The following is a 72,089-nucleotide window of genomic DNA, read 5'->3' on the forward strand; positions in this document are numbered from 1 at the left end:
CTCAACTACTCCTTCTGATAGCGAATTCCACATTCTACTCACTTTGAGGGAAAAATTACCTATTAGATTTATCAGTGACTTCTGTATATTTTACAGCTGCAAGAATGACCTATTAGATTTATTCTTAAATTTCTTCTAATGTAGAGCCCCAAGCTCTGGTCTCCCCATTTGGAGACATTTTCTCTACATCAAACCCTTTCTTAATTATAATTAACTCTGCCATGTCACCTTTTCAGCCTTCTGTTTCCTTTTGGAGGAAAGTTCTGTTACTATTCAATCTCTCCAGATAATGTTGCTACCTTCCATGATTTTGTATTTGTACTCTTGGATTCCTTTGCTCCTCTACCCCATTTAGACTCCGGGTTTTCAAGGAGTGTCCAGCTTTCTTCTGATTCCTACCTAAATGGTCCACATCTTTCATTTTCATTAATTAATTTTGTTGGTATTTATCCATTGTAGATGTTTGTGCATCTCTTCTTTTTGCTGCAGTCTTCTTCACTATTAACTGTTTTAACTGATTTAATGCCTGTCACTCATTTTGAGATTGCACCTCTGATTCCTCAGTCAAAATTGTTTATTTGAATGCTGAACAGCAGTGAATATTATACTGATCTCTCTGGAATACCACTTTAACCTTCTGCCAATCTGTTACATTTAACCCCTGCACTCTGGTTTCAGTTTTATAACCAGCTTACTGTCCATTCTTATGCAATTTTCTGGACTCCATTGGCTTTGATCTTAAACATGAGCCTATTATTTGGTATCTTGATGGTCTTGCCAGTGACATTCAAATCCCATTGACAAATTAATAAAAACAACACCCTTGTATTGAAGGCTTTATGAAAATCCATTGTTGTCTATTTTGTATGTTATGAATTCTGACTGCCATCTCCATTGGTCCATGTCTTGATTAAGAAAACATATTTAAGATAAAGGCAAGGGTTACATTCTGAAATTTAATTTAAATACTGAAATATATTGGAAAAGAATTGTAATCTTTAAGCTTTCATGTGCCCAGCCTAAACAGCTGTCATTGCAACCAGCAATTAACTTTAATTTCCAATTTCCAATAAGGATTTCAATTTCTTGTGACCACATAAATAACATTAAATTTGGCACAGACAATTTCATTGATGTGGCCCTCCAAAGCAGCATTGTACTTTTATGACCAGTAGCCAAGAATACTGGATTTTAGGACTAGTTATGCTGACATGTGAAAGCTGATCACAAGGAGAGTTGTCTGCTCATTAAAGAGGCCACAATGTATTTAGAGGGGAATTTTCAAGCTTGATACTTTCTTTAGTCACCCTGAACAGTAAACTTGCTTTATAATTTTCCAAAAAGGAGGTTAACCTGTATTTTATTATTATTATCAAGTGGGAATTGCTCAATATAGATTAGCTGTGTAGACAGCAGGGTTAACTACTGAGGTTCTTCACACCGTGGCTGAGAGGTTGACTTTGTGTAAAGTGCGTGGCTTCCATCTGTTCACACCATTTCTCTTCCTAGTTGATTCTCAGATTGAAATTGTAACTTTGAAGCCTCAAGAATGAAGTCTGTGGTCTCGCTGGAGCTCTGCACTAATTTTTCTTATAGATCTTCTCCAGTGAATGATGATCACTTGCCAGTATGAAATTTCTCCCATAAAGGTTTGGATTTCTTATATTCATGTAAGCTCTCTTTCTAAGTTGGCATATCTTATCTGAGCTAATATCAGAACTTTGGATGCTAACAGTATTCACTTTCTCCCATTATACCATTATGCTCCCAGTCCCTTTGTAGAAGTACTCACTTCTACTGTGATAAATTTCTTTCTGTTTAGTGTGATAGACTTTCTACCTTGCATACTACCTTTTTGCATTTGTTGAAATTCTTCGTGTGTGAGTCTGACTACAGGCACTCCACTTCTTACATGATAAGTCCTTGCAGGTTTGCAGTGTGTTGTGACATGTGAAGTATATGTACTAGGTCAAGCCAAGAAAACATGTCAACTCTTTCGTCTCAAGAAACGTCCATCTCAGAGAAAGTTGCAAATTTTTCAGAACTTGGCTTGGCTTCACTAAGTGTGCGTACCATTCTGAACTGGTATTGTCATCTTCACAATGATTTGTGAATGACGTACATTTAAAATGATTCTGGCTTTCTTCGCTCTCTCCATGGTTTCGTGTAGATGTGGCTAATGTTTTTCTTCATCTACACCATAGATCAGGTTATCATCAGCTATGTTGACTGCTTTTTTACATTCTAGGTATGTCTTGTCTACTTTCCATTGGAACAATTTCTGGCTTACTGTAAGGCAAAAGATAGATGCAACAATTTGTACTAACTAAAAAGCATGTTGAATGCTGCCAACGGCAAAGATTCCTTGTCAGACTTTACATTTTAGTGATCTTTTCAGGCATCAAGCTCAGTCAAATACTTGCCCCCTACTAGAGTTGCCGTTATTTCTTTTGGTGTTGCAATAGAGTAGTGACCGCAATATTCATTACAACACTTCCAACTCCTTGACTGCACCTCCTCACACCCTGTTTCCTGCAAGTATTCTATTCCATTCACCCAGTTTCTCAGTCTCCATCACACATGTTCAGATGATGCCACCTTCCATTGGACTACCTCCGACATGACAGTTAATTTCCTCAACCGGGGATTCCCCCCCACCCGACTGTGGTTTGTCTGACCCATCTCCCACACTTCTCTCTCTCACCCCTTTCCCCTCCTTCCCAGAACAGTGATTGGACTACAATTGACTTTACTTTCCACCCCACCGGTGACCGTGTTCAGAGGGCCCTACCCAACCATTTCTGCCATCTCCAGCAGGATGCCACCACCAAACACATCTTTCCCTTCCCTCTACTGTCAGCATTCTGCAGAGACCATCCTCCTAGTTGCTTGCCATTTCAAAAGATTGAGTCAGTTAAGATTGTGATCACTGGAGTTTAGTAGAATGAGGGAGGATGTCATTAGAAATCTATAACATTCTAACAGGACTAGATAGGTTTGATACAGGAAGGATGTGGGGCAATCCAGAACCAAGAGTCATAGTTTAAGGAGAAGAAGTAAACTTTTTAGGATGGAGATGAGGGAACATTTCTTCACCCAGAGAATGGTGAGCCAGTGGCATTCATTACCACAGAAAGTGGTTGAGGCCAAAACATTAAGAAGTAGATATAACTCTTGTGGCTAAAGGGATCAAGGGATATGGTAGAGGGTGGGATTAGATTATTAAGCTCGATGATCAGCCATGATCATAATGACTGATGGAGCAGGCTTGGTGGAGGGGAGGTGGTGGTGGTGGTGGGGGTGATCTAATGGCCTACTCTTACATCTTCTAAACACTGGGTGTCAATGTCATATTGAGCATTAAATGTTCTGAAGAAGGGTCACAGGACATAGGGTGGCATAGTGCTCAGTGCCAGGGACCTGGGTTCGATTCCAGCCTTGGGTGACTGTCTGTGTGGAGTTTACACATTCTACCTGTGTCTGTGTGGGTTCCTTCTGCAATCCAAGGGTGTGCAGGTTAAGTGAGTTGGCCATGCTAATTTGTCCCATAGTGTCCAGGGATGCGGAGGCTAGGTGGATTAGCCATGGAAATTGTGGTGTTATGGAGATAGGTTGGGCGTGGTGGTCTGGGTGGGATGTTCTTTGGAGGGTCTGTGCACACTCAGAGGGTCAAATGGCCTCTGGAGGGATTCTATGATTCCATGACTCTACATGTTAACTCTGTTTTCTCTCCGCAGATGCTGCCAGATCAGCTGAGTTTCTCCAGAAATTTCTGTTTTTGTGTGTTGAAGGTCATGTTGGGGTCTGATTGACATCTTTTGCGATGCTGACATTTCAGACATGCAGATTTTAATGAGGCCCGTGCTTGTCTAATACTGCCAGAAAATGTTGAGATAAAATGGCAGCAGACCGAACCATGCCAGCAACATCACAGAATTTATCTGACTGCCATTTTAAGTACCTCTTTGCTGACTACTGGCTGAGAATTATAAGTCCCTTTATTTTGCCTTTATTTTGGAGTGATGAGTTGTGTGGACAGTCTGATGAGCCTGAGTAAGAATTGAGCAATGAAATGAAGGGGAAAATATCAAATGCAGGCTGCCTTGTCTCAGCCCTGTCAATAATAGTTAGTACCTCTTGCAATAATAATGAGTAAAAATAACTCAATTGATCCACAAAGTCTCCGGGAGGCTCCATCAAACATCACTTACATTCCCTGTTATTTGCAGCAGAATTAGTTAAATGAAAGATGAATCAGCCATTCAGACAGAGGTTAACACAGAAAGCATGGTAATCTTTGTCACATTATACATGTCATTTTGTGAACATTGGACCATAATTGCCAGTGAAGCTCATTTTCTTTGACCGGGTTAGATTTTGAGTGCTACTTACAACAAGTTTAAATATTTCTTTCCAACTGATCCCTTTATGTGGCTGATACAGCAAATCTCCACCAGTGAAAGCACCTTGGAAGTTTCTGGAAACTCAACATTTTGACATCTACCTGGTTGCAAATGATCTGAGCTGCTCCTCTTATTTTCTAAAAGCACTGAATACATTTGTGCTTTAGTGCAACTATTAATTTATAGGTTGACAGGTCATATTGAATAAATAACTTTTGTATTTATTTATAAGATGCTCTTTACTGCAGAGCATCCCAAAAAACATTACGGCCAATGTGAAGTTTTTGGATGTGTAAATGCTGTTGTAATGTAACTATTGATGTAATATTGGAAACGCAGCAACCCATAATGAACAACGAGCTAGATTTTACATGCTCCATCTGGGCATATTTTCAGTGGGATTTGCGACAGGCGAAATAGATCAGGGGCCCATGCCATTGGCTCCCCATGCCAAAACTGACCCCCATAATATGGAGGGTGGGGTTGGATAAATAATTATGGCTCTATTGACCTCGATATTCTCCTGCCTGTGCCATAAGACATTTGCTATGGTGCAAGAATGGGTAGTCAGCATTTTTTAATACATTTTTAGAAGTGTGGGCCCAGGGCAGTATTCGCCCCAGACCTCTGACTGATTTCAATGAATAGCCCCGAGGCATGACTGACCAAATCTCTGACCACCACCCTGGCAAATCCTTAATTATTTTTCTAATCAGCCTGTTCAGAGATGTTATTACACACCTCTAGAGCAAATAGGACTTGAATCCCAGCCTCCCAGGCACAGGGTAGGGACACTACCACTGTGCCACAAGATGGCCCCTTGAAAATTGAATGCAGATTCCACCACTCGTTGTGGCAGGCTTTGAACCCAGTTCCCCAGAGCATTAGCTGTGCTTGTGAATTAATAGTCTAGAAATGTTACCACTCACTGGCTAATAAGAAACAAATCCCCTGTCTGCTTGTGCTGTCCCTACAGGATTGATGATAAAACACTTCCTGGACTGTATGGGGAAGGAATCCCCTGACTGTAAGTCTCACAAAAAGACAACTGATCTTGGTCAAGCCCCTGAACTGTGTGCAGACTGTGCCCGTTACTAATGGCACCGAGGCACCCATCCCTCTTAGCTGTAATGAGAACTGGCACCCATCAGGTTTCCAACATGGCCATTTAATTGGATGAATATTCAGTGGGTTTGTCATGCAGGTAGTTGGCACTTCTTGTAGGTGTTACATTACTGTCAGGATGTGCCATTCAGAAAGATATCCCTGTTGCTCAGCACTGCTCATTACTGACAAGCATGATGGGAGGTTCTCCCTGTCTGTGCTCAAGAGCCGCTTAAACTGACAGTAAGTTGAGTCCTTTGCTCTGGCAGAAGTGCCAACATGTAAACAGGCATGGCACAATGTGGCAAGGCCAGGCAAAGTATGGATGGTCATAGAGATGTACAGCATGGAAACAGACCCTTTGGTCCAACTCATCCATGCAGACCATATATCCTAAATTAATCTAGCCTCATTTGCCAGCATTTAGCCCGTATCCCTGTAAACCCTTCCTATTTGTATACCCATCCAGATGCCTTTTAAATGTTGTAATTGTTCTAGCCTCTGCCACCTCCTGTGGCAGCTCATTCCATACATGCACCACCCTCTGCATGAAAAAGTTGCCCCTTAGGTGATTTTTAAATCTTTCCCCTCTCACCTCAAATCTATGCTCTCGTGTTCTGGACTCCCCTACCCTAGGAAATGGACATGTCTATAATGCATGTCTGTACCTCATGCATGGCCTGCCAATATTTCGAAGGATGATTGTGATGGCTTTAGTCCTCTGATGAAGGGTGCATATGATTAATGCCCTGAGATGTTGTGGTCCAGTGTCCAATATGGAGGTCATTCGGAGCGAGCAGTGAGCTGAATGTGTAAAATACTCATTCTGGTTTCTCTGTGAAGTTTTTCCAACATTGAACTCATTTGACTAGTTTGGTAAGATGGGAGATTGAGTATTAAAGAAGCAAGTTGTGGCATTAACATGGTATTTAACAAGTGTTAACCCCTGTCTCACTGCTGTTGAGTGAGAATCTGACCAGGCTGCTTCTGAACAGCAGAAACGATGAAGCAAGATGATTCCGATGTTGAGATGGGCCTTGTTGCAGTTGTCACCCAGTTCTGCCACACATCCTGCCATAGCCATGTCACTCAGACCTCTATAAAATTTCACCCAAAGCGTTGGTTGAAAGAAAATAACACCATGGGATATTTTACACCCTCCTGAGAGGACAAATAAGGCTTTTATTGGACATCTCACTCAAAACACAGTGGGCAGAATGTTGCTGAACATTGTGGGCATTGGTGAGAAAGTTGGAGAACCACATGAGATTGCCACTGAGAGAAAAAAGTCCAATTTTTCAACAGCAGTGTTTGCTGACACCAGTAACTTTTGACAACTACACCTGTGGAACACGCATGTGGATAGTTCCAAACACAGTACGTCATGACATAGACTTTACATGTGATATTATGTGCAAATGCAGTGCAGAGCAGTGTACGCATTGGAAAGCACGCACAATTTAAGGCGGCACGTACCGTGCCAACGCAGCCTTTTCCATCAAGTGTAGAATGGTAAGATAAGATTCTTACTAGTGAGTGACAAGTGGCCTATTTGTATGTATCACATGTATTAACCTCCTTGTTACCAAGTCATCTCACCTTGTTGATACGCAGTTTCCCATTCTCCCACTCAGTGAATAGAAACCAGACAGTGACAGTGCCTGACATGAAAGTCAGAGCAGTTACCTGGTGGCTCCAGCTTGCTGCTTGCTTCTCTGGACCTCCTTCAGTCACCAACATCTCAGGGTGCATTGAATGGGCAGTGACTGCACACAGCCCTGTTCATACTTTGTTTTTCTTTTTTTCAAGAGTTACCAGCATGTGATTGGAGGCTGTGGCTCGGCCCAGCTGTCTGCATCGGCAGTTCCTAACATCTTTTATGGAGATAAGACATCGACTTTAAGATCTGGATGTCTTTCTTACCTTTTGGTATTCTTTTATTTCTGTGGTTGCTTCTTTTAAATTCTGGTTTTGTAACCAAGATGGTGTTGGAGCATGGTGACTTTGTACACTTTTCACTGTACTCGTGTATTCCTATACTTGAGTACATGTGACAATAAATTTTAATTCTAATTCAAAATCCTGTTACTGTGTTATTGAGCATGATGCAATTCAGTTCAGCACTTCTTTATTCAGGCTGAATCCCGAATTAATGTTTTGCAGCCCCAGGTTCCCAACCAGTCAGGCAACTCCATTGCATGTCAGTACACTACATTTCCTAAGTAATACGAAAGTATCCTCTCCTGACCGGCTCACTAGCAGAACACTCACTACAATGTGTCTCAGCGTTGATCAATAATAAGGCTTTGAAATGTAAACCCTTAGTCCGTTAAATATACACCATAATTCCTTGCATTTTAATACGAAAGATCTGGGAGTTTTTTTGGTCCTAGTTCACCCTGTTCCAGGTTAATATCGATACAGTGCTATAAGTAATTTCTTGGTTAGCTTAGTATTCAATCTCTCATATCCTGGACCTGCTAGGATATCAATTAATGGGCATCAGGAACCAATTCCTATTCATCCTCTACTCCTGGATCACTGATCTACGTTGGCTCCTAAAGCACCAAAGTTTTGATTTTTACATTGTAGAATTTACATTTGCATTCACATCCCTCTATAATCCCTCATGTTCTACCTGCCTCTAATCCTTCTAGAAGTTTGCATTCCTATCACTCTGTCCCCTTGAGAACTACTGATTTTCTTCCTTTGCTGCAGTATTAGTGGCTGCTATCAAGTACTTAGGCTCCAAACTCCGGAACTCCCCCCCAAGCCTCTCTGTCTCTTCTGTCTTCCATTAAGATTCAAATGATGCTTGAATGTTTGGCCACAGAGGGCACCACATGTAAAAATCATAAATATTTTGGTGCTTTTTCTACCAGGATGACTCTAGAGCTTCTCATATTTTATGGTACCAGCCACTGGTGGTTTTTGGTCAGGGTGGAGTGCTGCTACCATTCCTGCTTTCTATGTTGAGTCTAAGGGCATATCTGGCAGTGGTAAAGGATAAACTATTATTCTGTGTTAATGAGGGGAAGCAGTTGTCTTACGTATAAAAGATGTAGGGTTGAACCTTACCTATTTTCCCCCCAGGTATCAGATTCGTAGTTTTATGGTGCATTGGCATAACAAGATCTCTCAATGTATCTTTTCTTTATTCACTCATGGGACTTGAGCATTGCTGGCTAGGCCAGCATTTATTTCCCGTCCTTAGTTGCCCTTGAGAAGATGGTGGTGAGCTGCCTTCTTGAACTGTTGCAGTTAATGTGCCATATGTAGAGGGGAAACTGCAGGCAATGGTGTTCCCAAGTATCTGCTGCCCTTATCCTTCAAGATGGAATTGGTTGTGGGTTAGAAAGATGCTGCCAAAGTATCTTTGGTGAATTTCTGCAGCGTATCTTATAGACAGCTCAGACTGCTGCTAATGAGCATTGGTGGTGGAGACAGTGAATGTGGTGCTAATCAAATGGGCTGCTTTATCCTGTATAGTATCAAGCTTCTTGAGTGACCTTGGAGCTGCACCCATCCAGGCAAGTAGGGACTAATCCACCACAATCCTGACTTGTGACTTTCAGATGGTGAACAGCTTTGGGGAGTCAACAGATTAGTTACTCACTGCAAGATTTCTTGTCTCTGATCTGCTGTTGTAACCACAGTATTTATAGGACTAGTCCAGCTCAGTTTCTGGCCAATGGTAACTCCCGTGATGTTGGTAGTCAGGGATTCAGTGATGGTAATGCCATTTAATGTCAAGGGCTGAGTGTTAGATTGACCATCTCTATTAAGAGACATTGCTTGACATTTTTTGTGGCATGACTGATACTTGCTATTCTACTGTGTGCTAAGAGAGCAAGTGAATAGGTGCTGAGCTGCAGCACGGTCCATGTCATGAGCTGGATGCATGTCCCTGAGAGCAAAGTGTTTTTGCTGCAGCATTACAATGATAGTTGTAATGATGCCCGAGGTGTAGTATTGAAGTGCAGAAGCTTAGTGTCATTGAATCGGAGATCTGCCATTAGGAGTCTCAGAGGTTGGCATATGTCAAATCCAATGTCAGTGGATGTGGGTGCCTATGGAGTGTACCCTGAGATATTTTTGTCTGGCTTCCAAGATGGAGACCCCTGATGCTGAAGTTGCCAGGTACCCAAAAACTTCAATGTTGAGAATACTGAGAATAGGCAAGTCATAGGAGAGGGAGTTACATATTAATGAGGCAAGATGTGCAGTCAAGGTCATTAACAAAGAATAATCTCCAATCTGGGTTATCCTGGCAGTATGAATTGTTCTTGGCATGACAAGTGGTAGAATCAAAGTGAGAGTGAATTTGTAGGGGCAGGGTACATACTTAACGTAGCGAATTTGGTCAGATGGCTACAAGCTTTAAAAAGTACTTGGATGATCACTCGAAATGTCATAAAAATTCAAGGTTATGGGCCAAGTGCTGGAAAGCGAGGGTAGTGTACATTTAGTGTAGCTTTGGCAATACAGACTTAATGGGTTGAAAGGCCTCTTCTGTACTGTATGGTTCTGTGAGTCCATGGTGAAATAGGCAATGCAAGAATCTCACATTGACACCTGAAACTTAGTTAAATAATATAGCAAGCTGTTTCTGGCATCAATTCTGCCACATTTCTCACCATGGCCAACATTGTTCGGGCTTCTGTAAGATTCCACTCATGGTTTACTGAATGATAGCAATAGTTACAAGTTACATTGATGAAATGGGAATAATTATAACAAGCTGAATCTTTCATTTGCTTGGCAGAGTCCAAGTTGCATTGAGTCTTTTGGAGGGTTTTTCAGTGCAAGGCTCAGTGACCTTTCTTGGTCAATGTCACCAAACCACCTTGTTAATTATGTCCCCCCACTTCCTGTGATGTTTCTCATGTCAGATTTCTGCCCATCTTATAACATGCCATTCCCAGAACACTCAGCAGATAGCCGTCAAAAGATTGTCAGCCCCTGTGCCTGTGCCATCTGTACAACTGGACGAATATTGGCATTCTGAAGCTGCACTGCTCAGTCAAAGATGGAGTCTGAGCATGGGGAAGATGGCACTGCTATTCCCCAACATGGGTCTGGCGGCAGGGTGATCCTGAGGCAAGGCATCTTCTTCCTTGAGGACTGGCAGAGCAGGTCAACAGATCCTGCCAGCCTGGTCTGAGGTTGCCACCCAGGTCAATGCCGTCTCCAGGCTACAGACGAACAGCCAGCGATGTAGGAAGAAGATCAATGACCTCCTTGCCTTGTCTCTGCCACCTCACTCTATTTCTGCTAACTGCACCCATCTCCCACTCATTCTCTGCCACTCTCAGTATTGCATGTGACACCTTCCCTTGCTCACTCTCATTTCCCCTTTCCCACCCAACTCATCTCCCATACCACCAATGCTGCATGTCATTTCTGCTGCCCTCTCACTCCTTCAACACACCTCACCACCTTTCAATACATATACCAGCACTGATAGCCACACCACCCACTGTCATTCACTCATTGCCCCTCCTCCACCTCATTTCAGGAGAAGACAGCCCATAATGGATGGAGGGATGCCTGACATCAATGAGGAGCGAATCCTGCCTCTCACAGGAAAAAGTTGGACAGCCCCTGTGGGAATGCAGAAACATTCATGTCCCAGCACATAAGTAAGTACAAGTATTCATTCCACAACATCTGTCACGTCAACTGTTTTGTCACTCTCAATCATTGCACATTTCTAACCACTGATCATGACATTTTCTTTCTCTGTTGTTTTGCAGATTTCATTATCCTGTCCATGACCTCTTCAAAGATACACCCAGTTCCCACCAAAGAACCATCCGTGACCTCTGAGGAGAGTACAAAGGCCTTAGAGGAAGAATTGGCAAGGCTGCCTCCTGCACGCTCTACACCCCTCCCCCCTTGCCATCAGCCCAGATACTGACATCTCGGGTGGAGCCATAGACCTGGAGAGAGAGTGTGGGTGTACAATGTGGTGAGTACCCCACAGGGACAGCTCTGTAGCTGGCCAAGGAAGAAATGGTCCAGGCTGTTGGCACTTAGGCGCCTGCTCAGGCCCAGGAAGGAGATGACCCTGCATTGTCAGCAAACAGAGACTTCATCCAAGTACACAAGACAGAGCACTGGCAGCAGACAGGCATGTTGGATGCAATGACTCCCAATATCCAAGAAGCTCCATCAGTCCACAAATCATGGTGGATGCCATGGAGATCCCGGTTCAGCACCTTCAGGGGCTGCTAGAGAGGCAAACAAAGTTGCACTCCATTGCACTACCTGCTGGTCCCAGGGCCAAGGGCATCGCGACAGGGGTAGAGAATCTTGACCCCACTCCAGGTACCCCTTCCTCATAAGGAGACAGGGTGGTGCCAGGTGATACCCAGCCACTGGCACACTGGCCCCTCTGCACTTTCCACATAGGACACTGCAGAGGTGGTCAGTCCTCCACTTACACCTTGCCTGTACCTTCGACCCTTGGACATGCAAACTGAAGAGGTCAATTTGCCTCTGGCAAGAAGACCCTAGATATGAGTGCCCTCACTAGATGCAAGTACCCCCTGGATCACCCCAACAAACCTCCAGGCTGACCAGGTTCCCTGTAGCCCAGCTGTGGAATTAAGTATTGCACTAAGATGCAGTGAGAGGGACAGAAATATTAGGAACATTGAACACAGGACCATTCGGCCCTTCGAGCCTGCTCCACTATTCAATATGATTATGACTGATCATTCATCCAAATCTGTTCTCAGTTTCTCCCCATGTCCTTTGATCCCTTTAATCCTAAGAACTATATGTCAACATCAAACACTAGCTAATGAGTATGGTTGGAAATTCCGTACCACTGGTCATGGGTTCTGTAGGTCCTTGTGGGTGATGAGCCCAATCCTAGAGCCTCATCTCTGACCACACACTTGGTTGGTATTTCCAGGAGGTGGAGTTGGACCTTGGCCTTGGAATCACTGGCATTCCTTTCATCAGAGATAGTAGAAACTGCAGATGCTGGAGAATCTGAGATAACAAGGTGTAGAGCTGGATGAACACAGCAGGCCAAGCAACATCAGAGGAGCAGGAAAGCTGACGTTTCAGGCCTAGACCCTTCTTCAGAAAAGGTCTTCCTTTCATCAGTTCCTTTTCCATACTTCCTCTTGCTATTGGGTATTCTCAAAGAATTGTGTACCTTCATACAAGTGTTTCTTCCTAGTTAGTTTCTTCTGAACAAAGGTTTCCCAGGCATTGACATGTATGTTGCTTCTTGATGGAAGCCTTTGCAGAGTCTTTGAAATGCTGCCTTGGACATTCTCTTGTTCAAATGCCTTCCTTGAGCTGGGTGAAGAAGATTTGCTTTCACAGTTGAAACTCAGGTATCCTAAGCACGTGGCTGGCCTAGCGAAGTTGATTTTGGATAATCACTGTCCTCAATGCTGGTGCATTACCTCCTTCAAGGCCGCTGGTGTTAGTACATCTGTCCTTCCAGCAGATGCAGAGTATCTGTCTGAAACAGCAATGATGGTACTTCTCAAGGGTCTTGAGGTGGCATCTTATACATAGTCCAAGTTTCAGAGCCATTTAGAAGAGTCGGAAGGATGACTGCCTTATACTCAAGGATCTTAGTATCAGCACAGCTTTCATAGTCATCGAAGATTGTCAATCTTAGGCATGTGAGGGTGGCGCTTGCAGATTGAATGCGATGTTGAATGTCCACATCAATGTCAGCCTTAGATGAGAGGTAGCTTCCCAGGAAAGGGAAATGTCCCACATTTGGGAGGGTTTCTTCATTGATCCTAATGGAGGGATGGACCAGAACTGGACCTGGGAGAGGTTTGTAAAGGATTTGAGTTATGTTGAACTTGAAGCTGAGACCAATTCTTCAGTATCCTTCTGCAAAAGTATTAAACAAGGTTTGAAGATTCTCCTCCAAGTGAGTGGAGATGAAATCATCTGCATGTTGAAGTCCCATTAGTGAGGTCGGTGTTGTTTTCTTCTGGGATTTCAACCGGTTGAGGTTGAAAAGTTTTCCATCCATCCTGTAAACAATGTCCACACCACCTGGAAGTTTGTTCTTGGCAAGATATAGAATGGTGGCAATGAAGATGAGAAAGTGTGGAGACAATGACACATTCCTTCCTTACCCATCTTGACGCAAAGGATTCAGTCATATCACTGTCGGGGAGGAACCATCACCAACATTTTGTTGTGGAGGAGATGGAGGAGGTTGATGAATTTCACTGTGCAGCCGGCCTTTGACAGGATCTTCCATTGAACTTCCTGATTGACTGATTCAAAAGCCTTGGTCAGGTCAATGAAAGCCATGTAGAGTAGCTGATGTTGTTCCTGGCATTTCTCTTGAAGTTTCCAAACAGTGAAAGTCATGTATGTGGTTTGGTCGGAAGTCATTATGGCTTTCAGGAAGGATTTCCTCAGAGACTGGAACTCTAGTGAGGATTTGGGCGATGATCGTCCCAGCGATGGAAAATAGCGAGATTCCTCAGTAATTCCCATAGCCAACTTTGTCTCCATTCTTGAAGACGGTGGTGGTGGCAGCATCCTGGAGATCGGCAGGGATTTCTTCTCTGTCCCAGATTTTCAGGAACAGTTGATAGTCATATTGGTAAGCCCTGCTCCTCCAAGTTTGAAACTCTCTGCTGGAATCCAGTCTATTCCCATGCCTTTTCCATAGGACATGTGTCTAATGGCGGTTTTAGCTTCTGCCACACTAGGTAGGCGTCCAAGACTGTCCCTCATGGGGAGTTGAGGGATTTCCTCAAACACATCCTCATCTATGATTGCATCATGCTTTAGGAATTCTTTGAAGTGCTCATTGGAGACTGATGTTTTCTCTGTCTCTAAAAAGGGTTCCTTCTTTCTCTGCACTGGTTTGAGGCCAATGGTATATATTGGATCTGTATATTGCCTTGGTGGCCCTGAAGAAACCCAAGGTGTTATGATGGTGTCACCAGGGAGTTGCAGCTTTTTCAGTTCACAATTGGTTCTTGACTTCTTCTGGTTCTTCTTTTGTAACTCCCCCTTTTCTGTTTGATGAGATCTCCTCCTTGACTCACAGGTGATATCATTTTGCCAGGTGCGGAGAGATTTCCTCTTCTTGTTGACTATATCTGACTCTGTATCTACGTTGAACTATATCTAACTCTTTCTTGAAAACATTCAATGTTTTGGCCTCAACAACTTCCTGTTGCAGAGAATTCCACGGGCTCACCATTCTATGGATGAAGGAAGAAAACATATTGAGGGAACTTAGGAGACAAAAGGAAAAAAGACTTGTATGTTTCTGATGTTATCTTTCATGTGTCGTTGACAGTTGGTCTGTGTAGGTGCTAAACAGATCTTCACATCAACTGTTCATTTGATCTCGGAGCATGCACTCATTCTCAGTCTACCAGACACTCACAGCATCCATGCTTTGCATTACCTTACCCATTCTTCATGTGCTTTGCTCCCTCAACCAGGATACCATGCTCATAGCATTGTTACATTGCCCTGCCATTTAGTGCAGACACTGGGTGAGGGAGCTTGTCATTGTCAGCAGGCCTCGGTCAAGTCAAAGGAAATAGCCTTCTCTTAGTAGGTCCAGGCCTGGGAAGTCAAGGCCAGCCTCTAATATCAGTTCAGGGGTTTGGACAAGATCAGTGAGCCGCTCGGAAGGTCAGAGACAGGATGCTGTCAATATAAGGAATGACGAGCCAAAGGGCAGGCAGCTCACTACACGTCTCGGCTCATTGTGTCCTATTGTGGGTTATTTTTCTCTCTGAGTGAGAAAGGCAGGTTAATAAGAGAGATGAAAGCGGATGGCCCTGCTGTTATTTTTGGTACAGATGGAGTGATGTCCGGAGTGAGTGAGTTGACAGTGCAGATGACATGGCATGTTAGGGGGTGGCATGGTGGCTCAGTGGTTAGCACTGCTGCCTCATAGCACCAGGGATCCGGGTTCAATTCCACCCTCTGGCAACTGTCTGTGTGGAGTTTGCACATTCTCCCCGTGTCTGCGTGGGTTTTCTCCGGGTGCTCTGGTTTCGTCCCACAGTCTAAAGATGTGCAGTTTAGGTGGATTGTCCATGGTAAATTGCCAGGGGTGTGTAAGTTAGGTAGATTAGATGTGGGAAATGCCAGGTTACAGGGGAATGGGTCTGGGTGGGATGCTGTTCAGAGGGGTGGTGTGTACTTGGGCCAAATGGCCTGTTTCCACACTGCAGGGATTCTATGATTTTTTATGGTGCTGGAGGTTTGGGTTGGTGAGTGTGATGATGTTGCAGGCAATAGCGTAGGGTATAGCATGAGCCAAGAGGGGGTGTATAGAATAGCAGAGATAGTGTGAGTGTGAGCGTTAGTGTTAGTGTGAGGTATTGGAGAGAAGATGGTGGCACTTTTTCTGACAGAATGGAGCAAGTCATTGACCTTCTTCCTACATTCTTCCAGAAGGCTGTGACTGCACTGAACTGGGTGACAACCTCGAACCAGGCTGGCATGCTGTGGTGTCTTAGCCTCCTCCACTGATCCTAGGGATGAGGACATCCCACCACCACAGTCAGCATGATATCCAGGTCCCTGCCCACAAAACAGAGTGCCAAATACCCTTGTCTACCATGTCTGGGGAAAGTATCAGGAACCGTGTGGGGTAGCTCCAGACTGACAACGCTTGTCCAGGTGCACAACAGCCTTTTAAAAATGGCACTAGCACCAGGGATACCAGTCAATTCTGGGATATTACCAGAGAGGCAGGTTGTTCCAGTAATAGTTCATTGTACAATGAGGCTAGAATTGGACAAGAGTAATGCCATAGGGCCAGAGTTGTATTTTATGAGGTGAATTTGGTAAGATACAGTGAGACACCTCACAAGGCCTCACAGCAAAAACCCCTTCAAGATACTCAATGCAACTCGCACTTAGCCAAAAAAAATGTAAGATCTCTCTGTAACTTCACAGACTGGCTAGTTTTTACTCTCTTCATAAGCCAGTGTTTTTTCTGTGCCTCTTATCAACTCTGAGCTGAAGATGTTCTTCTGGATGCTGCATTTTTTTTTCCTGCAGCTGCTTTGACAAGTTTTGCTGACTGACTGTCCATTTATATGCTTCAACTTCTGCCTGACTAAGTTATCTTAAAGCAGTAATGCTCTAAATGCAGTAAAATCACTTTTCTTTTTTCCCTCCTGTGAATTAAATGATCTTTCTCCCCCCACTATTGTTGAATTGTCATTTGTGTAAAAATCCCAACATTGCTTACCATGCTGTGTGTTGTGGTACCAACCACTGGTGGCTTGTGATCTTGGTAGAATGCTGCTACTGATTCTTCTTTCTAAACTGGTTCTAAAGGCCCATAACATTGACCCTGTTAGAGGATAAACCACTGCTGAGTCTTTATGAGAAGAAGCACATTCTTACACAACAATTACAGTTTATCTCATTGTAGAAATAGGTACAAGTTCCATAGACTTTGTAATTAAGCTTAACTAGTCAATCAGGAGACAGAGATGACGTATTTATCTCCACTGGGACACGTGCTAGGCTGTCTTTGTGTGGGAAAGTGGCAATGTGACATTGTCAGATTGGATGAAGCTGAACTCAACTGCAACATTAACTCTTTAAGAAACGTTACCTTAATACAACAGTGACAACGTGACTGAGATTTAACAATTTAAAATTAAGTTTAGGACCTTACAGCTCTGAATGCTAGAACTGTACTGTGAGACTTAGTTATTCATTAGGTGACTTTAGAATGGTTTCTGGTTCTTTTGTTTCCACCACTTACAGCAGATTGGTTGATATCAAGACACTTACCCATTAATTAGCATGGGGAGATGTATCATCCGTCAAATATACCAAGAAAGAGCATAAAAAGGAGATTGAGAGGGGCTATGATTGACATCTATAAACTATGATAGGCATAGACATGAAGAAACTTGTCCCTTTGACAACAATGACCGGGGGCATAGATTTAAGATGGGGGGGCGGTGGGGAGATTTAGAGGAGATGTGAAGAAAAACTTTTTCATTCCAAAGGGTGGTGGGAATCTGGAATTCACTGTCTGTAAGGGTGGTTGAAAAGTAGATCCTCGTAACATTTAAAATGTTTTTTAATGTACACTTGCAATGCCAAGGCATACAAAGCAATGGACCAAGTGCTGGAAAAAGGGATTAGAATAGTTAAGCAACTGTTTGTTGATGAGCTGAAGGGCCTTTTTCTACGCTACAGACCTGTATTACTCCATGATTCTAAACAGAAGGAAAGAAAAAGTTGACTGGATTCCAAATCTGTCACCAAGTCTTTTAACAAACATTTAACTTGCAAAGGAATCCATTCATGATGTGTCTGTAATTCCAACAAAAGGTTTTCTGATGTTCCAAAACTGAGAGGAGGTCTTGTGATGCAGCCAATAGCGCCTGTATTTGAGATACTTATTCTCTGTTTGAATCCCATTCCTGGACAAGAGGACCATGGAACGTTCATTCAAAATTTGGTCAAGCAAATCCTTCTAACACACTCATGGCAAGCAATAAGAGTGGAAGTCTTTTGATCTGAAATGATTGCAAAGATGGGCTTCAGATTTGTTTCACAGGTCGGCGCAACATCGAGGGCCGAAGGGCCTGTACTGCGCTGTAATGTTCTATGTTCTAATATAACTTTGAACACTACATTGTCCCTCAAGCTTTAAGCTCTAGTTTCAGTGACCTGTTACAGGCAGAGAAGCTACTGAAAAGAGATATAAACATATGTTTTATCTCTCTCATGTGTCTCTTCATGAAGGAAGTCTTCTAAGTCTAAATGAAAAAGTTGAGCACAGATATGAAATAGGTTGATAAGGGGGAGTAGGATTTTTTTACATTTTGTAACAAAAGGGCATGGGCATCTTGTTGGAACAAGTGATGGTTACTAATCTGAGATATTGTGGGACCAAGATAGGCACAGAATGATCCATGGAGGAGTTTAGGCAGCAACATAACACTGTACAAAGAACTCATTGAATTGAACTGCCTGAGCTAATTGGCATATTTTACTTGTCATAAGATGGTTAGCAATATTTGCCCACCATATGTTGCTGTTTGCGATAGTTTGGATGTCCTAAGTCATGGAGACTGTCCTCTTTTTCATCTGCCACCCATAACGTGAAATGATGCTTTTGGATTTCCATAACTGATTAAATTTTGTCAAAAAATAATGGAGCACTGCCTCAGGATTCTGCATCCAAGCAAAATTGGGTTGAATCTGCTCAGATCTCCATTGTGCACTGAGTTGGAAGCAGTGACTAATCTGCATATTAATAGGGTCACGTTCAGTTACTTCATAGGTGACAAATCGACCGTATATTTACTTGGTGATTGGTTTTAGTAGTAATTGTGAACATAAGGCTGCTCAGCGGGTCTGGTAGACTCATGTCACAGTGCTGCAGACAGACAAGGGTCAAAGCCGTGTTATGTCTCAGATTTCAGTAGTGTTTTCATTACAAAGGAACTCGGTTATGGACTAATACATCGTAGTGATTGCACAGTGATTTTTTTAAAAAACCCAATTATTATCTAAATTAATTACCTAATTAGATGAATAAATTATTAGTATGGCAGAGTCGATTATTTATTTTTATTTTCATTATACCGTTAATTTTCCTGATTATGGACTGATCTACATCTAACTCAAAACATTAATGTAATGTATTCTATAAGATTAGTTACCTGTTTGTAAAGAGGGAATACAATGGGTAAATAACAATGCCTTGGCAGCATCGACCCTTTTCTTCCTTCAAAAGATCAATATGAATGGGGTTGAGTGTGTTGTTTTAATGTTAACTTCATATTTCTTATAATAGAAACTTTGTCTTTTTTTGTGATATTACAGTTGAAAAGACCAGATTGGAAAAGTGCATCTGCACAAGATCCACACAGCTGCCAAACTGGCAGTTTTGCAGTGGAGTTTTCAGAGAATGGGTAAGTTGTCCTGACTTTAAGAAGAGAGCTCATTAGCCTCACCACATCAAAATAAACCTTTCAAAAGATGAAAAGAATTGGATGAAATAATGCATCATTTTAATGAATAAGACTAATCTTAAACAGACGAGTAAAACAATATCACAGAGTTTACATTTACTTCAAAGCAGCTCTGTCTGAGAGCAAAGGGACTGTAAGGAGAAATTATCTACCCCCCCGCCCCCACTGCTTCTGTCAATAAAGTTAATTGAAGGTCAAAGGTTGTGAAGTATACACATTGCTCATGTTGTTTACTTTCAATGAAGTCTCTTATCAGATCATTGCTTTAGAGGGTCCCTCAGTCACATTGGTTGGTTTCATGGCCGTAATCAGAATCTTCACTCTAACCTTCAGTTTTCCCCTTTGTACAAAATAAGGTGAAACACAGCATTTGGTAGAGATGGAACTTGCATTTCTCATAAGGGTGCAAGTGAAGGACATGACATCCTGGTTTAGTTGCTATTGTTATATCTCTAGGTAACACAGAGAAATTATTTAGTACAGGGGAATGCTCCTAAATTCAAGGGAATTGAGGTCTATTTACAGTACCAGCTGTCATTCTACTGAAACCTCAAGAAATGCTTCAGGATTTTACGACCAGTGCAGTACTTTTGAGGTATCATCACTATCCATATGTGAGCACTCATTAGGTTATCTATTTTTACTGGTTTTAATTGAAGAAGGAATATTGGTCCCCTTTCCTCTAAAATTGTGCTTTGGGACTTTTTAGCATATACTTGAACAGTCTGGCATGAGCGGCTTTAATGGATATGATGGGTATAAAATTAGATTGTCGCGGCAGAGTTGAAGTGGCATTTTGCAGAATAGATTGAATCCCAAGCGTAGTCAGAGCTACAGGCCACTACCTGTAACACCCACTTGAGTTTCTTGTATCAACAAGTAAACTCCTGCAGGCCATACAAGTAATGGTTTGCAGTGTCACCTGACTCTGGGGAATCAACGCAGGCCTGTATTGTCTCTTGAAGTTGTAGGAAGGGAATTCCAGAGCTTAGGGCCCTGGCAGCTGAAGGAACATCTCCGTTATTGCAGCAATTAAAATCAGGGATGGTCAAGAGCCAGAATTACAGGAGCACAGATATCTTAGGGACTTATAGGGCTAGAGGATGTTGGAGAGATGGGGAAAGGGGGTGCTATTGAGAGATTTAGAAACAAGGATTGGAATTTTAAGCTATTGAGAATCATAGAATCCCTACAGTGTGGAAACAGACCCTTTGGCCCAACAAGTCCACACTGACCCTCAGAGCATCCCATCCAGACCCATCCCCCTATAACCCACCTAATCTACACATCCCTATGGGCAATTTAGCATGGCCAATCCACCTAACCTGCACATCTTTGGACTGTGGGAGGAAACCGGAGCACCTGGAGGAAATCCACGCAGACACGGGGAGAATGTGCAAACTCCACACAGACAGTCGCCCGAGGGTGGAATCAAACCCGGGTCCCTGGTGCTGTGAGGCAGCAGTGCTAACCGCTGAGCCGTGCCGCCCCAAACTGGAGGTTTGCTTAACTGGAGGCCGTTGTAAGTTAGCAAGCACAGTGGTAATAGGTAATTGAGACATGGTGTGAGTTCAAGTTAATTGGTGTAGCTGCCTAACGGAACAAAAAATGCCTCGGGTTGCAGTAGAGTACCAAGATTTCTTAGAGATTAGCAAAAGACTGTAATGCTAAAATGACCACTTTGCAGCAATTTATCATCAGACAGTAGCAAAGATATGACTACTGGTATACCACATTTTGGCAACATGGATAAAACACGTAAATTAAAGCCTATGGTAATTTTCAAGCAGAAAGCCATGCTGAGAATAACGTTCGCTGCAGTGGATTTTGTATATTCCCATGGTGATGATTGAATGAATGATCCACAGGTTCACTCCATTTTCGTTCATTTATGAAATACAATTCATGGCAGACCATGCAAAGAATGCAATTTATTAGCATGGAGCATGTTCAGATCCCAAATATATGGGGGCCGCCAATTTCCAAAAGATTGCCATATGAATGTTCGTACTCACAACGGCAATCCCATACAATGTGTAATTTTAAAGACCCGACGTTCCTGTACTTACAAGTAGCTATTTTATGTTGGCCTGCATTGTATTCTGACTTGTATACAAATTGACTTGTGAATGGACCCAGGAATCATACACAACCCAGGGATTGCCTGTAACTGATGGGATCAAGAGGTGCCTGAAAAGAAATAAAATCCATGTTGCAATTATGCAAGGAAGGTCCAACTCCATAGTCAACCTTTGAATATATGCCTCAATAAACCATTCAAGGATCATGGATAACTGATCTGATGTGGAAGGTTTTTTTGGTTCCTTGGATGGAGGTGAGGGTAGAGGTGTAAGGGCAGGTGTAGCACTTCCTGCGGTTGCAGGGAAAGGTGCCGGGGGTGGTGGGGTTAGTGGGCTTAGTGGGGATGTGGAGTGGATGAGGGAGTCGCAGAAAGAGCGGTCCCTACGGAAGGCAGATAGAGGTGGGGAGGGAAATATGTCTTTGGTTGTGGGGTTGGATTGTAGGTGGTGGAAGTGGCGGAGAATGATGCATTGAATCTGGAGGTTAGTGGTGTGATACATGAGAACAAGGGGTATTCTGTCTTTGTTTTTGTTGCGGGGAGGGAATGTGAGGGCAGAGGTGCAGGAAACGCAAGAGATGCAGTCGAGAGCATTTTCGACCACTGAAGGGGGGAAGTTGCGGTCCTTGAAATAAGAGGACGTATGGGATGTTCCGGAGTGGAACCAAAAAAACCTTCTACGTCAGACAGAAGTTCACCTGCACATCCGCTAAAGTGGTTTACTGCATCTGCTGCTCCTGATGTGGCCTCCTCTACATCGGTGAGACGAAGCGGAGGCTTGGAGACCACTTTGTAGAGCACCTGTGCTCTGTTCGCGACAACGACAACACCTTCCAATTGCAAACCACTTCAATCCCCCTCCTACTCCCTGGACGACATGTCCATCCTGGGCCTCCTCCATTGTCACAACGATGCCACCTGGAAACTGGAGGAGCAGCACCACGTATTTCTGCCTTGGGAGCCTACAATTCAATGGTCTCAAAATCTCCCCACCCCCAGCCTCATCCCATGACCAACCCTCCCTCTCATCCCCGCCTTTTTGACCTGACACAACCTGTCTGTCTTCTCTCCCACCTCTCCGCTCCTCCCACCATACTGACCAATCCCCACCACTGCCTACCTGCACTCACCTATCACCATCCTGTCTACCTTTCCCAGTCCCACCCCTCCCCTCTGTATTTATTTCTGAGCTCCCTTACCCCTCCCCCATTTCTGAAGAAGGGTCCTGACCCAGAACGTCAGCTTTCCTGCTCCTCTGATGCTGCCTGACCTGCTGTGTTACTCCAGCTCCACACTGTGTTATCTCTGACTCCATCATCGGCAGTTCTTACTATTATTCAAGGATCATGTTTGCATTGAATGGAATAGGTGTATGCTCCTGGAGAAAACCTTAACACTCAGTGAAAATTCACATGCTGCCCCAGTCAATGATTTATGTGGTTTTGTCAATAAATTGTGGCTTGACATTAATGCACAAATTGTCATCAAATCATTCAAAATATATTCAGTTCAATAGATGAAGATGATTTGTTGGGAAGCGATGATTCTGAAACCAGAAGTGCCAAATTTGATCCAAAATTAGATGTTTATGATGTTGTCATATCCAAAGTGACTCAATTAATTTGATGAACACATTGTGTCAGCTGCCAAAAGCAATGGATTTGGTTATTTGGTTTATATTTTGGTTGTTTTTAAAGGGATCCTTGTTGAACTAATTCATTGAATAACAATGCGTAAGATTGATGTAATCGGATTGGCCTATGTTATGTAATTTTCACTTTCAAAATAATGATCACAACACGGACACATATTTTACATTTTGTGTATATATTGAACAATACACCACCATCAATGGTATTTGCAGTTTATAGATACACAGCAGTCAAAGGTACGTGGTACATATGTTTGGAGCTCATGCCATTTATACATTCCCACTTTGCTTGCTGACTTGTACAAGCTTCCAGTTAAGCAAAACTTCAGTTTTAAACATATAATCCATTTTCCAAATCTCTCAATAGAGCTGCCTTTCCTCATCTCCGTAATATCTTCCAGCCTTACAACTCTAGGATATGTGTACTTCTCTAAATCTGGCTTCTTGACCATCTCTAATTTCAATTGCTGCAATATTGGTGGCAATGCCTTCAGCTGCAAAGGTCCTAAGCTTTGGAATCTCTTACTAAACCACTCAGACTCTCTAAATCTTGCTTTTCTCATTTAAGATGCACCTACAATTCTTTCTTTTTAACCAATTTTTAGCCATCTGTCCTAATCCTTACATAGCTCAATGTCGAATTTTGCTTCGCATGAATCCTTTGGAATGCCCTAGGATACTTTACAATGTAAAAGTAACCTAGTGCCCTCTATATCTGAGAAGCACCATCTGTATGAAATTGGTTGTAACGTCCAACACTTGCAAATAGGGCAAATGACCTGTAAGATGCAGTGGTGTATAATAATTTGCAATATGCCAGCAAGGTGGTGGCAATTCCTTGCTAGATCATGGAGGTGAAGAAGTTCAAAGGCACACTAGTTCCGACAGATAGTGACAGGGCTGCACGGTGTGATGAAGGCAAGAATCTGCAACCAAATACCTGGACAGAGAACACAATATCCTGCAATATTAGTTATGTGCATGCCCAGGAGGCTCTGTTTCGGTGGTAGATTCTGCATTGGGAAGATGGCACTCTGTGGCCTTGTTTCCCCTTGTCCCTCCCTTGTTTATGCCCTTGCCTTTGCTGTTGTAGATGTTGTTCCTCAGTGCCAAAAAAGCCAAAATCTGTGTATCATTTTCTACTTGCCAATTGCTGCCTGCCTTGCACCCTGTTAGGCACCTAAAGTGTACAAGTTCAACCCAATCCTCTTAGGTTCCTGCAATGTCTCAAGGGTCACAACACCTTGTATTATTTCAGTGCATATAGTGAAGGCTGTTTTTCTTTGCAAACTGTGCACATTTGATCGCTCCTGTGTCAATGAGTGAGTCTCATCCTTAACCATACTCCCTTCTATGAGCCCATCCAAGATGATGGATTAGCCATGACTGGCTGTCTCATATCACCACTACCATGCACCTTGTCCAATATTGACCTAGTATGCAACTAGTGTGTCTCCACCAAAATCCCAAACTGGTCCTTAAGATGATGATAATGAGCTCATTATCGATATTAAATGGGCTTCATATCAAACAGGTTGAATTTCTGGGTTCTGCCTTCTTTAAAAGATTACATTGCACTTTTCAAAGAGATTCTCCCCATTTGTCACTGAAACTAATTATAAAGTCATTTATTGACACTGTCAATAAGAGTTCACTATGCACAAGTTAGCCCCTGTATTTCCAACATTATAGTTTTTACTACATGTACAAGTACTTTGTTGGCTGCACACAGCTTTTGAATGAACTCAGTTCTTGAAAGGCACTATGAAAATGTAACAAGTTTCTTACATGTTTGTGTGTTGGTATTTCCTTCTGGTATATGATCTTTTACTAATACAACAAGTTATAATAGAATTATCTGTTTTATTTAGTAGATAAATTTATATTTATTGAGTTTCATTACATCCTTCTTCATGTTTGTGGTTGTTTCAGTGGCAAAAACAACATTGAATTATCCAGTGAAAGAGATCCATAATCAACCATGAACTATTGAGGTCTATTACCTTGGGACTTCTTCTGCCTTAATAAAAATATGTATTAATTTAAGGGATATATATAGGACTGTGTTCAGATCTTTGTTGACCAACACAGGCATGATGGGCCAAATGGCCTCCTTCTGTGCTGTAAATGTCTATGGGTCTGAGTCTATCTCGTAGCTTTCACAGTCTCAAGATGCTTCAAAGTGCTTTATAGCCACTGAAGTACTTCTGAATTCTAGTCACTCTTGAATTGTAGGAATGCAGCTGCCAATTTACACACAAGCTCCCATGAACAGACGTAAGACAATAACCAGACAATCTGTTTCTCATTAGCAATTTTAGGGAAGAAATATTGGCTAAGGCATTGGGAGAGCTTCTTTGTTTTCTCTAAAACATTTCTATACTTTTATGTCAATCTGAGAGGTCAAATGTGGCTTTGGTTAATATCTTATTGGAAAGATACAATCTCCATAGTGCAGAATGCCTTCAGCACTGCACCACAATGCCAACATAGATATTGCATTTATTTTTCTGGAGTGGAACTGTGTCCAGAAGAAGTGTCTCTGATGGCAGCAAAGTGGAAGAGAAGAAGTACCAAAGAAGTGAATGAATGAATGAATGATTTATTGTCACATATATCTTGAAGATACTGTGAAAAGTATTTTGTTGCCACAATCTAGCACCATTTTGAGTTACAATAAAAAGAATAAATAAGAGTTCATCTTCTGTTCAAATTGGGGTCTTAAGGATGGCTTAAGCACAGCCAAGAGTCCAGGCTCCGGGCTTACAAACGCCAGGAGTCCCTGTTCCAGGCATCACCACCACCAAAAATCCAGGCTGCAGGCCTACCACCGCTGCCAGGAGTCCAGGCTCTGGGCACTGCACCAGGAGTCCCAATCCACGCTGTTGTAGCTATAGCCACTGACATTAGTCAACTAAACTTCTTAGTTAAATGTCTCTAAACCTACGCTGGAAATTATCAACTGAGGCTTAAAACATCTAAACATTTTACATCTATACTACAATTTACACCATGATAGCTAATCATCCTCATTGAGTTTTATTTATTTTTTGAGCATTTTTGCTAATTTAAGAAGCACGCCTCCACCCACCCACCCAGTGTGTATTAATTTTCTCCTTTTGGTTTTCTTCTCAATATTACAGTTGAACTTCAAAAACAGTTCAATGGTCTTGAAGTGTTTTCAGACAATATAAGGTACAATATTAATGCAGATCTCTTTATCATTGTAATTCAATGGCCTGAAGTTCCCATTCTGCTTAGGGCTAAGCTCTGCATTTCTAGCTTGGAATTCCGTTTCTGGCTCCTTTAGAAATGCAAAGTGTACCTAAATTAAACACACATCTCTCCATAGAGCACGAGAAGCAGGGGAAAAATCAAACCACACATCCTTTTGCAGGAGTCAGCATGCTGTGCTCTGAGTGTTAAATGTCCAGCAGCACAGCCAGAAACATTACCAGCTTTGTGAAAGGGTAAGCATGTAATGTAAGCATGGCATTAGGGTGGCAGTTTGTTAAATAGTTAGAGTGACAGAGTGTTAGGGTACTAGGTGGATAGATGATTGAGGGCCTAGAGTAGATTTGGGTGGGGGAGGTGTAAGGGTGGGAGATGAGGATGTCAGAGCCAGTGGGGACAGGTGGTTCAGGCTAGTGCATGACAGATGTAGCAAGTGGGATTGGGGCGTGTTGGGTACTGGAGCGATGTCAGGGTTCCAAGTTTGTGTGTGTGTGTGCGCGCGACACCTCCCCAGGACGTGTTTAAATGGTCACACCTTCCCTGGGGAGCTATTAGCATAATAGAAGTGGAATCCTCCAAATTTTCTGATGTTAAAAGGAGTTTTATTGGAGAGTTCCAGATACAGTGGAGTTATCCATTGGAATTGTCAACCTCCTGGACAATACCCATGGAGCCTGCTGTGTCTGGGACTCTGCATTGCTCCAGTGACTATCTGACCATCAGAGTATATGGGCTAATATCTCTCTCTCCTTAACCCTATTTCATTCCAAGGATATTCACTGGTGGCACTAAGTAAGATCATAGAATCCCTACAGTGATGAAAGATGCCATCTTACCCATAGAGTCCACACCGATCCTCTGAAGATCCTCCCGCTCAGATCCAGACCCCTACCCCATAGCCAGCCCACCTAGCATGCACAACCATAGAGAGTATGAGACAACTTAGCATAGCCAATCCACCTAACCAGCACATCTTTGGACTGTGGGAGGAAACTGGAGCACCCAGCGGAAACCCATGCAGGCACAGGAGAACGTGCGAACTCCACACACAGTAGCCCAAGGCCAGAATCGAATCTGGGTCTCTGGTGCTGTGAGACAGCAGTGTTAACGACTGAGCCATTGTGCTGCCCTTAGCATTAGAAAAGATAATTACATTATTTCTAACATGTTGGGCAGAATTTTTAAAGTTGGATTGGATGTGGGACTAGACCCGTAAGAACTGGAAAATTGACCATTGAGAACAGCGTGCCAGTTTACCTATGTGTTCCCATCTCAGTTTGATAGAGGGCAGTTTGGGGCGAACTGACGGCCACCCACAAGTGATGAATTTTATTTTCTAATCAATCTGTTCAGACATGTTATCACACATTTCTGAGGCAAGTGGCACTTGAATCTGGGTCTCCTGGTCCAAAAGGCAGGAACACTACCCCTGCAGCACAAAAATACCTCAAAAGTGGTGGATAGCCTATTAAGTCAATTAAGTTGAGCCCTTTGGCTGATTAAGGTCAATGTTAGTGCAACTGGAATTCCCTAGATAGTTGGTAACCCAAAACAGCAAAGCCTAGCCAATGTAGGAAGTGAACACCCTCATGGCAGAGGCTATAGAAACCTCCTAAATCATAGTCACAATACCATGATAGAGTTATAGAGATGTACAGCACGGAAACAGACTCTTTGGTCCAACTCATCCGCACTGACTAAACAGCCCCGTCTGATGTGGTCCCATTTGCCATTATTTGGGCTATATGCCTGTAAAGCCTTCCTATTCATACATCCATCCCCAGATGTCTTTTAAATGTTGTAATTGTACCCAATTCTACCATTTCCTCTGGCAGCATGTGCCATACATACATCACCCTCTGCGTGAAAATGTTACCCCTCAGGTCCTTTTTAAATCTTTCCCCTCTTACCTTAAACCTATTCCCTCTAGTTTTGGACAGTCCCAGCCTAGGCAAACATCTTGGCTCTTCACCCTATCCATGTCCCTCATGATTTTATAAACGTCTACAAGGTTATCCCTCAACCTTGGACGCAGCAGGGAAAATAGCCTCAGCCTATTCAGCCTCTCCCTATAACTCAAACCCTCCAGTCCCAGTAATATCCTTGCTAAGATCACAGACCACTTTGTGGAGGGGATCCTGTCTCCGCAATAACGGTCATGTAGGCCTGTCTGTGTTCTATTTTCAAAAATGAAGAAGTGTGGTCAGAGGGCATCTCCATCTTGAGGCAACTTCACTCTTCTACCTACACTGACATTTGCAGTCCCACTTGCTCCAAGGGTGTGTAATAACATCTCTGAACAGGTTGATCAAAAATATCTAAAGCTGTAGGGCAACGAATGGAAACCAGTTTACACTCTTGAAGGTGCCGCAATGAACAATGTGATAATGATCAGTTAATCTGTTTTAGCGAAGGACCAATATAGATCACATTACTAGGGAGGACTTCGCTACATGATATGGATTTAACATTTGTCTAAGATTGCAGGTGGATCCTAGCATTAGTGTTTCATCAGAAATTCAATCCCTCTGTCAGTGCAGTTGTCCCTTTGTTACTTCACTGGAAACATGCTCAATTTCATCCTGTTTGAATAATAATATTAATAAAGGTACTTTATTGAAAAAAACATGTTCACATCACAAACACAATTTTGGTTTAACTTATATTGAGGAATTTATCTATAGACTAAATAACCAGGTTAAAAAACACAAAAACACGTTGTAACATTCACATAGTAACAAAAGGGGAAACGAATTCTGCAGATAACAAGGAAGTGGTTGACAGGATATTAAAGAAAGGTATTATTAAATTAAAATTATATTAAAATTACAAACCAATACATCATTCCTGCATTACAGGCACTGAAATACATATAAATTACATCATTTTATCATGTTTTACAGTAAGAAGCAGGTTATCCATCCCATTACCCTTTGTAAGCTTTCAGAAAGATTTATTCACATTTATTTTCCCTTCCCATATTCTTTTGAATCTGTCTTTTCAAATATTTATTTCCTCATTTTCAAAACAGATTATAGATCCTGCTTCCATCACCATATCCAATGCATCGTAATCTCTCTATCAAATTACAATCAGATTTCAAAGTTATTTTGTTCTTCAGCTGAAAAATCTACTAGGGCTGAAGTTTACCTATGAAAAAAAAGTGGATTTAAATTTTCAACTCCCAGTTGCTAATTATGCCGACTTTTAGTTTTTGTTAGGTGTATATTCTGGCTGAATTATTTTCAGATTTATGTAAGGCCAAGTACAGTGATAGAATTCCTGCCTCTAAGTTAGAAACTGCAAGTTCCAAACCCTATTCCAAGATAATCCTGGTGATATAGGCCAGAGCTCTGGCTCTCAATTCTCATTGCTATCCAGTGGGAGGTTCAGGTCTGCTGGGTTTGAATGTCCCTCGTTCCTCATCACTTTTATTGAGTGGGACATGAAAGCCGTAAAGCATTTCTGATGTACCAAAAAGGATGCTCATGCGCATACCCGTAAGAGACAGTGTTCACTTTGGGTCTGTCTGCCCATGAAATTTTCCATTCAACTGAAAATATGGAAGCGGGAACAAATAAGGAATCATGCAGCCAATGGAGAAAGGAAACTTGAATCTTAGTTTTGCAATAAAAATGTCGTAATGTATTTCACTATCAAGGCACACTTTATATATTTTATAGTATTTGTCAAATCACTTTTTGACAATAAAGTGCTGTAAGCATCCACGAGCAGCAACAAAGTCTTTTAGCTGCTCTTGAACAACATTGATTACAAAATTGTGAAGCAGTTGGTTGGGCCAAGATCATGCAAGGTTCTATATAAATGAAAGTTCTTTCAAGTGATAAATAGGCTTGAGGAAGATTACATTGCCAATTCTGACATGGACAAGAACAACACTAATACTATTTTGCTTAAAGGGCTTATAGGGCAACCTTTGGAGTGGGTTTAAAATACAATATTTTTGGCAATACTTCTTTTAAAATAATCTCCAACAGTAATTAGTCAAAGATTTTTAATGCTGATGGGTTTTTTTGTAGACATTAAAAGTTTACTTTGCTGATATAATGTATTTAGAATGGAATGGACAAGCCAAAATATTTTAGTGTATTTAGTTTCATAACCATGAGATAAATACCTCAATATCACTCTACTTAAAACATTCAAATGGTGGGGAAATGTGGATGGCAGCCTTAGGAAAAGACTGTCATGCAATCACCTTTGGAGGGATAACCGTTTAAGAGTACCACACGCAAATAAGCAAAGTGCCTGGTTGTTATAACATGGCCATAAGTTCTATATTGTGTATATTCATTTAGTCATAAAGGAACTCAACAGATACATTAAAGTAAACAGAATCCACGTACCACATTTGTGGTATATTTAGATAACACAAGCATTATTACACGGTGCACAACTGGGGTCTTTTCTCCGAAGTCAAAAACAGATACCGGCCTTACAAACTTGCTTCTCTTGACCTGCAAAATAAAACAACAATCCAGAAATTCCCACACTACAGAAAACAAAAGATAATGTGATTTCTTTGTGAACTGAGTATCTTAGGCTTTCCCAGGTATGTGAAGACTGAGTGCTGATTCAAATATGAACATCGCTTTTAGATAAGCCAGATGAGTGACTGTCAAGAGTAAGCCCAGCAACGAATGAAGAAAAATCTCCAGATTACTACCTGAGCCACTAGTAAATTGGCACATGGTCATTAAAGAGGTAAAGGCTGGCTCAAAGATTTGTGTGGGAGAAATGTGCTCGAATTCGTGGGACATTGGCACCAGTACTGGGGAAGGAAGAAGCTGTTACAATGAGATGGGCTTCATGTGAATCATTCTGGGACCAAAGTCCTGCCAAATTGCATAACTAGAGTTGTGGATAGTGTTTTAAACTAAATAGTGGGTGGATGGGCTCAGTTGCACGGAAATGTAGGGGAAACATTTTAAAAAGGGTAGGGGTGTTGGGAAGGCTCAGATGTTATTAAAGTTTCCAGAACCAGTAATAGGACAATTGAGTAAAAGGTAGCTACAAAGGCATGGAGGAGCTGGCCAGAGTTGACTGCAAGGGGAGCTTGGCAGGGAAGACGGTGGAATAGCAATGGCAGGGGTTTCTAGAGGACAATTTGGGAGGCACAGCAGAAATTCAAAGGAAGAAGGAACATAGTAAGGGGAGGATGAGGCAACCATGGCTGAGAAGGGAAGTCAGGGGCTGCATAAAAGCAAAAGAAAAAGCATACAATGTGGTGAAGATTAGTGGGAAGGCAGAGGATTGGAAAGCCTTTAAAAACCAACAGAGAATAAATGATAAAAAGCAATGGGGGTGGTGGGGATGAGGGGGTAGTAGATGAAATTTGAGAGTAATCTGACTAGTAATATAAAAGAAGATTGCAGGAGTTTCTGTTAGATATATAAAAGATAAGAGAGAGAGGTTAGAGTGGATATTGGCTCTCTAGAAAATGTGGCTGGAGAAGTAGTTTAGGGAACAAAGAAATGGCGGAGGAACTGAATAGGCACTTTGCATCAGTTTTCAGAGCGGAAGACACCAGAGCATATCAGAATTTCAAGATCATCAGAAGGCAGAAGTGGGTGCAGTGGCCATCACTAAAGTAGAAGGTACTGGGGAAGCTGAAAAGGTCTGAAGGTGGATAAATCACCCTGACCAAATGGACTACACCCTAGAGTTCTGAACGAAATAGCTGAGTATATTGTGGAGTCATTGTTGGTGATCTTTCAGGAATCACTGGAGTCAGGGTGATTTCTGGAGGACTGGAAAATGGCTAACGTAACACCCATGTTTAAGAAGGGAGGGAGGCAGAAGACACAAAACTATGGGCTGGAAGTCAGTTGTTGTTAAGATTTTGGACTCCATTATTAAGGATGGGTTTCCTGAGTACTTGGAAGTTCATCGTAAAATAGGGACGAAGCCGTGCTGACTCAGCAAGGGGAGGTCATGCCTGATAAATCTGTTAGAATTCTTTGAGGAGGTAACGAGCAGGTTAGACAAAGGAGAGTCAGTGCATGTATTCTAGTTGGATTTCCAGAAGTTCTTTGACCAGGTGCTGCACAGATGGCTGCTAAATAAGATAAGAGCCCATGATGACAGAGCAAGGTACTGGCATGGATCGAGGATAGCTGACTAGCAGAAAGCAGAGAGTAGGGATAAAGGTTCTATTTCAGCATGTCAGCTGGTCACTGGTTGAGTTTTGCAGGGGTCGGTGTTGGGAACACAGCTATTCACGTTATATTTTAATTGGCTGGATGAAGGAACTGAGGGCATTGTTGCTAGGTTTGCAGGTGACAATGATATGTGGAGGGACAGGTAATGTTGAGGAAGAGGCGAGGCTGTGGAAGGGCTTGGACAGGCTAGGACACTGGGCGAGGAAGTGGTATTTAGAATACAAATGTGGGAAAATGTGAGGTTATGCACTTTGGCAGGAAGAATAGAGGCATAGGCTATTTTCTAAATGGGGAAAGGCTTTGGAAACCTAAAGTACAGACGGAGCTTGGAGTCTTAGTTCAGGATTCTCTTAAGGTTAACATGCAAGTTCAGTTGGCAGGAAGGAAAATGCTAGGGAAAGTGCTAGAAGATCAGCTGCCAGTAAGAGTCAACTTTAGAATTCATTGCTTAGAATTGATGTTTTCTACAGGCAAAATGTGTAGGAATCAACAATCAAAATTTGTCAATAGATGTAGTAACAAAGGTAACAGATGCGATCATCGGAGAGGATAGTGGAAATGATGGTTGATTTAATACCTATTGAAGTGTTCCAAGAAGACCTGTTGGAATAAGAGGAGTCACCACACTTAATCACTGCTAGCAGATGACAGAACATACAAAATCATTGTAGCCAGAGAACAGCACTTGTAAGTGTTGGGTGCAGCAAATAGTATTAATACTGTGGTCATGACATAAAGCAAGCAAACAATAGTGCAAGGAACATTTCTTTTAAGCTCCATGGCTGTACAGCCACTGGGAAGTCCCATGCACACTGATTGGTGTGTGCCAGTGAATAACATTTTGTCAATGGAAGCCACTGCCACAGCAAAAACACATCACAGGGTGTGTGACAGAAAGTGCAGTCTGTAATGCATTTCAAGGTCCATGAAAGACATGTCAAAAAAGGGCAATGGGTAAAAAATCTGTCTCCAAAGATACAGTCATTACTAAATAGGAAACAGACCAGCAGCATAGCCACAGCTATGTGTAAACACAAGCTGATAGACAAAGTTCACAGCAAAACAGATCAGAGTCAACACCGAGAGTGGAACAACTCGCAACCAGAAGACAAGCAGGCTTCCTATATTTTTTTTTTTATGCGCAACGTAATACATTCACAATCACCAGAACCTTTTATTTTGCCCATAGAAATGCATATTCAATGCTGAAATTGGCACAGGAGCTCATGAAAGTATCCTAATCAGTCTGAGCTCTGAAGGACATGTATCGGGATGGTTGGGACTCAAATGGTAGGACTCATGACTGGCAAGTTAACTGCATTCAATGGGCTTCCTTGCATTAGTAAACTAACAACGCAATGCAGCTGTGGACATTCTGCATGGGAACCACAAATATTTTACCTGGTAAGTATGAGTGGACAATCAGTGGCAAGATTACCAAAACATACAGCTGTCAACATGCTGATTATCCAAGAAATCACAAAAATGGTACCTGTGGCTGCATAAGAGACAAGAATAAAGGCACTGTATACATCTAAGATTTACGATGATTATTCCTTGGCAGTTTCAATGCCGTGGGAAGTTACGAGGTATTTTACTTCTCACGATACAAGTCAAATCAACCTTCCCTAAAAGTGCAGCATTCACATAAAAGAAAAACTTAATTGTGAGCTAAATGACATGGAACACAAATGGCATCATCCACTGTGTGGATCAAAACTGGTGCAGTACAACTATGTGCATGCTAAAGGAACATGGCACTAATAAGATGTTTCCAGATCAGAGGTTCCAAAACATCTCTCTAAAGAGATACCCAACACGAGGAGTTGAATCCCAAGCTCTCAAGCTAGATCCATCTTCAAGCTGGATGCCAAATATGGATATTAATTGGTACACAGAGCCAGGAAATCTCGGGGTCAACACCTTCAGAACATCATTTAGAAGAAAATGCTTCTAATGTTTTTTCCTTTAACTGTCAGTCAAAATATGGACAGAATTACAAAAAAAGGGTAAAAAACACAAGATAGCAAATAAGTTACCTTTGGATCCAATTAGCATAATCCAATTATTCTAGAGTGTGAAACGCTTGTTCTAGTATTTGGTATCACAAGATTCCAGATGTGTCAGTACAGTAAGTATTTCATAGTGGAAACTGATCACAAGCCATTGGAAATGACTTGCTGCAAACTAATGAAAAAGTGCACCGCGCAGGCCATTCACCCATTGAGTCCACACTGACCCTCCAAAAAGCATCCCACCCACATCCACCACCCCTTACCCTATCCCTGTAAACCTGCATTTCCCATGACTACTCCTGCACATCCCTGGATACTATGGGCTATTGACCTAACCTGCACATCTTTGGACGGTGGGAAGAAACTAGACCACCCTGAGGAAACCCACGCAGACTTGGGGAGAACATTCAAACTCCACACAGCCAGTCACCCAAGGCTGGAATTGAACCTGGGTTCCTGGTGCTGTGAGGCAGCAGTGTTAACCGTTGAGTCATCGTGCTGCCCACAAATAGATGAACAATACTTTGAGCACATTGTGTTCCATATTCAGTCTGTTTGGTGCATCTGAAGAAATGATTTCTGACAATGGGCTCCAGTACAGGAACACACCTTTCAGGGATGTGCATGCAAAATGGGGCACGAGACAAGTGATATCCACATCACATTACCCCACTTCAAAACAACTGAAATGCATGACAATGAAAGAAGATTTTTCTGTCACCATGTTACACTGGAGAGCTACTTTTGATCTAATTTATTATTGTCACGTACTGAGATACAGTGAAAAATATCGTTTTGCATAATATCCAAGCAGATCACATCATACATTAGGTACATCAGGATAATAGAACAGAATGCAGGTTATAGCACAGCTACAGAGAATGTGCAGGGAGAGAGATCAACTTTAATTTTGAGAAGTCCATTCAAAAATCTGATAACAGGAGGGAAGGAGCTGTACTTGAAGCTGTTGGTATGTGTGTTCAAACTTTCAAAAATTTGCTCAAAGGATGTGGTGCAGCCAGGATTTATTGCTCATCACTAATTGCTTTTGAACTGAGTGGCTTGCTGGGCCTTTACAGAGGGCAGTTAAGAGTCAACCATATTGCCGTGGGTCTGGAATCACATGTAGGCCAGACGAGGTAAAGATAGCCAATTTCCTTCCTGAGAAAGGACATTAGTGAAGCAGATAGGTTTAAATGACAATGTGAAATGATTACATGGTTACCATTAGGCCAGTTTTAAAATGCAGACTTTTATCGAATTAAAATTTCACCATCTGCAGTGGTGAGATTCAAATCTACGTCCACAGAAGATTAGCCTGGGGGTTCTGGATTACCAGTCCAGGAACATTACCACTGTGCCACCAGTTCTGGACATGAAGTTAGTTTCTGCTGGAAATGCTGTGTTCATAAAACAAGTGAAAATGATCTTGCCAAACTATTGCCCGTCCAATTTCCAGAATGTAGGACGCGCTTCTTGATAAGCAAGGGAGGATGAAGATGGCACATGGCTGTCATGTAGCTGTGGTGCCACATGTAGGACAGAAAAGGTCAGCGTCATATCTCTCCAGAATATGAACATGGTTATCTGAAGGAGATTTCAAATGTGTAGTGAGTCCAGGTCATGATATCTGAGGGCAATGCTGAGGAGAAACAGAAGCCAGCTAAGGGAAGTGTACAATATACCAATTGTACTCAGCAAACATGAAAGAACACACCCAGGTGACGTCAATGTGATGGTGCACAAGGACAACAACCAACACACTGATGACACATCTGCATACCAAGATCAGCCAAGGGAAAAAGTCCACATTTCCAGAAGGTTACACCATAACAAGATCTGGAAGAATTGACAAACTGTCAAAATGAGGTATGAATTCTGAGGATTCTGTAGTTGTAAATTCTACAGATCCCATCTCTGGATAAGTAATTTTTGTTATTACCAAATCTCTTTTGGTTGGATGCAGACAAGAACCATCTTTAGGAAGAAATGGATGCTATTTTTACTTTTGGTGTTATGTCTCCTTAGAGCACAACATGCCATAAAGAAAAATCTGGAGATCTGGATATTCTCACACAACCATAGGTTCTCTGCATTATAAAATTCTAGGCACAACCTATGCCTGGAGACAGCCTAATATACACAGTATTGTATAATCTGTAAATAAACCGAGAGATTTTTAATTAAATGAAACTTAGTGCAAGTGATATCAAGAAAAGGTTGAAGATACTGGATATTACAAGGGCCAAGTGACCTAACAATATTCTGGCAATAGTACAAAAACTTATGCTACTGAACTAGCTGCACCCCTAGCCAAACTATTCTTGTACAGTTACAGCACTGGCATCAACCCTACAATGTGAGAAAAATTGTCTAGGTATGTCCTCTGCACAGAAAACAGGACAAATCCAACCTACTAATTGTCTCCCTAGCCAGTCTACTTAATTCATGATCTCTTCCATCACTTTAATCACTTGCAAAGGAATAACTTGCTTATTGATGCTCAGTTTGCATTCCATCAGGGACACTCAGCTCCTGAACTCATTATATCTTTAGTTCAAACATGGACAAAAGAGTTGAATTCCAGAGGGGAGGGGAGAAGGACTATACTGGACATCAAAGCAGCATTCTACCAGTTACAGCATCAATGCATTCTAGCAAAACTGGAGTCAATGGAAATGAGGGGCAACTCTCGGTTAGTTGGATTTATATCTTGCACAAAAGAAGTTAGTTGTGGTTATTGTAGGTCAATCATCTCAGCTCCAGGATGTTTCTGAGGTTCCTCAGAGTAGTATCCAAGGCCCAACTACCTTCAGCTGCTTCATGAATGACCTTCTCACTATCATAAGGTCAGCAGTGGGGATGTACACTTATTATTGTACAATGTTTAGTACTATCCAAGACTGCATCCAAAAGCATAAAAACCTTGATAACTTCTATGCTTGGGCTGGTAAGTGACAATTACAAGTGCCGGGCAAGTATCATGTCCAATAACAGAATGTAACCACTGACCCTTGATAATCAATGCCATTACTATCATTGAATCGTCTACTATCAGCATCGTTGAAATGGTGGTCTTACGCTGGCCTTTTTAAAGTGCTGCAGTCCTTGGCATGTAGGTACAGCACAGTGATGCTCGGAAGAGAGTTCCAGGAACTTGACCAATGACTGGCAAGGAACAGTGATATAGTTAGGATGTTATGTTGTTTAGGCTTTGTCCATTGAAATGGTAGAGGTTGGGCATTTGGAAAGTGCTGTTGGAGGAGCCTTGGTGAGATACTGTAGTGCATGTTATAGATGGTACACATTGATGGTGAGGAGAATCAATGTACAGTGTTGAAGGTGGTGGATGGGGTGCCAATCAAGTGGGCTGCTTTACCTGGGATGATATCAAGCTTGAGTATTATAGGAGCTGTACTCATCCAAGCAAGTGAAGAGTATTCCCTCACATATCTGACTTATACCTTGTAGATGCTGGACAGGTATTGGGGAGACCAGAGAGGAGTTACTCATCATGGAAGTCCTAACCTCTGAACTGCTTTTGTAGGCATAATATTTATAGGACTAGTCCAGTTCAGATTCTGATCAGTGAGAGGAAGCCCCACTCCCAAGAACTGCCACATTAGCAGTTTCAACAGTGTCAGAACTGAGTTTTTAGGGTGATTTGGGTACTGCAACTGCCACCTGGAATGAAGAAGACATGGCACTGAAAGAGGATTGCCCACTTGCAATGCCAACAGCACTATGGTGTAATATTTGGGTCAGTTGGCCTATCAACAAGCTCAATTTCCTGTTCAATTTTTTTTTAAGAAATGGTAGCCGAGTGCTGCTTTTGGCACCTATCGATCGAGTCATGACGACCAGGTCAGCGGCAGGTGGCAAATCTATGGGAACATTGGAACATATCAGAATATCTGAACATATGACTTAAAAGCAGGAATAGGCCATTCATCCTTTTGAATCTCCTCCACCATTTGATAAGATCATGACTGATCTATTGTGGTCTTAACTTCACTTTCCTGTCTGCCTGACCTCCATAACCCTTGACGATTAAAAAAAATCTAACTAACTCAGCCTTGAATAAATTCAAATAAGCACACTTCCCCTGCTTTCTGGTGAAGATAATTCCACGTATTTATGACCCTCTTCAAAGCGAGACCCCTTAAAAGTATCCCCTAGTTCTAGTTTCCAAATAAAAAGATACATCCTCCTGGCATCCACTCTATGATGACCCTTCAGGATTTTATGTTTCAAAAAGATCACTTCTCATTCTTCTGAAAGCCAATCAATATAGATGGACCTAACCTGTTCACCCTTTCTTCTTAAGATAAGCCCTTCATCCCAAGAAGAATTTGAGGGAACCTTCTTTGAATGCTTCTAACACAATTATATCCTTCTTCAAATAAGACTAAAATTGTTCACGGTAGTCCAGTTGTTGCCTTACTAAGAGTGTGTACAAATGTCTTGAACCTTCCCTGCTTCAATATTCCAATCCTCTTGCAACAGACACCAACATTTCATTTGCCTTCCTGTCTTTAACTGTTGGCACATTCTTAAGTCTGTACTGTCTATCCCTTTCTGACACTTTCTGGTTGTCATTATTCATATTGATATGCTGTTCTACCTCATTGTTTCATTTTGATTTACCACATGCCCTCGAGTGATTCACATCCTCCCACCAATCTGTTCAAAACCCCTCATCCTGTCACCAAATTATATATGCAACCCCTCACCCCACAAAAAAAAACACACACCTGGGCAGGGGGATGTTGGGGGTGAGGCAGTGTCATGAAAGAGGGCATAAAATCCAGTCAGCTTTGAGCATCTCGCTGATGTGTTCACAGAGAGCAGGTGTTTTAATCTAATTTACTCAATATGACAGAGTGCTGTTACCATTACTATTCTTAGTATTTGGGTAGCAAAGTCTGTCCCATAGTGGTGAAGCATCCAGGAAAGAATGTATCCAAGTAGACTAGACATCCCAGATGTGAGGATACTCCATTTTACCAAGAACAAATTGGTGCCTTGCAAAATTTGTTAAAATTCAAATATTGCATATCAAGGTGGTCCTGTATGCAATGGGTCATGTTTAAAGACATTTGGATAAGTACAAGAGGAGGAAGGGTCTTCTGAAGGGTCACCGGACGTGAAATGTTAACTTCAATTTTTCTTCACAGATGCTGCCAGACCTGCTGAGCTTTCCCAGCAGCTTCTGTTTTTCTCCCTGCAAGAAGAGGAAGGGTTTGGAGGGATATGGGCCAAATGCAGACTAGTGGGAGTAGTTTAGTTTGGGAACATGATCAGCATGGACTAATTGGATCGAAGGGTCTGTGTCCGTGCTGTCTGGCTCTGGTTACTCTATATCTCGGATTCTCAGCCAGTCCCATTCCACAACTTGATGGGCACAAAGGGTGTGTTCATGACTCAGCCAAACAGGTTGATTGTCAATCTGCAAATCTTTTCAACATGCTTTTGGAAGGTGGTAAGAGAGGAAAGAATCTTGGTCAACTCTGTTTGAGAGACGTGTCTTTATGCCAGCAACTATTTTTTCAGGAAACTCAAACTATGGAAAACAGACTTAATGCACTTTGTTTGCCTCAAGGGTTTCTGGTAGTGTAAGTTCTTTTAAGATCAGGATGCAGTTCTTTTATTTAAAAAGTAGTATTGCAATGGGTCACAATTTGTAAAAAGAATGTTTGTGGAATATAGATGCCACTGGCTAAGCCTTCATTTATTGTTCTTTCTTAATTATTCTGTAACTGAGTGGCTTGCTGAGAGATTCTTGAGGGTGATTAAGAGTCACTCACATTGTTGTGGGTCAGGAACCACATGCAAGAGTGACAGATTACCCTCCCTAAAACACAGGTTTTTACAACAAATGGCAATAGTTACGTGCTTTCAATTCTTGATTTCATTGAATTCAAGTTTCACTATCTGCACCATGGGAGATGAATCCACATAGCCAGAACATGAGCCTGGAGTTCTTGTTCACAGACCCAGTGACATTACGACTAACTACACCACCACCTCCCCTTAAAGTTAATCTAACCACAGAAAATTCGAGTTTGAAATAAGCTGCGAGAATTTGTGATTTGGATAATGTGGTGGTGACCTATTTGTGGGTTTGAGGCAAGACTTTTGATAAGTGCGAGATTTTGCATGCAGCCAAATCCAATCCAAAATTTGGCGGAGGAGTACCTTAAATCAGCTGTTTCATCCTACACAATTTCCTTTTAGGGGAAATAGTATAAACACTGACATTCTTGTCAATAAAAGTAATAGAGTAGTAAAGTAGCTTTCCTAGTGCCTTCAGCTATACTTTCAGTCTTTTGTGGGAAGGTCATTCTTAGAATGATTCCCAGAAGACCAGACTAGCTTTAATTGCTCACAGCAGGCAACGTCTGAAATCCAGGTGGTTTTTGTTGTTGTTGATGATCGTTTCAAAATAGCGTGGCAATTGAGTTTGTGCTTATTGCCTTTGTTAAAGCAATAGGTTTCCTCCAACGGCAATATTGATTTCTTTTCTTATTAGGATCCTTGGAGCAAATCCACAGGAGCAGGCGCCATTCTAGTACTTAATGAAAGGAAAAGGTATCAAATGCAGTTCAAAGGAAGGAAACAAAACAACTATACTTCCAGATAGCTGATAGCCCTTCAATTCTAATGGCAAGCTGACCATGAAAGTGAAAACTGAACAGGAAATGACCCTGAGTGACAGCTGTTGAGTTCTGACTGCTTTCAGGCCTAATCAGGTGCGTCCTGTTTTTCTCTCTCACAGCATCTGTCTGCCATGGTTGATGTACCACATGTAGCTCAAAGATCGTTAAGGTTCAAAGCCATCAGTACAACTTGTCTTTATAGCACCACAGGATTCAGCACCTGTCCTTTAAATTGGTGTTTAGAGTGGAGACAAGTGACTTCATCACTTCAAAGAACCCAAAGGCATGAACTCCTGCAACATCCTGACCGTATGAGTGTGAGGAAATGGTAAACATTGGCGCATTCACAATGGGAATTTCAGTATTTATTACACTCTATTATATGCTGTAAGGGGCCATAAACCAGTATTACATTGTCTGCTAAAGAGGCAGAAACTATTCAGCTAAGTTTCATAATGTCTGATTATGTTGAGGATGTCATGTTCTCTGTAAAAGTAGTGATTATGAATTAAGAATCCACCTTCTGTGCTCCATTCCTCCAGTTCAGATTCACTTCTCTTTTGTATCAAAGTTCACCTTTTCTTCTTTTGTGTGGCTGTGGTGGAGGAAGGCAGTTGTGAGGGTCTGCCGCAGCAGCAGCAACGTGTTGGATCTGGATGTCCGTTCCTCGTGGCCATAGTGGCCATGGCTTTATCAAGACTTCATCGTTGGTGGGTCTGGTCCAATCCTCCTGGCGGTGGTGCAACAGTGATGACATGGTGGTTCCTGTTCATTCCTCGTTGTTACATCAGCAATGTGCCAGCTTCAGGTGGCGACTGAAATGCTGATGACTTGAGCGACGGTTTCAGCGTCAGCGGCTCCGTGGGGTCCAATCTGTCCCTCCTTGCTACGGCAGCAATGCAGTGGCTTCAGTGGTGGCAGTGTGGTGGGTCTGGTCCGGAAAACCTTGCTTTGGCAGCCTCAGGGGCAGCTTCAGCAGCGGTGTCCCATAATCACTCCATAAACCCAGGAGATGTGGAGGGAATAGAAGATGAACTTTGTCCTAACTTTGTCTCAATTTTTAAAAATAATTTCTGTAATTAAAATGGTGCTGAATTTTGGCATTGTATACATGTTTCACTGTATTTTCATAAATACAAGTAACAATAAATTGCTGTTCTATTCCATCCAGTAGCCCATACTGGAGACCAGAGTCAGAGAATCAGAGGGGAAGGCTGAAAGAGGTTTCAGGAGGGGAAAGCAATATCTAAAATGCCAAATAAGGGTAACACTTGCCCTCCAATTAAACCAGCTAACAGGCCACAAAGTAAAGCCTAAAACCAAACTGGGTATTTGTTTTTGCATGGAGCACATACTAGGAAATGGCAGCCACATCCCCAATCTCACTGCATGACATTTCTCTTTGGAGGGTCAATAATCATTGAGATATGAAACCAATCACTTTCTACACGTGTCTCTGAACTTGGACAATGACGGTCAATGTTCTACACACTTCTCCTATTGAAGTCAAATTAACGTATTACACAATCAATGACTTCTTCTCTGGACTGTCTCCAATCATCTTTCTGTTCCACATTCACTACTAAGATATGTGCATCCTATTACATACTACGTGACAAAATTTATGTAACTTAGGTTTTTCCCAAACTCCTTGGAGTGCGTACCTCAGCTGCTGTGCCAGATCCAAGTTCACTTCCATTTCCACTCCTCTTCCTGATTTTACTTTTTGCTTTCTGCTAATCGTGTACTTCCTGTCATTACACAGGTTTTCATTTTTCCCTTCTCAAGTACTTGGAATTCCAAAATTCCTACCCCAACTCTTCGAGATCCCTGTCTTACACTATCACAGACTCGCCTTGCTTTATGGTAAGCCAATACACTGAATTCTGCACTCTGTCCTGCTACCTTGATACACTTTGTATGGTATGATCCACCTGTATTGCGTGCAAAACAACATCTTTCACTCTATCTCATTACATGTGACAATAATAAGTCAAACCAAAATCAAATAAACCACTCAGCCTCGTTTTGCAATTTCCAAAGAAGCTATGGAATTACTCAGTGCTGCATAAAAACAGGTAGAAGTGTCAATTGCTCTTTCACTGACTTATCCACTCATGCACGGCTAGTGGCTGCCCTCTCTAATCACTTTCTTGTCCATTTGAAAAGGTTTTAAAGGGCGGGACATGCATTTATATTTGTTTACAGCTGATTGTGCTATTGGGCAAGTCAAATCTCAGGATGAAATTAAAGTCAATAGATCATAAACTTTGTTTTAGCTAGTAGTAAGGTGAGGTGAAGTTGCCATAGTTTTACCAGACCATAGGACTGCCGTCTAATTAGCAAAACGTGATGGTTTAACTTGAGGGTCACCACACCTGGTGAGGTTGAGAAGGAGATTCCTTCATAGTAACCTCAGCTGGTGCACAAATTGAATCCATGCTGTTAGCATCATAATGCATCACAAATTAGCTATCTAGCCAACTACTTTCTTGTAGGCAGTAGTAATTTGATGATTATTCACTGAAACACATTCACAGAAGGCTGTAGATAACTTCTAACAACTGAACACAGTTTATTACTCAAAGAATAAAAGAAAGTGATGAGTATAGAAGACAGTTTTGAACATCTTAGCATAAGCAACAAAACAAAGTTTCAATCTGTTATTGAACATTATTCATTACAGAGAGAGTTCAGAAAACTCAACTCTAATATTCTACTTAACAGACTCCATCCATTTTATTTCCTCATGGATTGCAGGGCCCATTTTAATGATTCCTTACCATATCTGCAGGAATGAATGTTCTGTGAAGCTAGAGAAATACAACAGGTGAGGCAGCATTAGAGGAACAGGAAAGTCAATGTTTCGGGTCGGGACCCTCCATCCGTCCTAATGATGGGTCCCCCGACCCGATACTTCGACTTTTCTGCTTCTCTGATGCTGCCTGACCTGCTGTGTTCCTCTAGCTCCATACTATATTGATTCTGACTCCAGCATCTGCAGTTCTTGCTGCTATCTCCAGCATGAATGTTTTACAATTTTAAAGATCTAAACATTCTCATTTCTAACAACTTGAAGACTTTATAGAGGTTCTGCAGCTTGAAAACTCCAGAGACTGGAAAGCACTTCTGCTGAAGATGATTGGTTCCCCTTCTAGGGGAGAGCTTGGTTTTCTTTTGAATTGAACTGGCTTCTCTGCTCTGACATGAAAACAAACCCAATGGCGCAAATCTATTTACTCTGTCCATCATAAACTCAATGCAGTATTTTTCATTGACTCATCAGCAATTCTGACAACAATTCTGCATCTCTAAATTCTGACTTTAAAGTACCATATTGTCCCGCTAATCCATAGAGATCATTAATAAAATCATCTATGGATTCTCGTATATGATGAGCTCTTCTACTGAATCCTGTTCTTTCAAAAATTTTTGAGATTAATGCATGCTATTTTACTAAACTACAAAATTATACTATTAATTGTATATAGAAGTATATTTATTTGTTCAGTTTCTAACTGAGAATCTAACTTCAAAACTATACTCCAACTTAATTGTTTTCTCCACGATGTCCAATTCTATATTCTATTGTGCTCACCTCTGAATGTGATGAATCTCCTTTATTCTAGCTTTTCTCTGGATATGGCCCTCATTTCTGCTCCTTTAAGCGCAAAGGATGCAGACTTAAATGAACATGGCAGACAACTGGTTTAACCATTCACCACCAGTTTTGACCAAATCACAAAGAACTATTGGGTCTAGGTCTCATCTGCAAAATTATTCGCTTTCTAGGATCATGCCAGAGGCTTACATTTGCATTTCAGCTTCTATTCTCTATTCCAAGTCAGCTTCTTAACTCATTTACCCCCTCCTTCCACACTTCCAAAACTGAGTAGATTTCTTTAATCTAATCCACTGCCTCCTTTCTCTAGTCCGATGGTTAAAACTCGAAGCCATCTCCTTGCCTTATCTCTGCAATTCTATCTTTCTCTAATTCTTTGGAAATCTTCCCTAATGCCCTGACCAAGCTCATATCCATGAGACTTGTATCATGCTTTCCTTAACCCTATTCTCACTAACCTCGTGGCCGCCTACCTTCTCTTCCTGGTTGCCATATTAACTGCTAATCATTCTTTCTTCAGGTACACACTCCTTCAAACCTGCCATCATCACCCCTCTCTTTGAAGACTACCTTGGAACCCTCTGTTCTCGTAAACTACTTTACCTTCTCTACTCTCTCTCTTTTCTTTCCAAAGCATTTGAATGTGTTATTAGCTCAGAAATGTGTGCCCATCTTTTCTGGAACTTCAATGTTTATATCCCTCTCATCTTGTTCTTAATGTGGCAGGAAATGAAACATAATACAAAGAGCATGATTTAAGAACCAGGAGCAGGAGTAGGCCATTTGGCCCATTGAGCCTGCTCCGTCATTCAATAAGATCATGGCTGATCTTTCCATGGCCTCTGTTCTACTTATCCACCCACTCTCCACAGCCCTTAATTTCTTTACTATTCAAAAAATTATCTTAGCTTTAAAAACAAACTGACATTCAATGAGGAAGCCTCAACAACTTCACTGGGCAGGGAATTCCACAGATTCACAACCGTTTGTGTGAAGAAGTTCCTCCTCAATTCAATCCTAAATCTGGTCCCACTAATTTTGAGGCTATGCCCTCTTCTCTAGTTTCACCTGCCAGTGGAAACAACCTCCCTGCTTCTATCTTATTTATTCCCTTCATTATTTTATATGTTTCTATAAAAGGTCCCCCTCATTCTTCTAAATTCCAATGAATATAATCCCAGTCTATGCAGCCTCTCCTCATAAGCCAACCCTCTCAACTCTGGAATCAACTAGTGAATCTTCTAATAAAATGGCTCTTTATCGAATCACGTATGTCATCCCATTTGACTGTGAAATGAATAAGGAGAGATTTTATCCCCCCAGACTATTTGCTACCTTTAGCACAGTTGATCAAACTGAACTCTTCCAACATCTCTCTGGCATTGTCCAGCTGAGTGGGACTTCACTTGCCTGGTGCCTGATTCTATAAGCCCATAAGACCATAAGACATAGGAGCAGAAATTAGGCCATTCGGTCCATCGAGTCTGTTCCACCATTCAATCATGGCTGATAAGTTCCTCAACCCCATTCTCCTGCTTTCTCCCCATAACCCTTGATCCCCTTGATAATCAAGAACCTATCTATCTCAGTCTTAAATGTAGTCAATGATCTGGCCTCCACAGTCTTCTGTGGCAGTGAATTCCATAGATTCATCACTCTCTGGCTGAAGAAGTTTCTCATTATCTCCGTTCTAAAAGGTCTTCCCTTTACTCTAAGGCTGTGCCCTCGGGTCCTAGACTCTCCTACCAATGGAAGCATCTTCCCAACATCCCTTTTATCCAGGCCATTCAGTATTCTGAAAGTTTCAATTAGATCCCCCCTCATCCTTCTAAAATGAGTATAGTCCCAGAGTCCTCAACGTTCCTCATATGTTAAGCTTTCCATTCCTGGGACCATTCTTGTGAACCTCCTCTGAACCCCCTCCGGGGCCAATACATCCTCCCTGAGACATGGGGCCCAAAACACAATACTCCAAATGTGGCCTGGCCAGAGCCTTATGAAGCCTCAGTTGTACATCCCTGCTTTTATATTTAAGTCCTCTCAAAATAAATGCCAACATTGCATTTGCCTTCCTGACTACTGACTCAACCTGCAAGTTTACCTTGAGAGAATCCTGGACTAGAACTCCCAAGTCTCTTTGCACTTCAGACTTCTGAATTTTCTCCCTATTTAGAAAATAGTCCATGCTTTTATTCTTCTTACCAAAGTGCATGACCTCACACTTTCCCACATTGTACTCCATCTGCCACTTTTTTGCCCACTCTCCTAACCTGTCCAAATCCTTCTGAAGCCTTGCCACCTCCCCAATACTACCTGTCCTTCCACCTATCTTTGTATCGTCTGCAAACTTAGCCACAATTCCCACAGTTCCTTCATCGAGATCATTAATGTATAAAGTGAAAAGTTGTGGTCCCAGCACTGACCCTTGCGGAACACCACTTGTCACCGGCTGCCATCCTGAGAAAGACCCCTTTATCCCCACTCTCTGCTTTCTAATTCCCTTTGCCTCTAATACCATGGGGCCTTAACTTACTCAGCAGCCTCCTGTGTGGCACCTTATCAAAGGCCTTCTTAAAGTCCAGGTAGATAACATCCATTGGCTCTCCTTGATCTACCCTGCTCAGTACTTCCTCAAAGAATTCTAGCAGATTTATCAGGCATGACTTCCCCTTGATGAAACCATGCTGACTTTGCCCTATTTTACTATATTTCCAAATATTCAGAAACCTCATCCTTTACAATGGACTCCAAAATCTTACCCATGACCGAGGTTAGGCTAGTCGGTCTGTAATTTTCCATCTTTTGCCTTACTCCCTTTTTAAACAGGGGTGTCACGTTAGTGATTTTCCAGTCCTCTGGGACCCTCCCTGACTCTAGCGATTCCTGAAAGATCATCACTAATGTTTCCACTATCTCGTCAGCTATTACCTGTAGAACTCTTGTGGGAATGATCCACAATATTAAAACTGCCTGATCATAGCCAGAGTTACTGCCAATCAATCGTTTCTCTTTCCATTCAGTTATCATTGGCACTTCCAAGGATCTGTCAAGCCCCATCTACCCCTGATAAAATTTTATTCCCTTGCCAAAGAAGGATCTGCTTCTCTCTGCCTTAAAAATATTCACTAATCCCACCTGCATCACCTTCTAAGGTGAAGAGTTCCATAGTCACAACCCTGAGAGAAACAAAATTCCCCCTTACCTCTGTCCTCAAAATTTTAATACTGTGGATCATTCCCACAAGAGTTCTAAAGGAGATAGCTGAAGAGATAGTGGAAACGTTAGCGGTGATCTTTCAGGAATCGCTAGAGTCAGCGAGGGTCCCAGAGGACTGGAAAATCGCTAACGTGACACCCCTGTTTAAAAAGGGAGTAAGGCAAAAGATGGAAAATTACAGGCTGATTAACCTAATCTCGGTCATGGGTAAGATTTCCACACCCAGAGATAGTAAGAACTGCCAATGCTGGAGTCAGAGATCACAGTGTGGAGCTGGAGGAACACAGCAGGCCAGGTAGCAGAGGAGTTGGAGAAATGTCCAGACCCAAAACATCAACTTTCCTGCTCCTCTGATGATGTTTGGCCTGCTGTGTTCCTCCAGCTCCACACTGTGTTATCCTTTCCATACCCACCTTGCTAGAACATATCAAGATCCTATGAATACAATCAAATCAATCCTCACTCTTCTGAGCTCCATTTCAAACAAGCTCCATCTGTCCAATCTTTCCTCGTAAGGCAACTAGCTCATTCCAGGTATCAATCCAGTAAACTTCCTCTGACTCCCCTCCAACACATCTATACCCTTCCTTTAAATAGGGAGATAAAAAGACATAAAAAGACAAAGGTATTTGAGGTGGGGGCTCATAATGCCTAACATAACTAAAGCATAAAGATCCTTATTTTCATGTTAGCTTCATCTTGTAATAAAGGGTAGCATCCCATTAGCTTTCTTAATCACTTGTTGTACCTGCATCCTACCCTTTTGTGACAAGCACTAGAATGCTTAGTTTCCTCCACATCTTGCAAAACTAAAAGCCTGCAATGTGATGAAGATTAGTGGGAAGCAAAGGATTGGGAAGCCTTTAAAAGCCAAAGGATAAATAAAAAAGCAATAAGGGAGAAGAACATGAAATATAAGAGTAAGCTAGCTAGTAAAATAAATGATAAAATAAAAAGTGTTTTTTAGGATATCTAATAAATAAGAGAGAGGCAAGAGTGGACATTGGACCACTAGAAACTGAAGTTGGAGAAGTAGTAATAGGGAAAAAAATAATAGAGGTACTGAATAGGTACTTTGCATCCGTGTTCACAGAGGAAGACACCAACAGCATACCAGAACTACAGGAGAGTCGGGGCAGATGTAAGTGTAGTGGACATCACTAAGGAGAAGGTACTAGGGAAGCTGAAAGGTCTAAATGTGGATAAATCACCCTAACCAGATGGACTGCACCCCTGTGTTCAAAAGGAGATAGCCAAGGTGATTATGGAGGCATTGGTGGTGGTCTTTCAGAAATCACTGGAGTCAGGGAGGGTCCCAAGGAACCAAAAAATAGCCAATGTAAGACCCCATTTAAGAGGAGAGGAAGGTAGAACTATAAGCTGGTTAGCCTGACATTGGTAAGAATTCAGAGTCTGTTATTAAGGATGAGATTGCAGAGTACTTGGAAGTGCATTGTAAAATAGGACTGAGTCAGTACGATTTTGTCAAGGGAAGGTCATGCCTGACAATTCTGTAAGAATTCTTTGTGGAGGTAATGAGGAAGTTAGATGAAGGAGAGCCAGTGCAAGTGATCTATTTAGATTTCCAGAAGACTTTTGACAAGGAGGCTGCTAACTAAGATAAGAACCCCTGGTGTTGGAGCATGGATAGAGGATTGGCTGACTGACAGAAGCCTGACAGTGGGGAAGAAGGGGTCTTTTTCAGATTAGTAGCTGGTGACTAGTGTAATTCTGCAGGGGTCACAACTCAGAGGGCTGTGGAGGCCAAGTGATTGAGTGTATTTAGGATAGAGATAGATAGGTTCATGATTGGTAAGGGAATCAAGGGTTATGGGGAGTATGCAAGAGAATGGTGTTGAGAGACATGTCAGCCACGATTGAATGGTGGAGTGGACTCTATGGGCTGAATGTGATATTCTGCCAATCTGAAAAACACTGAGTTATACATACTTTGTTTTCTGCTAGTCACTAATTCCGTACTTGAATCTGAGCTGTATTTTCAACCACAAATCTGCATCATGATTTAGCCAGCTTCTTGCCACCTCCTTACCATTATTTATCTTCACACCTGCCTCAGTTCATCATCTGTTCAAGCTCTCATTCAAGCTTTAGTTCCCGTCAGATTTGACTATTCTAAACTCACTCCTGACCAATGTCCCATAGTCTATACTTCATTAACTTGAGGTCATCCAAAACTCTGGTATCAAATCCCACTCACCTGTCAATCCTATGCTTGCTGAGATAATGGATCAAATGGCCTCGTGAAATTCTGTGTTGCACAATTGAGACATAGATTGACAAGACTGTAGAGCCTTACGAGCATGTTCTTATCACAATACCGAGTGCATTTTAGAAAATTGCAGATCATTTTCAAAGTTTTTCTCATCACAGATGAGTACATTGTGATTTCTCCATTAACACTCCTCCTCTGCAGTGCCTGTTCATAAAACCGGTCTTTATTGTTTTAGAATACTGAAGCATAATGATTTGGAGAGATACAAATTACTAGAAATTGAGCCTGTATTTCAGGCATTAAACTGGGTATTGGAGATTCAATGGCTTTGCACCTATCAGAGCAGGTGTTAATCCTACTGCTAAAATTGTTTGGACAAGGTCAGAAGTAGACAACACCAGGTTATAGTCCAACAGGTTTATTTGAAAACACAAGCTTTCGATGCCTCGCTCCTTCTTCAGGTGCTAGGTCGTTTATTTGGCAACTCCAAATGGACATTACAAACATGCCTATTCCCTCATCTAATTTCTCAATGGGAGTACTTCAAAAGGCATAAGGCAGCTAAATTATGACCCAAAGGCCTGGTGAGGAAGTCCACATCAAGTCTTAGAGATTTTGTCTAATAGCACCACTTTATTAATGTTTAGTCCATCTAGTGTCTCAATGACCTCTTCTTTTACTATGATTTTAGTAATGTCTTCTTCCTCGTGAAAGATGGAAGAGATATTAAATGACTACATCTACGCCCTCTGCCTCCAGAGGGAATGTGAAGAAAATAGTTTTTATAGTGAATAATTAGGATCTGGAATGATCTGCTTGAGAATGTGGGAGCAATAGATTTAATTGGGGCTTTCAAAAGGGAATTAGATCATAATCTGAGGAGAAAGAAATTGCAGAGAAACAGGGAAAAGGCAAATGAGTGGAACTTGTTGAGCTGCTTGTTATCCAGCATGATAACCAAACAAACAAACACACTCCTTCAGAACTTTCAGCATTCTGTGATTCTGTGATTATTAAAATTCAGAATGACTTCATTTTGGAAGTCTAATACAGATTTTCAGAAGAGGAAGGAAACAAAATTTACAAACACCTACATCAGATATTGAGAATTTCTTTACTTTGCAAGTGATTTTCAAATTTAATCAGTCAAAATTAATGATCACAAAATTGGGAAATAGAAAAATTGCAGATGTCCCAAAGCTGCTCTCCAAGGCTTGCATGGGTCTTTGGCGCATAGGAGGTAGGGCCAGATGAGGTTTCAAACAGAGCCTACATTTAAAATTGTAGCTGAGAATTCTCCTGATTTTCAACTTATACTAGAAGACCTGGGCGTCAGCACAAAGTGATTCTGATTAACCTATTGGCCAATATTGTCAGTCATTCTGAGCAAATATGAATATCTTTAAAGATCTATTGGTTTCTCAATTGGAGATGATAAAATATTCACTAACAACATTATTTACAACACAATCCCTGTGAATCAACCATTTGTTCATGCTAATGAGCTTGCAGTAGAACAAGTCCTGTAACACAGCCTGACACAAAAATGTTCAGAGTCAAGGATCATTAACCTCACAATAGAACTAGACTCATAGAAGCCTCTAATGAAAGGAGAAAAAGGAACAATAACATTCCCATTTAAAAAGCTGTAAGATAAACCGTTTCTGTAACAGCTTGAATTGGATTGTTATTTAAGAACAAAATTTCAGAATTCAATGGTCCTTTAGAGTAACAAAGGCTGTGGTTTTCTATTCTTTTTGGTGTTTTTTAAACCCCCAAACGTATCAATAACATAAAATATCTTGATTAAAAAATGTCTTGAGGATTGTTTGAAGGTTCACTGTGTTTCCTTGTTTAATGTAAACTATTGGGAAGTAGACTTACCTCTCCTAAGGAAGCACCTTTTCAAGATGGCCGCAGAAGAGGGCTGCTGAACTGGTCTGCTCCGAACACTTTTCTCATGTTTTTCTATCCCCTCTCTTTTTTCAGTTTCTGTTTTATCTGCTTACCACCTGGAAGGAGTTCAGTCATGGAGGCAGCGGCGAGTATGGCAGCAGTTGGGGGCTTTGCAGTCGGCCATGAGGCGGCTGGTGCACCTGGGCAGAACTGTAGCAGTTGGCGACATGGTGGCTTCTTCGAGGGTAGTGGTGGAAAGGTGTTTTACTGGCTGGAGGTCTGTGACTAGTGGTGTTCTGCAAGGATCCGAACTGGGACCTCTGCTGTTTGTGATATATATAAAATGATTTGGTTGCAAATGTAGATGGATGGGTTAGTAAGTTTGCAGACGATACAAAGATTGGTGGAGTTGTGGATAGTGTAAAAGGTTGTCAAAGGATACAGCAGGATATAAATCAGTTGCAGATATGGGCAGAGAAGTGACAGATGAAGCTTAATCCGGGTAAATGTGAGGCGCTGCACTTTAGGAGATCGAATGTTAAATGAAAAGTATACAGTTAATGGCAGGACCCTGAACAGCACTGATGTACAGAGGGATCTTGGGGTTCAAGTCAATAGCTCCCTGGAAGTGGCCTCGCAGGTAGATAGGGTGGTAAAGAAGGCATATGGCATGCTTGCCTTTATTGGTTGAGGAATTCAGTACAAGAGTCAGGATGTCAAGTTGCAGTTTTATACGATTTTGGTTAGGACAAACTTAGAGTATTGCGTTCAATTCTGGTTGCTACATTACAGGAAGGATGTGGAGGCTTTGGAGAGGGTGCAGAAGAGGCTTACGGGATGCTTCCTGGTTTAGAGGGTATGGGCTGTAAGGAGAAAAGCTCAGGTTGTTTTCTCCGGAGTGGTGGAGGCTGAGAGGAGACTTGATGGAAGTCTGTAAAATTACGAGATGCACAGATAGGGTTGATGGTCAGAATCATTTTCCCAGACTTAATGTCTAAAACCGCAGGCATGCATTTAAGGCGAGAGGGGAAAATGTTCAGTTATGTGAGGGGCAAGGTATTTTTTTCTTTTTTTACGCAGTGCTAGGAGTCTGGAACACACTGCCAGGGTTGATAGTGGAAGCAGATATGATAGGGGCGTTTAAGGGAATTTTAGATAAGCACATGAATATGCAAGGAATGGAGGGATATAGACAAAGGGCAGGAAGGGATTAGTTTAATTTGGAGTCCTGTTGGCACAACATCATGGGCCAAAGGGCCCATTTCTGTGCTGTACAGCTCTATGTTCTATGTTCGAGGTCTGGGGTGTGGAAGTGGCTAGGGGCCGGAGAGATACCAGAGCGGGATCTATCAGTCCAGATTGCAGTCTGCGGCAAGATGGTTGGCAAGCCTGGATGGCAGTTGGCATGGGGATCTCCCAGCATGGGGTAGAGATGAGCCCTTGCGGGAGTGCAGGCCCCTCGTGGGGAAACCGCAGCATGGAGCAACTGCAGGCCCATGGCTAAAGAAGGACTGTAATTGTGAACTTAACTTTATTTTTTTATTTACTACTTTATACGGAGAAGAATTGTAACGTTGTTCTTTTAACTTATTTCTTTATTTTTCTGCTTGTACCTAAGATTTTGTACCTAGGTACCTTGTACCCAAGATAGGGTCGGGAGTGGCGACTTCGTACATTTTCATTGTACTCCTGTATCCCTGTACAGGAGTACATCTGATAATAATTCCCAATATGTCCTAACTTCTAGATAATATGTTCATACGCAACATCTTGGACCCTTGAAAAGGAAGAAACTTTACTTCTGCTTGGTTTACTCCCAATTTTATTTGTACTTTCCTATGAATTGATACTCCAGTTTAGAAGGAGGAGGAGGTAGGCTGAAAACTGGATTGCAAAAAGACTGGAAATGGTGCTAAGATAACAAGGTGTGGAGCTGGATGAACACAACAGGCCAAGCAGCTTGAAGAAGGGTCCAGACCCGAAACGTCAGGTTTCCTGCTCCTCTGATGCTGCTTGGCCTGCTGTGTTCATCCAGCTCTACAACCTTGTTATCTCAGATTCTACTACATCGGCAGTTCCTACTATCTCTGGAAATGATGCTATACATTTTTCAACCCATCACCATCACTACCTTTTACTTCCAATTCTAAAACATTGTTTATCTCTGCCCATGCCTCAGTTTAGCTGCAGCTGAGGTTGATCACTGGTCAAAATGTAAAACGATTTAACAAAGGGAACTTCTCACAGTCAAGTTGATTTCCTGCCATTGAGATCGTAATGTTGACAGCCTTAGAATTGATGGGAGATCTTTAGATTCAGTTTAGGTGTGTGTCAGTTAGAAAGCTAGGAGTAACAATTCAGCTCTTTGAATTTAAGAAGAATAGAAAATTACTGATTTCCTAAACTTTCTCAGGTCTCCAGAGGAGAGAGCTTCGTACAGTTTGATCAGCTGTGAGGTTTCTCCTTTTTTCAGGAGAGAGCGAGAGAGATATCTTTTTGCTGCCAGCTTCTTTCAGGTTTGTTCCTTCAACTGACACTGTAACGCTCCTGGGGAAAAAAATCAGGAACCAACTCCAGAACAGAGTGTTGCTAGGCAACTTTCAGCACACCAGCCCTATCTCTTCCAGTTTTGTCAAGTAACTTTTAAGGCAGAAAACCACATCTCTTATCTCTCTTAAAAGATTTGGCTTGCATTCATTCCACAAAGAATTCTTTTTGTAAACAATAGGTAGACCACAATACACTAACTTTTGATTCTCTTGTTTCAAGAAGTCACATTGTAAACACTCTGCAGTCCAGAAATTGTACAAATCCTTCCATCTGTTCCAGCTTTCTTCACAGTTATTTTTAAGGATTATGTATTCCCAACATTTGAAGTGGCTTGAACATTTCATCTTGCTAAAAAAAAAGGTATTACACAGATGCAAGCTCTTGTTGAAAGATCTACATATAGGGCAGAAATTAATGAAATGACTATTTTGCATTCCAGAGAAATTCTGCCCACATGATCTAAGCAGTGACAGCAACCTTCCATTCTGACTAAAAGAATCTGCTGAATTGGTGAGATTTCTGTTCAACATTATCAAAACTTGGTTTTTAAAAAAGAAACACAGTCACAGTGAATATGTTTCCGAATGCATGCAGACAGCTGGAAATCTGACTCACCAATGGCATATGTTGGAAAATTGATATTTCCTAGGTGTCTGCAATTCTCCTCAAATCCACTCACTCAGCCATATACTGACTGCAGTTTACATTCAATTTTGAAACTAAAAATTTTCTTCATGACTGAAGGAGTCCTGATAAATGATAAGAACCTTTAGACTTGTGGAGCCCCACAGATCTTAATCCAAGGGGGACTGATTCTGTCTGCCACAATCTGATGCAGAATATTCAAATGTGAGAAGGGATTGTTTTCCCTTACACAGCTTTATCAGTACCTATGTGTCAATAAATACAGTCATGCTCAGACATATTTGAGCCGTGCTTACTTCTCTGAAAACAGAAAACACAACTTAGAAAATTCTCAGTATCCCAACCACCACAGTAGTGGTGGTGGGTCAGTCACCAGCTGCTCCTGTCTTGATAAATGATCTGGGACAGACAGAGCCATCTCATTAAATATCTTTAGTGGGTGTTCACTGTACAATGGATGGATCTTGGGTGGTCACTGTACGATGGGGGCATTCAGAAACAATGGCTCAGCCAAGTTGTCCATTTACTCACAAAAAAAGGAATTAAAAAGAACTTTTGCCACCATCCTTAAGGTGGGTTGGGCGAAATGTTGGGGTGAATGGGAAACAAGGTCAGGATGTTGTCTTCAATGTCTAGAGTGGACTCCACTGATCTCCAGAGAACATTTTCTTAACTAACTTAGTGCTGACATTTTTTGTTATGCCCTTCCTTAACTGAAACCTTCTTTGCAGATTTAAGTCCACAGCCCAAGTGTCACTCTTTATCGGCTGTAGGTGTAATTCCGCTTGTGTACATTTTCCAAAGTCAGTCATGGTAATTTTTTATGGAGACAATAATGCTTTTTGTACACCAACAATTCATCTCTTTCCTGATCAAAATCCCTTTTGTTCTCAAGCATATTACTGAGATGCTTTTTATGTCCCAACAAAGTATATTGTACTCCTGTTGTATTTCATATCTGAAACTTAGAGATCTTTCACTCTCTCCTAATTCCATTAGGAATATGCCGTATTTAATTCTTATTGAACAAAGTTCACAGCTTCCTAATTCTGCGCGCTGAATTTCTTTTCTAAAACTTTTGGCTGTCCAACAATTCACAAACCCCCTTCCATCCAATCCTCTAAGAGGTTTTAAATGTTTATTTTGGAACTGCCAGCTTGCCTGTATTTTTATTGTTGTAACTTTGGTCTCTACATTGATCACCACTTTGGTGATCAGACATCACTAACCCTTCAAAAGTCACTGTGGTTTCAGGCCTTTTCACAGACCTTATTGGGGAATTCAAAAGGTCTTTCTGTGCCCTCCATTCTGTCCATTTCTGATGAGGGCATATCAGTGTTTCTGCTTGAGCCATTCTTTGTCATACTAGATTACAAATAGCTGAAGGGTTTATACTATCAGAATCAACCAATTTCCAAATTGCCTTGCATCACAGATAGTAGACAAACCAGACCGCCCACTACATCATTTGCAATCTATATCAGAGAACAACTAAATTTATGCTGTGCATTGTGAAAGGCGTGCACTTCCTATCAACACTCTATGTTAACACATTTTGATTCATCAAACTGAAAAATGGGCCAAATCTTGTGTTAACAATAAGCTCCAAGCTGAACCAATAACTGTCAGGATAACAGTCTAAGTTTTTGTGCAAGAAAGAACAATTCCTTAAAATATAAACTGCTTGTAATCCTTGGTATTATCTATTCCAATTGTAAACACATTGAATGTAAAAGGAGTTCTTCCAAACTTTACTTTCAGGTGCAACAATTCCTGTGGAAATTCCTGTCACTTGAAACAGTTCCCACTGGTACATCCATTTCATTTACTGTTCCTATCATTTCTAAAGACTTCTTAAGTGTTCCTATTATTGCTACCAGTTTATCATCTACTTTCTACAATTTGCATTTATACGACCACCCAGAAATGATGAGTTCCCTCACTTAGGCTGGCACAGTGGCATACCTGAACACTATGGGCAATTTAGCATGGCCAATCCACCTAGCCTGCACATCTTTGGACTGTGTGAGGAAATCAGAGCACCTGGAGAAAACCCACACAGACACAGGGAGAATGTGCAAACTCCACACAGACAGTTGCCCGAGGGCAGAATCGAACCCGAGTTCCTGGTGCTGTGAGGCAGCAGTACTAACCACTGAGCAACGGTTTAAAATAGTACAGTTAAAATACAGTCACAAGAAAAGAATTGGCTTAACTGTAACTCTATCAAAATGCTTAACAAGATAATATATATTAACTAAGGTTTTGGAGTAAATCTGTAGCTCGGGTTGTGGGTGTTGAGGTTGTTTGGCTCACCGAGCTGTTTTGTTGTTCCGCAGACGGATTGCATGGACAAGGAGAACCACGACTTTGACTGGGACAACACCAAGATCCTGGGACAGGCTAGACAGAAACAAGCACGAGAATTCCTGGAAGCATGGCACTCCACAAAGCAGGCTATTAATAAACACATTGAACTCGACACCACATACATTCCACTACGGAGGAAACCCGGAAGTGAGGCAATCCATCGCAACGGACCCCAGAGTTTAAAAACCAGGTGGGAAAACACACCGATGCTTCATCAGAGGCTGCACTGAGGATGTTACCCAGCACGGTAACAAAACGTCTGCGGAACAACAAAACAGCTCGGCGAGCCAACCAACCTCAATATATTAACTTCTAATTAACCGTTCCAATATAGTAACATCCCATAAACAAACCCTTGGCAAAGACAATTCAGTAAAAAAATAGTGACTCACATGCAATTCTAGCAGCAAGTAGACAACTCCAGCTTTTAGCTGTAACAGAGAGAGGAATAGCTGCTTCTACATTCAGCTTCAAGATGCCAGCAACTGCAGAAAGCAAAAGCTAAAAATCCTGGTTCTGTGGGAACCTGACCACACCCCATTCAGGCTGCTTCCATTGTTCAAACTTAAAAAAAACCCAAGGCCTTACAAGCGGTTTACTTTATTGGCTTTGAGCAGTCCGCTGGGCACCTCTATCTCAATCTTTCTTCATAAAAAAAGGACAAAATATACCTCTTGAAGCCATAGTATCATCACAAAATGTTTTGATTTGATTACAATTCTTTTATTCCCTATTCTATCAATTGTTTCTAAAAATCAACTAGAATAACTTCTGCCTTTTCTCTAAAGCCAGATAATTGTCTATTCCTCCAGTTACCTTGTTGGTTTCCAAATGACAACTCACAAGCACATTGCTGTCCAAAAGAAATATCACATGCATCTGCCAGGACAGTTGCATCTGAATTTAGATACCTGACATTCCTTCAAATATGACTTCATTGTTAACAGAATTCCTCAATACTTCCATGTTCATGATTTACCACATTTTCAAAAGTTTGCTCTAACTTCAATGAATGAAACTGTTGGTGACATAATGTTTCTTTTTCCCTAGCGAATTCAACAAATGCTTTGTTTTTACTGTCCTGAACATTTATTGGTATGCTTCAGATACAATTTGACAGGTGTTAAGCCCCACAGTTTTAACTATCTCAAAGTGAAAGTTGTCCCTGGAAGAATGTATTAAATATGCTGCAGGTGCAGCAGGCAGTAAAGAAGGCAAATGGTATTTGTTGGCCTTCATTGTGAGAAGTTTCGAGTACAAGAGCAGGGATGTGTTGTTGCAGTTGTACAGGGCCTTGGTGAGGCCAGACCTAGAATATTGCGTGCAGTTTTGGCCTCCTTTTCTGAAGAAGGATGCTCTTGGTCTTGAGAGAGTGCAGCGAAGGTTTACCAGGCTGATTCCAGGGATGGCGGGACTAATGTATGAGGAGAGATTGGCCAGGTTAGAATTGTTTTTGCTGGAGTTCAGATGAATTGGGAGGGGGGCTAGACAGGGTAGATGCAGGGAAGATGTTTCTGATGGTGGGTGTGTCCAGAACCAGGGATCACAGTCTGAGGATTCAGGATAGACCACTTAGGATGTAGATGAGGGGACATTTCTTTACCCAAAGAATGGTGAGCCTGTGGAATTCAATTCCTCAGGAAGTAGTTGATGCCAAAACATTGAATACATTCAAGGGCTGGCCAGATACAGCTCTTGGGGTGAATGGGATCAAAGGTTACGGGGAGAAAACAGGATTAGGCTATTGAGTTGGATGATCAGCCATGATCGTGATGAATGGTGAAGCAGGCTCGAAGGGCCAAATCGCCTCCTCCTGCTCCTATCTTCTATGTTTCAATATTTATTACTTCACCTGTTAAGACACTCAAGAAGTAGAGTTCATGAGCCATTTGTCACTACAGCTGTTTAGCAACTTTCTCAAATGAGTGAAGATGTCTCTATGCCTTTTCAGTAAATTTAAGACCAAGACAAAGATTTTTGATTAAATCAAGCTTCTAAGTGGGACTTTCCTCCTCGTTTGAACTATTACTTTCAACCTATTCCCCAAGCTTTTCGTTATACAGCTCTTTTTTAAAAAAGTTCTTTCTCTCTATGAAGTTCTTTCTTTCTTTGCTCTGTTACCAACTGGAGTTCACGTTCTGACATTTGCCATTTTTTTTCCCCCCAATTTCAAGTTTTCCCATTTGTTTTTCCTTTTCTGTCCTAAACTGCTTCACCAGCAACAAACCTCCACCCAAGCCAAGCTGTATTCTACCAGAAAGAAATTTGCATTGATAGAGAGAAGGTTCTGACTGGCCTGGCAAACTTAAAAGTAGACAAATCTCCAGGGCCAAATGAAATGTATCTAAGGTTGAGTGAGGCAAGGGAGGAAATAGCAGGGGTGCTTGTAAACATTTTCAGTTCCTCTCTGGCCACAGGAGAAGTACCAGAGGATTGGAGGACAGTCAATGTGGTACTGTTATAGATTGGAGCAAGGGATAATCCAGGAAACTATAATTAGGCTAACCTTGGTGGTGCGCAAATTTTAGAAGCAATTCTGAGGAACAGAATTAATCTACTTTTGGAGAGGCAGGGATTAATCAAGGACAGTCAGTATGGTTTTGTCAAGGGGAGGTCAAATTTGACCAACTTGATTGAATTTTTTGAAAAAGGTGACCAGGTGTGTAGATCAGGACAATACTTTCGATGCAGTCTATTTGGATTTTAGCAAGGCTTCTGATAAGGTCCCGCATGGGACACTGATAGTAAAGGTAACAGCCCATGGGATCCAAGGCAATTTGGCAAATTGGATGCACAGTTGGCTGAGTGGCAGGAAGCAGAGCGTGATCCAGCTAGAACTCAAGTTATAATGCCATCCTTGAGCAGACCACTAAATTAATGTTATGATTTGGCTAGGGGCTAGTAACTTCTCTTTTTGAAGTAGGCAAAGAGTGAGATCCAGGAGACTTACTAAGAAAATAAAGTCACAAGATTTCATAAACTTTATGTACAATATTAGAACAGTAATTCAATCTATAATACACACAATTTCCTTCTGACACCCAGAACTAACATGTGGTAAATGTAATTAATAGAGTGTAATCGAACATCTCACAATATTCAAACAGCAAATGTGATCAAGACCGGTGCCATGGACTTCCCAGCAATTTCTTTCTCCTACCAACCCCCCCACCCAGGCATTAATCAAATTAAAATTAAATTTAAATTAAAGCTCAAGTTTCATTCAGCTTCACAAGGAATTATAATTCTTCACTTTTGTTGATCTGGCCTTAAAAATACTTCAAGAGCTGCTACGTCATGGATTGCCTCAATGGTTGCTCCTGCTCTGGCTGACCACCCCTTCCTGGATCTAAGCTCCCCTGGACTCTAAAACTGCACTTAAATGCTTACTTACAGGGGCACAACTCCAGGTTTTCAGTGACAGCTAGATTCACCAAGCTACTACCACTTCTAGCTATTCCCCAAGCCCTATTCATGGAGTCATACAGCATGGAAACATGACCTTTGGCCTAACTTGTCAATCCCAACCAGGTTTCCCAAACTGAGCTAGTCCCATTTGCCTCCATTTGGCCCATGCTCCTGTAAACCTTTCCTATCCATGTACCTGTCCAAATGCCTTTTAAATGTTGTAATTTTACCCATATCTACCACTTCCTCTGGCAGCTTGTTTGACACATGTACCACCGCCTGCTTGAAAAAGTTGCTCCTTAGGCCCCTTTTAAACTTTTCCTCTTTCACCTTAAACCTATGCACTCTAGTTTTGGATGTCCCTATCCTGGAGAAAAGACCTTGGCTATTCCCCCATCCAAAACCGACATGGTTTTATAAACCTCTGTAAAAGGTCACTCCTCAGCCTCCTACACTCCAGGGAGAAAAGTCCCAGCCTATCCAGCTTCTCCTTATAACTCAAACCTCCCAGTCTCAATAACATCCTCGTAAATCTTTTTTGCACTCTCCAGTTTAATAACATTTTTCCCACAGCAGAGTGACCAGAATTGAATGTAGTATTCCAAAGATAGCCTTACTAATGTCTTGTATAGCTGTAACAATACATCCTAACTCCTGTACTCGATGTTCTGACCAATGAAGGCAAGCATGCCGAATACCTTCACTACCCTGTCCACCTGTGATGCCATTTTCAAGGTACTATGTACCTGCACCCCCAGGTCTCTCTGCTCAACAAGACTCGTCAGGATCCTACCATCAACTCTAAATCCTGACCTGGTTCATCTTACCAAAATGTAACACTTTGCATTTATCTGAAACAAATTCCACCTGCCATTCCTTGTCCCACTAGCCCAGTTGTTCAATATCCCGTTGTACTCTTAGATAACTTTCTTCACTGCCCACTACACCAATCATGCTCAATTAACTTTAGCAAAACCTGCTTGTGAGCATTTCAATTCCCAGTCCCACCTAAACTGAACTATTAGTGGCACATATCTTCTCTCTGAGCCCCCACTTCACATAGTCTGTGTAGTTCACTGCCTTTAAAACTAACAGTAACAACAGCACTGCCTAATATTATGTCTCTTTTTGTCTGTCTCCTTCTCCAACTAACTGCAACTTCGAGCTCCATTTCAGTGACCCCGAACGGTCCTGAATAACTTATTGTAAAACCTTGTAATATGTTTCCTCCCGTATTTCTGCACAGAATTGAATGTTGCTACTTTGCAACTGTTGGAACTGTCTGTTCCATAAATGTTATAGACATAGCTTGCTGGCTTACCCAGTACATAAAAAGGATACACGTAGAGGATTTCATCACATGTTGGAGAATCAAAGCAAATAGAGATAAGAAATAATACAGGATAGGAAACAGTATTTTAAAGGTCCCTGTAATTGATCTTTGTATTGGACAGAGTATAAGTCATGAATTAGAGAAGCATGTAACAAAAGTAATGAAATATTTATAGGGAATGTCAATCTTCACATAAATTGAACAAACCAAATTGGCAAAAATAGCTGGGAGGTTGAGTTCATTTGAGACAGTTTGCCAGAACAATATAGAATCACAGAAAGTTGATGGCATAGAAAGAACCATGCTGCTCGTCATGTCTGTCCCAGCTGATAAAACCAGCCAACTAGACTAATCCCACTTTCCAGTATTTGGTCTATAGCATTGCAAGTTAAAGTATTTGAAGTGCATATCCAAACACTTTTTAAATGAGTTAAGGGACCCTGTCACTACCATTACAAACAGAGAGTTCCAGTGCCCTACCACCCTCTGGGTGAAACAAAATTCTCATCTATCTTCAAAACATTTTATCAACCACATTAAATCTATAAATTTGGAACATCACAATTAAATTACCCCTCAGTCTCATCTGTTCTGAGGAGACCAATTGTAGCCTACCCAAACATTTCTCATACCTGCAGTTTTCTACAGTTGGCAACATGCTTGTAAGTTGCTCTCTACCCTCTCTAATGTAATTGAATTCTTTCTGCAAATGAGTTGACCAGAATTGCACTCAGTATGCAAGTCGCGGCCTAACTAATTATTTATGCAGCTTCAGCAATTCCTCCCTGTTCTTATATTTTCTATCTAAACTAATATCAGAAATATGCTTTCTTAACAACCTGTCCTGCTACCTTCAGCATATATGGACATATGCCCCAAGGCTTCTCACTACTTCTACATTTTTTAGTATCCTTGTTTTTATTGTGTATTCCTTTGCTTTGTTTGACCTCCCCAACTGCATAACCCCACTTCTCTGAGTTGAATTCCATTTGCCACTTTTCTGTCCACCTGACCAGTCCATTGATATCTTTCTACAGTCTGCAGCAATTTTCCCTCACTATAAATTCACGTGGCCAGTTAATGCGCTATGTTTTCATCCAAATCATTAATTTGTAGCACAAAAAGTAAAGGACCTAGTGCTGAGCCCTGCAAGACCTCAATAGAAATAGCCTTCCAATTACAAAACACCCATCAAGAATTATCCTTAATCTTGCCATTAAGGAAATTTTGTATTCAGTTTCTACACTCCCCTTGATCCTGTGGACTATTATTTTTTTCACCCAGTCAACTATGCGGTATCTTGTCAAAACCTTTCCTAACGTCTACATAGACCACATCGACTACAGTAACTTCATCAATCCTCTTTGTTACATTTTTTTGAGGAAGTATCTGACTAATTTAATTACAATCTTTTAATTTTCCTGGAAACTCCTCAACATTCAGGGAACATTAGATTTGGCTATTACTACTTATTTTTGTTTAGCATGTTGTTTAATCTGAACCTATTGAATTTCCCCTTGAATGCCACTCACCTGCCCTGACACTGATTTATCTTCAAGTAGCTGTTTCCAATTCACTTTTGCCAAAGCACTCTCCAGCTTAGTAAAAAAAATTGGCCTTGCCCCAATTCAAAAAGCCAATTACTGTCCTTTATTTGTTCTTTTCCATAATTTTGTTAAAACTGAATTATGATCGCTGCCAAAGTGCTCTTCCACTATGCTGTTTCCACCTATCCAGCTTCAATTCTTAAAACTAAGTCCAGAACTGCCCCCCACTCTTCGTTGACTTGCTACACATAAGATCACCTAAGTTCATCAAGAATTGCTCCTTCATTTCCTTTCATGCTAAAATTATTTCAGTTAATATTGGGGCAGTTAAATTCACCTATCGCTGCCTGTTGTGTTTGCATCTCTCAGATCTATCTACAACTTTGTTTTTCGGTCTCCCTCTGCCGGTTTTGGGGTATCTGCAGTACAATCCCAGCAGTCTAATTGTTCCATTTTTGTTTCTTAGCTCAGTTCATGTGTCTTCATTTGATGATACTTTTAATATATCTTTACTTCTCAAAGCAATCATTGTTTCTTTGTTCAAAATTGTCACTCCTCTCCTTTTTAAACTCCCTCTCTTCTTTGAAACTCCTGTAACCAGAAACATTGAGCTTCCATACCCAATTCTTGTTAGGTTTCTGTAATGAAATATCATACTACCATATTTCTATCTGTGCCTTCAGATCATCCTGCTTTATTTGTTGCATAGAAATCGATACCCTTGAACATTATTATTTTCTTACCTTCATTTTCTCTGTCTTATAAACTCATCTACTAACTTGTTGCCTTCAATTTTCATTTCCGATTTTGTCCTGACTGAATCTACCTTCAGGACCCATTCCCCAAATTTAATTTAACCTTCCCCAATAGCACAAGCAAAATATGTTGCAAGGAACCCAGCTCTAGCCCAACCTGTGTAGTTCCCATCTCCCCCAGATGTCACTCATCTCAATGTCCCTAAAGTCCACTCAAGTAATGTAATAAAAACTTGCAATTTACTAACTCTTGGAGACAAAGGGAAGAAAAACTCACCGACTACTGGAAATTAATCAAAGAAAGGTAGAAAATAGAGCAATTCATTCCCTCTCTATGCCAAACTTCCACATGAATCAAATTTCATAGTCCACATAGACAGAGGGACCTAGGGGTGCAGGTACATAATTCTTTAAAGTTTGCATCACATATCAACAGGGTGGTTAAAAAGGTATTTGGCGCGCTTGCCTTCATTGCTTAATCCTTTGAGTATGGGAGTTGGGACGTTATGTTGAGGTTGTACAGGAATACAGTGTCCAGTTTTGGTTGCCCATTTATAGGAAGGATATTATCAAGCTAGAGAGGGTTTAGAAGAGACTTACCAGGATACTGCCAGGTATGGAAGATTTGAGGTGTAAGGAAAGGCTAGGACTTTTCTCAGAGCGTAGGAGGTTAAGAGGTGATCTGATAGAAGTTTATAAAATAATGAGAGGTAAAGATAAAGTTGATGGCAGTTGTTTTTTCCCTATGATGGGGAATTTCAAGACTAGGGGGCACATTTTTAAGGTGAGAGGAGAGAGATTTAAAGACATAAGAGGTAAATTTTTTGTGCGTGGAATGAACATCCTCAGGAAGTGGTGGATGCAGGTACAATCACAATGTTTAAAAGACATTTGGACAGAAATATGAATAGGAAAGGTTTGGAGGGATATGGGCCAGGAGCATGCAGGTGAGACTAGTTTACTTTTGGATTATGTTTGGCATCGACTGGTTAGACCAAAGGGTCTGTTTTCTGACTCTATGATCCTGGATCCAAAATAACCTGTTGCTTGTTTGGTTTAGTGATATATTATGCACATTGGCAGCTACCACTACCAGGCAGCCCCCTAATCAGTGGAAAATAGTTAGTTCAAGTGGTTTTAATGACTGCAGCAAGAAGCTAAGGTAGCTAGTGACTATTCCAAGTCTACTTAAGAGATTTTTTTTTAAACATTGAGGACAGTAAGGAGCACATAGTCAGGAGACTAACCCTGAGTGAGACGTATACAAATGACCAACAAAAGAGGACTCAGAACCGATCCCTGTGGAACACCGCTGGTCACAGGCCTCCAGTCTGAAAAGCAACATTCCACTACTACTCTCTGTCTCCTACTGTTAAGAAAATTATGTATCCAATTGGCAAGCTCACCCTGAATCCCATGTGACCTAACTTTACTAATTAGTCTACCATGTAGAACCTTGTCAAAGATTTCACTAAAATCCAAATAAACTTTTCTTTACTCAGAGAGTGGTAGGGGCGTGGAATGCATTGCCGGAGAGGGTAGCGGAGTCGGCCTCATTCGGGGCATTTAAGCGGCTATTAGATAGGCATATGGATGATAGTATAAGGTAGCAGTGGAAGTTAGATAGACCTTAGGTTTAGGGTAAAAGTTCGGCACAACATCGTGGGCCGAAGGGCCTGTACTGTGCTGTACTATTCTATGTTCTATGTTCTAAGCATGGTCTACTGCTGTGTCATCAGCCACCTTTTTGGTAAAACCGAAAGAACTGCGGATGCTGTAAATCAGGAGCATAAAACAGTTGCTGGAAAAGCTCAGCAGGTCTGGCAGCATCTTGAAGGAAAAAAAACAGAGTTAATGTTTCAGGTCCAGTGACTCTCCCTCTGTTCTGAGTGTTCACAGGCGTTCTGAGGAAGGGTCACCAGACCCAAAACGTTAACTTTATTTTTTCCTTCACAGATGCTGCCAGACCTACTGAGCTTTTCCAGCAACTTTGTTAAACTCAGTCAAGTTTGAGAGACACAATAGTCCTCACACTAAAACATGCTGACTATCCCGAATCAATTTTTGCCTCTCTAAGTGTCCATAAATCCTATTTTGCAATAAGTCAAGATTAATTAGTCATCTTAAAGTAGAAGATCCTCTGGGGAGAAAGTGCCAATAGTGATAAGATGGGAGTGATATGGGTAAGTCAGAACTACAGTTGGAAATTGAAAAGAAAAAAATACATTGGAGATAATGAAAGATGAATTAATCAAGATAGATTTGGAAGTCAGATTGAAAGGCATGAAGGGATGAGGCACTTATGGTGTTATGGCTGTGTCCCTACCCCTGATCTGGGAGACCTGGGTTCAAGTGTCACCTGTTTCAGAAGTGTGTAATAGGATCTCTGAACAGGTTGATTAGAAAATAGGTTAAATAAGGAAAAAAGAAGGGATGAGGGCACTTGGGGTGCTATGGTAATGCCCCTACCTCTGAACCTGGAGACCTGAGTTCAAGCCTGACCTGCTTCCGTAGTGTGTAATAACATCTCTGAACAGGTAGGTTAGCAAATATCTGAAAAGCACAATTGGAATTTTGCCGTGGCAAACATTTGAAAAAAAAGTTCATAATTTTCATTAAGGATAGATTCTCTGGAGGAATAGAAGCTCCAGTGGGAAAGCGGTACCAAAATGACTAACTGGAGAATTTAAGGGTAGTATTAAAATTAAAACAAGTTTAAAATGTTGCTGCAATAGTAGTAAACCTGCATTTTGGGTGGATTTTTAATATCAGAAAACGTTGACGAGGAAATGATAAAGAGTAGGCAGAAATTAGCATGAGAGTAAAACAGATTGTAAGAGCTTTTATAGGAATATAAAAAAAGGAAGAGGAGATTAATGAAAATAAATATCTGTCCCTAGTGACAGAGACAGTAAAAATTATGATAGAGATAAGAAAATGGCAACACCCTGAGGGCAGGAGTTCCTCCCAAATGGAATCGGTGAAACAATTGAGGCAGCTCCCAGTGGATTACAGGCTGATGACTGTATTTTCAGTTGGAGGCAGTAACAGTGGTTCCCTGCACAATCCAACCAGGGAATGCAATGTATATCTTGAGTCTCCTGACCTCAGGAAGGATGTACTTTCTTTAGAGCAGGACCAATGAAGGCTTTCGTGATGAATTCCTGTAAACAGGAAATACTGAGCAGAAGAGGCCTATAAGAGTAGGAATTTCAAACAATGAGAGATAATGCTATTGAGGCATAACATTCTCAGAGAACCTGACTGGATAGATGCAGATATGTAGTTCTACCTGATTTGATGATCTAGAACTCAGGATCACTGTCTCAGGGTAAGGGGTTGCCCATTTAAAATGAAGTGAGGAAACATTTCTTTAGGGTGGCACGGTGGCACAGTGGTTAGCACTGCTGCTTCACAGCGCCAGGGACCCGGGTTCGATTCCAACCTTGGGTGACTGTCTGTGTGGAATTTACACATTGTCTACATGGGTTTCCTCTGCATGCTCTGGTTTCCACCCACAGTCCAAAGATGTACAGGTTAGGTGGATTGGCCATGCTAAATTGCCTGTAGTGTACAGGGAGGTGTAGATTAGAGGGATGGGTCTGGGTGGGATGCTGCGAGGTTTGGTGTGGACTTGTTGGGCTGAAGGGCCTGATTCCACACTGTAGGGATTCTATGATACTCTGGATTTGGAATTCTGGACCAACCCAGAGGGCTGTGGATACTCAATCATTGAGTATATTCAAGACAAAACAGTACATTTTTGAGCACTAAAGAAGTCAAGGGACATTGGAATTATGTGAGAAAACGGAGTTATACAGAAAATCAACCACTGTGCTATTGGTTGGTGAAACAGTTTCAAAGCAATTGTATGACATATTTCTGCTTCCATTTTGTATGCTTACGTTCAGACCAAATCTCAAAACAAATGAACTAGAGTACAAAATAAACATTTTAGAAATCCTCAAAATTTTATAATTATAGAAGAATGAAAACCAGCGCTTAAAAAAAAACTGAAGAAGGGTCTAGGCCCGAAACATCAGCCTTCCTGCTCCTCTGTTGCTGCTTGGCCTGCTGTGTTCATCCAGCTCTACACCTTGTTATCTCAGATTCTCCAGCATCTGCAGTTTCTACTATCTCTGAAACTATATTTGTAAGGCATGTTCTCCACCTCTAAGAACTCTGTTGCACAACAGAGTAGTTTCTGGCTTTGGACATTGTGGTAAAATGGGTGCTGGGAGTCAGCAGCCATTATACACTCTTCCCAGCGATCTTTTCCAGTGAACTCAATCACACATTTATTTCCTATTGTGTCAAGTTAAAATCCATTTCAAAGAAGTTTTACTGGCTGAAGTCCAAGTGATGACAGCAACATACATGAAATTTTACCTCAATCTGGAAGAAAATTGTGTTGTGAGCAAGATTTTTTTGGTTGATGGGTTTCCTGTCCTACTCGAGCATCAGCACAAAACACTTTTCTGCCAATACCAGCCATTCCACAGCCATTTAACACTGTGGAAGTTTAATTGAAAGGACTTCAGAATGTGTGGGGTGGGTAATTAGGTTTGAGTGGCCAACTGAGATATTAAAGGAGGGGTTGGGGTGGGCTGGAGATAAAAGTGTTGTGACATTGAGGAGGGTGGCTGTACTTCTGATCGGCAAGGGGGCCACCAAAGCAGGTTCTGCCTCCCTTTTCCTGATGCTAGCTTAAGCAGCAAAATCTGGCATAGACCTCCCCTTGCCACAGGTAAATTAGCAGCAGGGATAGTTTAAAGATGAATGGGATACAGAAGCCTCCTTGGCTGCCCACAAAATGGGAGGTAAGTGAGAACCTGGCAGTGTAAAGGCAACATGTTGTGTTTGAGTGAGCCACACCTTCAAAGTTGCTACCAAGGAAACTATAAATCTCTGTTCTTGAGTTCTGAGGAAGGGTTACCGGACCCGAAATGTTAACTCTGTTCTTTCCTTCACAGATGCTGCCAGACCTGCTGAGCTTGTCCAGCAACTTTGTTTTTGCTCCTGATTTACAGCATCTGCAGTTCTTTCAGTTTTTATAAATCTCTGCTCCTTCAGGGGCAAGTGGTGACATAGAAGCAACATCACAGGACTAGTGCTTCTGACTCCTGGCTAATATTCTGGGGGTTTAGATTCAAAACTCACTATGGCAGATGTAGAACAAATACTAGCTTAATAATGTCCATATAACCATTGTCAGTTGTTATATGAACCCATCTGGTTCACTTGTGTCCTCTAGGGAAAGAAATCTTCCACTTTTGTCTGGCTTGGATGTGACTCCAGACCTAGAGTAATATGTTGCCTCTTGATTGCCATCTAGAAAATTATGGACTAGCAGTAAATGCTGTCCTAGTCAGATATAGCCACATTACATGAACAAAACAAAAATTAATAAGATCTCTTGGCACAGCATTTTAGACCAGCCCAAATGGTTTTTGTTGTGTCAATAATTACTAAATTATTGGCATAAATTTCTCAATTTAAGAAGGATTCTTTGGATGCGGTTGTATTGGACATATCTGTAAAGTAGAAGGTCTGAGTTCAAGACTTCACACTAGACGTGTGCTGTGACAGGTCTGAACAGGTTGATTAAAAAATACCTACAACATTGGCTGGGCAACCATGTGTTATGTATAATGGATGGAGGTCTGCTAATTATAATCCCCATCCAATTGGCCAACAGTTGATTGTCTATTCTGATCCAGCAGCAGTGGAATTATCACCTGAAAACTTCCCCTCCGTTCCAAGCCAATTAAGCCTCCATTAAGGTTCAAGTTAATTCATTAAACGTTATTAAATAAATGACTATGCATTTTGGATCAGTAAGAGCCGAAGAGTAGGTTATCTCAGCACTGCTCCACGTGGCCACTTGGAGCTAGAGGGGTCTATTTCAAAATTAACATTGGTCATTTAATAATCCCCCAACAGCAATATAGGTCATGATCACAAGTAATTTGCTGAAAAAAATCATATTATCTCTCAAATCTAATGAGGGAACTCAAATTTACTTATAGAAAAGAACATTTCAGAGAAGTTTCTTATCAGTGACACCTTCCTACTTCCAGGAATATGGAATTGTTGAGAAAAGTTTAAAAGTAGAAGCCTAAAGTAAATACTTGTAGGGCTTTATTGGCCTGGGTTAAATTCAGTATTCAGCTGTTCAGAAATATTTAGCCTTCATACATTGATAAACAGTGCCTCAGTTGCAGTCAGTTGTATTTTTATTTTTTTATCTTATTGACATTTTATTTACACATGAGCTCAAACAGTTTAATAATTGGTGCCAATCCATTTTCCAATTTCTGCAGTGACTGCCAACATCTGTTTGGTGAGTGGGTGTGTGCAAAGTAAATGTTTATTTTGTGGCTATAGATGGGGGTTGGATTGCAATGTCTGTTTAGTGGGCTGAGTACCCAAAAATAATAATCATCTTTCTTGTACATGTCAGTATTAATAAATAGTTTGCATGTTTCAGGGAAGGGAAGGCTCTAATGTACAATCTGTATTCAGAATCTCGAACTGAAATGGATTTGATTAAACTTAAGAGACTGAATCTTAAGCTTTTTTTGGCAAAGTGTCATTTCCATTAAGTTTCACAAAAGGTTTCTCTCTGTGAAGCCTAACAAGATCTGTTGCTACATTTTACCAAACACGACTCATTAATTTTTTACCCCACTCGTACGGTGCCCCTCTCAGCCAATTCTAGCCTCATGCCACCTACCATGCCCCATTTCTGGCAGAACTCACCACTCACTTGGTATCTCCTAAAAGACCAGCTTCCACAGTGCCTGTGCCATCTTTAAAAGGCCACTGTGTACCCAGATGAGCGCTGGCATTCTGAAGCTGCCAGTTTGGTGAAAGACAGTCTTTTTGAAGATGACTGTGAAGGCGAACATGCTGCTGTCAGGGTCCTGGTGTTCAGGGTTGTCCAAAGGAGAGCCTTGTCTTCCCAGAGGACTAGAAGAGGAGACCGTGCCACTAGATGCTGACAGTTTGGATCAAGGTCACCAGCCTGGTCAATGTATGTCTAACGTACAGAGGAAAGGTCAGCAGTGATGTAAGAAAATCCGTTACCTTCTCTATTCTGCCAGAGTACGTGCTGCACTCTTCTCTCTGCCAACTCACACTATCTCTGCCACTACGCCCTCCGCCCACCAAGACTCATGCTGTATTACTCTGACTATTG

Source organism: Rhincodon typus, chromosome 2, assembly GCF_021869965.1.
Source record: "Rhincodon typus isolate 14 chromosome 2, sRhiTyp1.1, whole genome shotgun sequence".
Taxonomy (NCBI): domain Eukaryota; kingdom Metazoa; phylum Chordata; class Chondrichthyes; order Orectolobiformes; family Rhincodontidae; genus Rhincodon; species Rhincodon typus.